This window comes from Misgurnus anguillicaudatus, chromosome 24 (assembly GCF_027580225.2).
Source record: "Misgurnus anguillicaudatus chromosome 24, ASM2758022v2, whole genome shotgun sequence".
NCBI classification, from domain to species: Eukaryota; Metazoa; Chordata; class Actinopteri; order Cypriniformes; family Cobitidae; genus Misgurnus; species Misgurnus anguillicaudatus.
In genome coordinates this window covers 9,454,725-9,515,672 of record NC_073360.2, presented here as the reverse complement: position 1 = coordinate 9,515,672, position 60,948 = coordinate 9,454,725, and the positions used below count along the sequence as shown (strand labels likewise).

The window sequence follows — 60,948 nt, the reverse complement described above, 5'->3', positions numbered from 1 at the left end:
CGGCTTCGTGTGGACAAAGCCTGAGGTGCCCTTGAGCAAGGCACTTTACTCCCAGTTGCTCCCCAGTATGTGTGTGTACTGTACAGTACTGTATGTGTTCACTGGGATGGATTAAATGCAGAAGTCTTTGAAGTGTGGGGACCTCCCACCTCATAACCCCAATTCACTGTGATGCTTACAGTATATGCAGGTGCCAGAGTTAGATTTTGGCTTAAAAAGATTGTCTTAAAAAATGTTGAATCTTAAAATCTATAAGCAATCAAACATATGCATTTGTATTGCTTTTATTTAATCACAGTTATATACAGTGCAGTAATATATTTAAGAACATTATAGTAGTTAATATTATAGGGGTGAGCGGGGCACAAACTAACGCGGGGTTAATTGTAACGCAGCTACTTTACATATTTATACAAGGTCGAGCAATATGTGCGTTTGGTCATTTTCTCTTACTGTCAGAAGATGATCTCCTGTGAATTAGTGAAAGTTTTGATGTGTTTCGGTTAAGATATTGAACAATGAGTGTTTTGGAGGCATAAAAGTATTTTTTTCTATTATATGCAGATATATAAACAATATCCACCTTTAGTATATAGACAGAATTGTATTAAATTATTTGTGTTTTAACCAAATTTTCTAGCAGGTGTTACAACAAACCCTCTGTTTGTTACAATGAACCCCACCTATGGGATAAGTTGTAACGTTTGCACTCCTGTCGCTATCGGTGTATTTGTACGATAACGGTGGGTCCCACAAACAAACTTTAAGTGTTAATTTGTAGCAGACACATATGTGTTGATTGTTTAAAAAAATGATTAATCTAACTTAAATATTTTTTGAATGATAGAGCCAAAGTCAAAAAGCGTTAGGTTGTGCCCCGCTCTACCCTATAAACAGGATTATATAATTACATTCTAAGGCAACAAGAAATATAAAAACAAAATGATTTGTTTACGCTTAAGACCAAAAGGCTTTAAATTATGAACTTGCTGTAATTTGATTAAACAGTGCAACTCAAGACGTTTTCATCATTACTTAACTTGAGACTAAAAGATTAAGGCTTGTGACTTGATATCAGCTGCGTAACATCAACTTCAACCTGACACCAACAAACAAAGGAAAGAAACAATGGGTCTGATTCACTAAGCAAGCGATTGACACACATGTTTGTGTCTCAAATTTATACATTACATACATTTATTATATTATTTTTTCTACAGGTTTAAAGAAAATGCATGTAATGACAATCCTGAACGCTTTGCCTCCTCACTTTATTTTAAAAATCTATATGAAAGTATCTGCTTAATGTCTAAATATAAACGTATATGTAATGAGCAAAACATCAATCACTTGATGGAGGCCTCCAGTTTAATTTTAGATACAGGTGCACTGTTGAAGTCATATTAAAGAGACCTTTAATAATAAATGAAGACTCATTATCGCATATCATAGGCTTTACTTTTTTTACCAATACCCGTTACGCCGGTGGACACATAGCACATCTGGCTTCCTCCAATGACAGCAAAACCACCCAAGCGAAAAAGCAAACAAAACAGAATTTTACCGATAATAAATATAAATGGATCATTCTTTCTTCTTCTTTACTTTATTTATAAAGCACTTTTCACACAACATGTAGCTGATACAAAGTGCTGTACAGTACAAGAAAATGTACTGTATGTATTGTATGAATAGAGCTTGTCCACAAACATTTTTAGAGAAGTATGTTGGGGAAACCCCTTATATGAAGCTGGTTTGGTTATTATGTAAATTACCAACCTCGTGTAGGTGGCGATGTGTTCAGAACAAGTATAAGAACAAATTCATATGTATGTGAATGTATATGTTGTGAATTAGGCATAAGTTCTTTGTGAGAAGTTCAAATGTGCGTATAAACATTCACAATTATTAGTGCATAAGACCCATTGTGTAAGGAATACGTGATACAGGCATCAGTAAAATAATGTAAACCACTATAGGAAACATTTAAACCAGATTTTACTACAGTAAGCTTGATATTCAAAAGACATTTTGTTAGACTTCAGAAAAAAGGCACAGTCCCATTCCAGTCGATAACAGCTCCCTCCCATTTGGTCCTTATGGTCATATCTAGAGATGGAAACTTCTTCTCTGGGTCTCCCTGAATGTCATTATTTTCAGCTTGCCAGTGATGGGAGTGTGTGTCTGAAATACAGGCAAAACAATACAAATTATAATTGAACCTTGAATACGAGTTGAGGGGTCACCAGAATACAGCGACTGTACCTATAGTGAGCATTGCATTCTGGCTCTGAGTCAGCTGGCCATTGTAGAAGTAGAGATGGAAAAGATGCTCCATCCTCCAATCAGACAGCAGCGATTGTTTTGGGCTGAACAGAACGCTGTATGTGCCATTAATGCTGCACACCCAAATAGGCAACTTTGGTGTTTTCAACATGCTGCCAACCTAAGGGAATATGCACATGTTCAAAATACAGCACAGTAATGTGAGACCTAATGTAAAAACATGATAAAAATGATAAAAGATTAGGTGCCATGGGACGAAATTGCCCTGACTGAAATATAATATATTTTCTTTCATTCAGTTTATATTCTTTTTTTTGGGGGGGGGGGTATGGGATCAGCAAATGACCACAAGTCTGGAAACGAACTTGGGACGCCTAAAGTGCGAAAGCACCACATATCGAAGCGCTGTCCGCTACACCATCAGCTCCGACGTTTGTATTTATTTTTTCCTGGATTTTTTTCCATGATACCCATTACCTGTTGATTTAAAATAAGCTTACATATGTACTTATCAGCCAATTTGAATTTTCCCACACACTTGTATTTAAAATTGGCTTTAAATATATTAGGCATTTAAAAATTAACACCAAGACCTACTTCAAGGGATGTTGATTCAAAAACTACACTGTCAGAAAAATTGTCAAACTATATACCCCTGCTGTCACTGGGGTGGTACCCTTTCAAAAAGTACAGTTTTGCACCTAAAGTTCATATTAGTACCTCAGTGGTACCAAAGAGTGCTTATTAGTAAAAGATACATATTAGTACATACTGGTACCAAATGAATACATATCTGTAGTGAATGGTAGAAATTGGCCTTTTTAAAGGATTACTCCACTTAAAACTAAAATCCTGATAATTTACTCACCTCCATGTCATCCAAGCTGTTGATGTCTTTATTTGTTTAGTCGAGAAGAAATTAAGTTTTTTGAGGAAAACATTTCAGGATTTTTCTCAATTTAATAGACTTTATTGAACCCCAGCAGTTTGCAGTTTCAACGTTGGAATTGCAGTTTCAACACAGCATCAAGGGACTCTGAACGATTCCAAACGAGGCATAAGGGTCTAATCTAGGTAAACAATTGTAATTTTTGACAAGAAAAATACAAAATAAACACTTTTAAACCATAACTTCTCGTTTTGCACTAGCCATGTGAGGCGCCAGCGCGACCTCACGTAATTGCGTAGGCACGTGGAGGGGTCACGCATCACATATGTAAAAATGCACACCTGCAGACCATTTTAAACAATAAACTGACACAAAGACATGAATTAGTATCATTCCACATAAAACAACATCTGAATGGTCCTCTTCCTCCACACTTGAGCGGTAGTTTCACATATGTGATACCCAACCTTTCGACATGTTTACGCAATTACGTAAAGGTCGCGCTGGCCTTGTGCCACATTTGGGATTACTAAGAGCCGTTTTAAGCTGTGTTGAAACTGCAATTTTAAACTGCATCGAAATTGTAAATTGTTGGGATCCAATATAATAGTGTATTGAATTGAGAAAAAAACCTGGAATGTTTTCCTCAAAAAACTTAATTTCTTCTCTACTCAACAAAGAAACACATCAATATTTTGGATGACATGTGGGTGAATATTATCATGATTTCTTTTTTAAGAAAGGAGAGTAATCCTTTAGGGTACTGCCCCAGTGACCGGTAGAGTACATATTTGATCATATTTTAATAATTGTTTTCTTACAGTTCTTAACTTTGATTTTTTTTGTGAATCTCTGTAATGGTTAAAATATCACACTAACTAGAGATAAATATTGCCCTTAGTGTACTTAAATTAAATTGCGTTTTTTGTCAGAGACTATAAGCCGAGGCTTAGATAGAGACCAAAACAATCTCAAGGAGACATAAAAGACACAAGTTCAGGGTCATCATTTCTAAAACTGCATAGATTTCCACCTGAAAGTGTGTGCACATATAAGAAATATTTTGCGCATACAATGTACACAAAAAGTGTAATGGAGTTTCGCCTATAATTCGTTTAGGATGTTTCTATATTTGTAATGGAAATCTTTCTTCCTATGTAACATTTTGAAAATTAAACATTCAAACCTTGCACAGTGTGTACGCATGGTCTAAAGTGTCCATACAATGCACACTTTTGCCAATTTTTATTATTAGAGATTATGCACATTTCAATGTCCATTTTGTGCATATGCACGCTTTATAAATAAGGCCCCGGATCTCCAAATCTATTGACTACTCCAACACTCCAGATAAGACCTATACAGTACCTGAGGCAGCTTTGCATAGTTAACTTCTTCTCTGCTCCAGTGTAGATATCCAACATCACCGCGGGTCAGAACGCCGTGGACTGGGTGATCGAGAGGTTTGCCATGCTCATCGTTGTGTAATGTCCCATTAAAGACATTAGGGCTGGCACGCCCAGTCAACAGCAGGTTTAAAAGAGCCTAATAGAAAGGTATACTTTGTTCAGAATTACAGTAAACTGACAGTATTTATCCCTTTCATTTGAATGGTTTCCCTAAAACTGGCCAAATTTCTGGTCATGCACAGTTGGACATTCTCTTGAAGAACTGGTACATAACTTCAAGTCCATGTCTTTAGGCAATAAAATATCCCTATATTATTGTTTCTCCACCACTATGATTTACAATAAGAATGATGTTCTCACAGTAAGTGACTGTATTTACTGCACATACAGAAAGCATCATTTCTAAAGATTATCAGACGATTTTACATGAACATGAAATCAATTTTAAAACATGAATACTGATCTAGCTGATTCCTTACCTGTCGACACACAAAGTTTCCCAAACTCAAATGCAAAAGATGAGAGGTGGTGACATCAAAGTCTGCTCGTATCCTAAAAAACCCAAAGGTTTAAACTCGTTCATGTATAACTGTAGAGTGATACTGTACGTGCAAATGATTCATTACAAGTATTTTATAAAACTGTATGAATGTTAAATAATGCTTTGAACAGGCAGTACCTGTCAATAGACCTGGAGAAGATGAGGCTATACAGAAAGAGTATGACTCCATGACTTCCTTCTTCCTTAAACTATAGAAATTTGAGGATAATTTAACATACTGTAAATGCAACATGTGCCAAGTTGTGTCTTTTGTAAAGAATAATTGATGACGGGTTGTTAAATTATTCAAAAATAATGCACACCCAAGGTGGCAATGCCACAGGTGTGCATCATTTTTAAATAATTTAAAGACCCATCAATTATACCTCTTATACCACAATTACCACAAACATTGCTCTGGTAGTTATTTTAAGACATTTGACAGGTTAGATGTGCATTTTACAGAAAAATGATCAACACCCATAAAAATTTCTCAACCAATCAGAATAAAGTATTTAAAAGGCACATAGTATAATTATGATTGGCTGAGAAATGTTCCATGGGTATGCATTGATTTCTGATAACCGCACACCTAATTTTTCAAATGTCTTGAGGATAGGCACCAGAGCAATGTTTGTGGTAATTGTGGTATAAGAGAAATAATTGACTCCGGTCCTTTGAATTATTTGAAAATAATGCACACCTGCGGTGTAACGGCACTCCGCTTCACATTGCACCTTGGGTGTGCATTGTTGTCTTATAATTCAGTGGTCCGTGGTCAATTATTCCTTACATAAATGATATTAAACTCACACACTGGACATTTTAAAATTAAACTTACACACTGGATGTGATCGGATATAAATGCTCCGACATCTTCTTGTCTGTTAAAGGTGAAAAGTTGTAGCTGTGAAATGATAAAGAAATGATTAATAACAACATTCACTGGATTACGTTTTCATATGGTTGTTGTGAAGTATACATTATGTGCTTCCGCACGTACGCTTTCTGTGAAACTATCCAGCTTGAAGTCCGGATTGGGGGTAAAACAGCGTTCTGATGTGACCAAGCAGACCGTTGCTGTCTGCTCCTCACCAGCTGTCCACAAGATGTCAGTCAGAGCAGCCGCCAGTGCCTTCCTCTGTTCCACCTCCCCTACTTCCTTCAAACTGGATAAAAGAGTACACTTGTTGTAGAGTTAAAATGTTCGCAGAAAAATCAAGTATGCTGTACAGACTTTTATGGTTCTTTTGTGTACTTTTTGCAGCTTGATCTTACAGTTTATGTAATATATGTGTTTTTTTTTTGCTTGTTATATAAATATATTATACGTTTAAAGAACTTTGTTGTTATTTATGCTTAGCGGAGTTTACCGGAAGTTCATGCGGACCGCAACAGCCGCTTGTTTATGTTGTTACTGTTGAAACGGTTTATATATAACACGTGAACTTTCTACATCATTACGCAATAACGCGTCACACAGCCAAAGGAGGACGAGAAGTTTAAAAGTGAAAATTATTTATTTTTCTTGTCAAAAATGACAATTGTTTCACTAGATAAGACCCCTATGTCTTGTTTGGGATCGTTTAGAGTCCTTTGAAACTCCGTTGAAAAAAAACTGTTAAGTGTTGAGTTAAGTGTTGGGTTCCATTAAAGTCCATTAAAATGAGAAAAATCCTGGAGTGTTTTCCTCAAAAAACATAATTTCTTTTCGACTGAACAAAGAAAGACATCAACACAGGGCCGGCGTCAGGGGGGGGGCATTCGCGGGCTGTGCCCCCCCAAACAGGTTGTTGGGCCCCCTACACAGTTTTTTATTAATTTAATATATATCAAGAATAATTAAAATAATTTAAACATTGAATGTTTCATGACATTTAATGTAATTAAATGAGGAAAATATAGTTGATATATGTTTCCTTTAATTAAAATAAAAGAAAACATATATCAACTATGCGCCGTGCGAGGGTGGTTTGTTGTTGCGTCGAGCAAAGCGCGAGCGCAAGCTCCGCGGTCAAAGTTCAAAATAGTTTAACTTAATTTGCGCATAGTTTGTGATCTTCTGCACTTTATACGGGAAATGAGCTGACAGTCTGTACCAGTTGTATGAGTGTGTGCTTGCACTGTATTTGTTGCTTTAATGCCTTGTTTTTGCAAGTTTTATGTTTTATGGTCTGGCGCCGGCTCTGCATCAACATTTTGGATGACATGGTGGTGAGTAAATTATCTGGATTTTTTTTTAAAGAAAATGGACTAACCCTTTAAGCTTACCTCTGCATTTTGCTGTCTGAGTTCAATGGCCGGCCGAAGAGCAGGTATTTAATGACATGTGCCTGAACCACCATCTGAATAGCACGGGCTCCCCCCTGCCAAAGAAAAGCAAGGAAAAACAGTTACTTGACTCCAATTTTTTTCCATATTAAAGGGATAGTTCACCCAAAAATGAAAACTCTGTCATCATTTACTCACTCTCATATTGTTTTAAACCAAATAAATAAAGGTTTATAACAACATGAGAGTGAGAAAATAATGACAGAATTTTTATTTTTGGGTGAACTATTCCTTTAATGAAACACTGCAAACTCTACTAAATAAGATGATTTATCCGAACGTTAAAATGGCATTTCAATAAAAACAACATGACAGTTTCGATTTTATTTAACACTGGTTGGGTACATGGGTAGTTTTTCATGCTGTTTTAGGGTGAATTCAGGACAAATTTGGAAGAAGAAAGAATGTAGTTATTATACCCAGAGGAGACATGCCATACCTATTAGTATTTAGGTCAAATTGTAATCTGGGACATATGTATTAAAACCTAAAAAAGCCTATATTCATACTTTATGCATGCCAAACACAATATACAGTATAATAAACCAACTGGGAATTTGGCAAATGAAATTAAAGGTTTACATCATCTTGATACATTAGCCCTTGTCATTAGACATATAAAGTCTCTACAAATCATATATAATGCCAGTCTACTGTTCCTGTAGCAGTTTACCTATGTTTATTTCTGTCTCTCTCTTCATTCCAATTAGCAATTGAGGTTTATGGCAGGAACAGCATGTATCTCGTACAAAGTTCCTAATATTTGGATTGAGGGGCTACCAAATTTTGTGTGTATTGATTTTGGAAAAGTGAGATTTAGATATGTGGCTTAGACTAACAAAGTCTCAAACCTCCTCGTGAGGTCTAATATATCTCAAATGGGCTTTAAATATCTCAAACTTGATCTTTTACATGGTCAGACAGCTATTTTATCTCAGGTGATGAAATCTTGTTAGGTGGATTAAGTTAATCCAGTCAAGTTACTTTATAATCTAGATTGTTCTTTACATAGCTGTGATGTTTAAAGGAAATGCAGCTGAAATCCTCTAAAGATACACTTCTCTACCCGAGGATACTTAAACAACATCTTTACTCGCTCATCTTACCATAATTGCAGCACTGATCTGTGGTTAAAAACAACCACTCACCCTCATTATAGAGTAATAAGTTGGTGACGCAGTTGAGGTAATCAATCTGACATATATTGAGTCATGACACCTTTATAAAAAGGAAGAAGTGATGCACTGAAGGGAGTAACACAACCCATCCTTATTTATTTATCTTGCAATTCTGGCAATAGACAAGTAACTTTATTAAGAATTGAATCAACTGGCTCATAACTGTGTTACTTTTTTTTACTAATATCAATTACAGTTTAAGGAACTACGATTTTGTAAAATCTTGAAAAAGAAAGCTACAGTACCAATTAATGTATGTGCTATGATGAACTTTTTACTTCAATTATGGTCATTATTAGTATTTTTATAACATAAACATCATCATAAAAATCAACCCTATATCACGAAATGGCGTGACTATTTCACGCATAGACCAGTGTGAAAATGTCACGCTTTGCCGCGTTTGAGAGTGAGCATGTCACGCTTTTCTGTTTGTGTCACTATCACGTATTGGTTACTCAACTTTTTTGTCCTATTTTCAAACCATTGTCGCTTCAGTTCAGGGTCAGATTTGGTGCTTTTGTTATATGTCACTTTAAGTATTTGTCACTTTAAGTATTGGTTTATAAAAAAAAAAAGATACACGACTTATTCTTTTATATTTTCTAAACTTTAACCAATTGTCGCCTGATGTTGGGGTTAGAGTTTGTTTAGGTAAGGATGTAATTTTATGTAAATCTAACCCTAAACCGAAGCAACAATGGTAAGAAATTAGGACAAAAAAGTTGAGTAACCAATACGTGACAGTGACACAAACAGAAAAGCGTGACATGCTCGCGCTCAAACGCGGCAAAGCGTGACATTTTCACGCTGGTCCATGCGTGAAATAGTCACGCAATTTCGTGATACTGGGTTGTAAAAATATACTGCAATGTATTGAGAAAAGCCTGATGCTAACAGTAACAATGCCCAGTTAATGGATTTAATCACTCTAGTTTTCAAGGGTTTATGGTCTACAACATATAAAACTATAAACTATGGTTGATATTGGCAAAAAAGTTGTCAATCAAGTTGAATCTTTGTGTTTAAATAAGCAGGGCTCAACAATAATGCTTGTCCGGGATGGGCAAGAGACGATTTTACTTGCCCATCCAGACAAGTATTTAAGAATGCTGAAATGTCATTGCAAGAAAATAAATAAATAAAATAAATAATCAAAATAACTGATTTTATTTGTGATATAGCCGTTGTTCTATATCAATCAGGTATAACCAAATAGGCTACCTGATTGATTGGCTGAAACGTCATTTTTGGCAAGGTACTTTTTACTTGGACAAGTGAATGACAAATAAACTTAAGATGACAATGCTTAATGTAAGCCCTGAATAAAGATCTCAAGCTCACCCTCTCAGTCTCTAGCGCATATGACATGTCCGAGAAAGGCTCCCGAAACTTGAAGAATGTTTTCTTCCACTCATAGTTGAAAGTATGGAAGGTGTTACCAAACAAGACTTTTCTTAAACTCTGTGAATGAATAAAAAAAACTCATGCTGAAAAGATCAAAGCTGTAAGGGCAATTTAAGATATAAAAGTCAATACCCGATTTCAATGAACACTACTACAGTATTACTATTTTAACTAGACAAATGTTTTCTTTGAAAAATGTTCTGTGTTTCTCTACCGGCAGCAGGTGAATCCTAATATATTAGGGTATGAAATTATATATTGGAGTAGTTGTATTTATAATTGTATTGTAATAATTGTATATTACACGTTACATTCAGCCATTTTGAAGAAATAGCGAACCCATTTATTTAAAATATAATGTAATTTTGCTTATCTCTATCCATGCACATCTCTATGCCTGGCATAACTACTTTATATGTGACCCTGGACCACAAAACCAGTCATAAGTGGCACAGGTATATAGGAATAGCCAAAAATACATTGTCAAAATGGTCATTTTTATGCCAAAAATCATTGTGATTTTTGGAAATGTGCCATGATTAAATTAAAAGCTTACAAAAGCCACATTTTATATTATATCAATCTCAAATTTCAAATATAACTTTATTAGACTTGTGGCTTTAAGACCAGTGATTTTCAAGTCTGCTATGGGACATCTATTATATATTTTTTATGAAATAGAAAAATGTTTTGTGCACAACATTTCAATTCCACAATACTTAAACATGTAAAACTTGTTTTTTAAACTTATCTGAAATCTTAAATTCTGAAAAGAAAGTTTCAAGTATCTTTCAAAATATATCACAATCATGCCTGTAGGTCAAATAGTTTTGGAGCTGCAAACATTTTAGTGTGGGCATGTCATTTTCACAATTGGAGCTAAAAATGGAGGTTAGAAATAAAAGGTTAAGTAAAGATCATGCTCAATAAAGATATTTTGTATATTTCATACAGTAAGTATATTGAAAATGTATTTATCATTAGTAATATGTGTATTTGGGCAACTTTAAATGCGATTATTTTCAATATTTCGATTGATATCTGCCAAATATTGTCCAATCCTAACAAACCATACGTTAAAGCTTGTTTATTTAAGCAATGTATCTCAATTAACAAAATTACACATGACTGGTTTTATGGTCCAGGGTCACATATGACATTGTTTAAAAGCAGAATTAGCAGTAATTATCTCTGTTTATTCCAAACTACCGCTAACTCGATGTAATGCTTAAGGTCTGTATAAATTATTCACCAATCTATATTCCAGTCTTTTGTATTTGGTGTACACAAACACGGCACACAGGACGTAAGAGCTTGGGTCAAGTAACGGGGTCAGGTTCCACAACTTACCACGGCAAGCTCTGGTGACAGAGGTTGCCCACCCATACTTGGACAAACTGCGAGGGTTTGAGGTATAGAATAGGGCCCTGCTAACTTGCCCGAGGTTGTAGGTCTGGTAGAGTCATCACTGTCCTCATCAACTTTACATTTCTCAACAGGTCTCTATATACGAATTAGAGAAAATTTGTTTAAAAAGTATAACATGTAACATGTTTACCAAGTGTTATGTCAAGAAAGACTTTATTTTGAAGAGTATTTGCTTAAATAGTAAAGCTAAAAAGCATAACATTCGATCCAGAAATTAAAATGTGTGTTAGGCATAATGTAAAAAGTAAAAATTAATTAAACCTGACCTAAAGAAGTAAAGTTAATTAAAAGTCATAATTTATTATTTTTTATTTAATTCTTATAAAGTAATGTTATTTTATTTATAAATGGTATAAAAGGCTTTTTTTAAGAAAATAGTACACATTTTTATATTCATAATTTTAATAGGAAAGCACAACTTTTTAACCAATTACGTTACTAAAATAATAGATATTAGTAATAGCTTGTCCATTACAACGGTCACTTTCTCCTTTTCACTTCTATTTAACAGCACAGTTCTTTAAACTAAACTTAAGACACGTCATTGATCCCAAAGACACAAAGTTCAGCTACAAATCTAAAAAATATATGGCAATTACAGTTTTGTAATTTTAGGTTGGTTTAAACTCACATGGTTTCTCTTCACATCATCTTGAAGAAGCTCTATGTAGCTTGGTAAAGAGGGCTGCAAGTCCCTTGTGGTTTGCAGAAGGTCTTTATAGTCCGTCATGATGGTGCAATACTCGCTGTGCTATTGCATGAACGCTCACTTTCAAACATGGCACTAAATATATTCCTTTAGTCAGTAAGACACGAAATGCACAAACCTCTCCTGTCATCTACAGAAGGGCTTGGTATGGTGAGATGATCGCAGCTACTTGAAGATGCATAAACTCATCTGATTGGCTGGTTGCATGGAGCTATCTGAGAATGATTGGCTGGTTACATGCAGATTTCTGAGGACGTGGGTCTATTATATCAGTTAACAAAAGACTTAACCACATAAATAAGTCATTGACATGAGGGACTTCACTGTACGTAGGGAAGAGATAATTTTGCCCTTCATGACAACTGTGAGGGGGGTGAATTATTTTGTAACTTATTTGTTAAAATTATATTAAGCCTTAAATTCTGCATAATTAAGGGCGTGGCCACTTGAGTGACGGTTGAACTGCCACTGCTGTCACTAGAGTCCACTTAGGCTAGCATGGTGTCAGCAACCAGCCACATCAGATTCACCCACGTCCCCCCACTTTACCTATTTTCGGTTTTCTGCGAGTTATTCGTGGTGATGCGCAGCCAAGATGGCGACGGTAGGCACCACTTACTATTGGCTTCAAAAAAGCTCTTCACAAACCTATGGGTGATGTCACTATGTCCATATTTTTAATTGTTCAAAAAATATTCAATATTATTCATATTTTTATACAAGCAACACACATCTGCCGATCCATCCCTCATTTAAGCATCCTTCTATGCATATGTATAGATACTTTTGAAAGGGATGCACAATTAAGGTGCGGTGTGTAGATTTTAGTGGCATCAGTCAATTATTTTCCCTGATATTGTATTTACAGTTATCATTTTAATTAATGAATCTCACATTGTTTTCATTTAATTATTCTTGTGTACTTTAGGCTTAGTTGTAACATTGTGTAACAAACCCCACTCTATAAAAATATTTTCAATCCAAGCAATCAGTTAATGTGAATGTACCTTTACACACCCAACTCATAAATCGAAAAAAAAAACATATTAAGAAATTTACAAAAATCAAAACACTTTTTGTCCAGTATCTTAACAAAAACATCTAAATATTTCACAAATTCACAGGATGTTGGTTTTTTTTTTGAGAGAAAAGGATACAATTGTTTAACCATGTGTAGCTATCGAACAATATGGGGCGGTTTTCCAGACAAGCATTCGACTAGTCCTAGTGTGAACTGGTGGACAACTTTTTTGTTTTCTTTGCTTTTTCAATGCAAATTCCTTTTGAATGGTAATTTATTGAAAAGGAAGAATTGCAGGAAAATACACGGTTGTAATTGCCTTCGGACATTAATGGACAATTGTTTGAAATTGTAAAATGTTTATTATTTGTATGGGGTTATTCATTGTTTGCTCTTTCATAAGTTTTCTTCAATATAAAATCTGTGAATGCAATTTTTGTCATGAGTTTAATGAATAATCCATTGTGTTTTGATGGCACTTTCTGAGTTTATCCGTGAACTTTATTAGCTTTATAAATGTTTTCAAATTTTTCCAAGCCTGGCGGACGAACTAAATAAATTCAGAATTTCTTATTATATTTATAATACGTTCGGGGTGGCACCATTATAATGTGACAGAACTTTTATAAAGACAAACATTTGTTTTATTTTCAAATATAAACACACATTGCTACAGAGCAAGGGACCACAATCTACTCAATATTTAAAATAATTTATATTTAAAATTGAATTATATTCCTTAATTTTTTTTACAGCGTTTTTCATAATGTAGCCTACTGTTTAGAGATGTTGGTTTTGCAGATGAATGTGTGAATTATCACAACGCTTAAAGGAATAGTCTACTCATTTTCAATATTAAAATATGTTATTACCTTAACTAAGAATTGTTGATACATCCCTCTATCATCTGTGTGCGTGCACGTAAGCGCTGGAGCGCGCTGCGACGCTTCGATAGCATTTAGCTTAGCCCCATTCATTCAATTGTACCATTTAGAGATAAAGTTAGAAGTGACCAAACACATCAACATTTTTCCTATTTAAGACGAGTAGTTATACGAGCAAGTTTGGTGGTACAAAATAAAACGTAGCGCTTTTCTAAGCGGATTTAAAAGAGGAACTATATTTTATGGCATAATAGCACTTTAGGGAGTACTTCGACTCGCCTGAAAAGTCTGCTCCCCTTCTCACTCTCATAATGGGGGAGAGGGAGGGTGTTACTGCGCCGAGTCGAAGTACTCCCAAAAGTGCTATTACGCCATAAAATATAGTTCCTCTTTTAAATCCGCTTAGAAAAGTGCTACGTTTTATTTTGTACCACCAAACTTGCTCGTATAACTACTAAATGGTACCATTGAATGAATGGGGCTAAGCTAAATGCTATCGAAGCATCGCAGCGCGCTCCAGCGCTTACGTGCACACACACAGATGATAGAGGGATGTATCAACAATTCTTAGTTAAGGTAATAACTAAGGCCCTGGGTTAACTATTTTTTAGAGTGTATTTTAATATTGAAAATGAGTAGACTATTCCTTTAAGCAGCCACATCACAGGAAAATAAGCCCTGCTGAAAAAAAACAATAAAACCATTACAGATAAATCCAATGGTTTCTATTAAAATACCAATAGGAACCATTAGCTTTTACCATTAAAACCACTGCACTGTAGTGTCTTTTGGGCCAAATTCCATTAGAACCAGGGGTTAAATTGGGATTTGTTATGTGGGGGGGCGCTGCGGGGAGGGTACTTTAAGGGGTAACATGTTTAATACTGATGACAGCAAAGCCACTGGTGTGTTTTAATGACATTCTGGACCTCTGATAGGATTTGATAAGTTTCAACTTTAAATCTGTGCCAGAAATTGACCACAAATTTTTTATAAACAGTGTCTGAATTTTAAATTATGCAATTCTATGAGTTTGACACCCTATATCCATTTGTTGCACATGTCATTATGCACAATTGATCAAACTTTAAATGAAGTAAAAGGAATCAACCTCCTTGAATAATTTTTGGGATAGGCTGCCCAAAAAGATTAAATTAACCAGAAAAGGTACAACACACAGTACTGTATCATCAATATGTCTAATAAATTAGCAATAGAGATTCCCTATGCTGGTCAGCAGCTAAAACAATCATATAGTAAGGTTTGATTTGTGTAATCAAAATACATAAATGTATTAAACTATATAATGAGTTATATGAAGTGTTATCCAGTTAACATACTGTAATTACATGAGTGACATACATACTTTAGTCCTTAACACGTTTCTAGTCTTCTATTAAGTTTCCTTGACGTGGGCACCATTATTACCTCTCTCTCTCTCTCTCATGCTCTCTCAACATCTACAATGTCAAATGATCCTGTGTGAAAGCCGTTCTTGAAGTTCCTGAGTTTATTCGCTCGAGTTGTATAACTTGCGCGAAGACGCGTTTAAAAGGAAAAGCGCGTGTTTCTGCGGCAATTGCGCCGCCCAATTCGCGTCATTTGCATCGCCCCGTGCGGGGACGCGTCTGATTGCGTCTTTGCATTGACTTTGTATGTAATCTACTCGCGCAAATCATTGAATTTGCGTTGGTGAGTATGCCCCATAATGAATGGAAACACATTATTCCCTTCGCGTCAGTGCACACGCACCAGCGCAGCGAGTACACACGCACAAGCGCAGCGGGTAGACTGGCATGAGCAGAGCGAGACCTTCAGCCTATGTGCCGGAGCTTAGCCCCGGACAGCCCCGGCCCAATTTCAACCCTGATTAGAACCAATACAATTCCCAATAAAACCAATAGAATTTCGGTGATGGTGTCTATTGTTTTGTTTTTTTTAGCAGGGAGTGAACATTGTCCCAATATCAAGTAAGCTTAGGGTCCTTACCAGTGCCCGAACCTGCATACATACTAATTCACGACACGGATTGAGACACAGTCCAGGTGTTGTCCACGTGTTAAAATTCACGTATTTTTGAACCACTTGGCTTTCCATAGTATTGTGTGCACGCACGGCATTTGTGCAATACAAAATAAAATTAGGACATTAAAATGAAACTTACTTTAACAATGCAATCGTGTAATTCCAGCCTGCAATGTTAAAAACAGTTTGTTAACTAAACATAGAAAGTAGAAAGAGCTGATCACTGATATCAGAGCGCGTACCCGCGGGAGTTAAATATCTCTCTCCATTTATCCAAATCCGCTATCTGCGCGCGAATTTCATCCAGTTCACTGCATGCTTTTTCAGTACCGTCAACACCGCCGTCCATCTGGGTTACAGGAAACAACACACCTGTGAGTTCAGACTTTCAATAGGACTACAGCACGACATCTTCCATCGTTACATACTGTAAACAAATATATTGAAACACGCTGTTGCCAGGGTTGTCTTTTACCACTGTGTCCTCTCGCTGTTGTTTTATTAGCCCAATTTAGAGTTTAAAAGTACAACCCTGCTGGAAAAAAACAGCATCAAACCAGCATTGGAATAATGCTGGTCTATGCTGGTTTGATGCTGGTTTAGATGGTGGTCACCAGCATACCAGCACCAAAACACAACATATGCTGGTCTTTTCAGCAGGGAAGTGCGCTTGTCAAGCTGTTTAAGACAAATACTTTATTTGAACTTTGTAGTTTTTAACATAGGCCTACACATTTGCAGTAGACGTGTCTTATGTCAAGAACCTGCTGTGGTACAGGTAAGTGATGGGGTGGGGGTTTAATGAAACAACATGCAATTAACACATGAATATATTTTTATTAATATGCTTTTAAAAGAATTAAAAGCATATAGTAGCTAGTATGACTATTTAAAAGGCACACATATGGCAAAAAATACATTTATCTGGCCTAAAATATATTTGAAATTATGCTAAATACATTTTGTAGATATGCTCAATTAAATATATTTTGGAAATATATATTTAGTTTTAACCTTCATATATCAACAATATTTCAAAATGTATTTCAACAGCAAGCAAAATCTCACATTTTACATCCCATATGGCAAAAATGTTTCTTTTTTGTCTAAATATATTTTAAATATATGCTAAATACAAGCTAATTTTATAAAGTATATTTTTGAAGTTAAAAATATATTTATTTGAACCTTTTTAAAAACTGAGGTTCATAAATGTTCAACATAAACACAGTTTTTCTTGCAAAGCCACGTGAATATATTTCCTTGGAATGAAAAATATGGAGGGCTTAATATAATTTGAATGCTTTAAAATGTATTTACTTTTAAAATATATATTCAAAATATAGAAAAAATGGCCCAAAAATATTTCAGTGAAAAATATTTTTTCTGAAATATATTTAAAATATATATTTTGACTGTATGGGCATGTAGACCTACATTGGTGCTCCATTTTTAAACATGGGTAAACAACCAGAAATAATTTTAGTAATAATAAATGTTTAATAAAATCTAGAAACATATTGTAAACATATTTTAATATTAATTAACTAACTAGTATAAGTTCAGACACTTATAAATAAATAGCCTAAGGTACATCTTGCTAATTTTAATAAATACAAAAATAAATATATTATAAATGTTTGACCTGAAAATACGATGAATGTTTGAGCTAACATTTACCATAGTTTCATCGCTATAATAAAGGCATTTACTTATCCTTTGGTTACAGTGCCATCTACAGATGCATTTTAAACCTTAACATTTTGTGATGTACTTGGCATGAGCTACATGTTTTTTCTCAATCCCATTATGTCATTGTTTAGATTTTGCTAGCTGTCTCTGTATGAGAGCTAATATTAAGATAATTTTAAGTCCATACAAAAAACTATTAACACAGAACTCATACACATCAGACTGGAAAATTAATTCATACTGCAATTAAAAGGTTTAATGAAAGATAAACAAATTAAATATCCTGTATTCATTTAAACTGAGGCAGAACCAACTAAGTTGTATATGACTTGAGAACCTGTGTTTGAATTTGTAAGATGTAGCACAGTAAATAAAGTTTATCACCAACAAGGCTTATATAGCAATACAACGGTTCACGATTTTTTTGTAACCAATAATCAACATAAAAGTATGTTCTCATTGTTTTTGATCACATTATTTTAATTTTTTATTGTTTATAAATTAAAATGTTTTGTATTATTTGTTTAGGCAATTCAGAAGTTTCTTTAAAGCTTTTAAAAGTTGTATATTGACGTATTGCTAAATAAACAATTTAATATAACAACTAAATATATAGTTCACCTATTACATACTGTAAATGTAACAGTCACATATGTTGTAATACTGTGTACAAACTCAGAATCACTCTAAAATCTAATTGTAACATCTGTCACAACCTCAGAAAGTCATTTCCTTCTTTCAATAGTGTATTTCCTTGACACGCAATGTCAAATGTTTAAAAAGCCTACCTTTTCTTTAGACGTATCAGACAGCTTGGCTTCAGCTTTAATGAATGACATCCATCCAATTTAAACTCGCAGTGGAGGAAGTTCATTGCTTATATACCTGATACTCTGATATTCAAAGGATATATACAAACAAACGCCTGCATAACATGCCAGCCTGCCAGTTTCATGCCAGCAGATGGAGTAGTTTGTTTCTTTTTGTTAGTTTAAATTCAATGGTAACAAAGCAGAGGTTTGACTGATGAGAGTTGCTGTAACAAAGAAAAAATTCCACTCGAGAAAAAGTTCAAATAAATTCCCAAAAATATGTTTGTTTATCCATTATGTTTATTATAAACATACCCATTGGCACAAAATGAGTGCAAGTCTAAACACACATAGCACAAATATACAGTATCTATGAAAACAAAAACGTCAAAATATTATTAAAAAAACTTAGTGTTAACTAAATGTGATCTAATTGATCTAATAAATAACCAAACAATCCGTTTAAGTCTGTTGAATCTGTTTAGTATGCCTTTGTTTAGCTGGGTGTCAACAAAGATAGGCCTACTGATAAATGTCACCTATTTTATAGTAATATGAATTATTGTTACACAATTGCATTTTAATTTAATGTAGTGTGTTATCATAACCATTCTTAAGTAGAAAAAGCCAAAAATACATTGTATGGGTCAAAATTACAGATTATTTTTATTCCAAAAAATTATTAGGTTATTACAGTATTTAAAGATCATGTTCCCTGAAAGAAGGATGTAAATTTCCTACTGTAAATATATTAAAACTTCTTTTTTTAGCAGATGCAGTTGCTAAGGATATCATTTGGTCAACTTTAAAGGCGATTTTCTCAATATTTAGATTTTTTTGGCACCCTCAGATTCCAGATTTTCAAATAGTTGAATATCGGCCAAATATCATCCTATAACAAACCACAATGGAAAGCTTATTAAACAAATTTATATTTCGACCCTTATGACTGATTTTGTTGTCCAATGAAAATATAAATATTAAAAATGCAAGTTTAAACATGTCTGGGCCGTTAAGAGTGTTTTGACACTTTAAAAATGTATATTGATGTCATTGCAGATACAAAATAGCAAACCATATCAAAGCCATGAGTGGTACCTTTTCTCAAGAATAACATAACTTTTTGCATTACACTGAAAAAAATGATTCATTGAATTTAATAAATTTCTTCAAGGCAAGCGGCTGCAATCAACCCATTTAAGCTACATTTAAACAAAAGTTTTATATTTTATTTTACTTTACTAATCTTTTTTGTTTAAATGTAGCCTAAATAAACTGACTGCAACCACCCACCCAAAAAAAAATTATTAAATTCAATGAATCATTTTTTTCAGTGTACTTGCAATGACACATAACCAAATTTGTTAGTTAAAATAATCATAAGTCATAGCAGAATACCCATATAGTTTACCTTCCCTAATATTTGACTTTTAGAAAGTATCTGAATACCCTTCAATCTCATCATCCATCATGTGTTTGGGCTCACATTAAAAATAAATGCCATTTGGTTTGATCTTTTATCAACGCTATGACATTCATACATTTTTAAGTGTGGCTTAAGTGTCAAAATGTCACACCCCTTTGTGCCACAACTTGATTATAAAAGGATTATAAAAGGTACTAACGGAAAAAAAAACGATATTGTCCCAGCCAGACTGGAAAAACACAGGGTATCTTCAATAGGCATTGGAACTGTGGCCCTTAATTGTTTCAGTGATTGACAGATTGAATGCTCCATCAACAGATTGTATAAAAGAGAGTTTCTATCTCCCAGCCTCCCTGCTGTGTGATAAGAGCCCTTCTCTTACAAACATTAGACCGTCTCCAAGTTCAGATCAGTGGTTTAAATAGGGTTAAAAACACAGCTTAAGAGGCTAGGACGTTGTTGTTTATAAGACTCCTATTGAGAAGTTCTGGTCACTGCGGTAGGATGTCACGTGCAGGGGAGGAAGCAGAACAAAGAAGCGATCAGTACATGAGATCTGAAGCTCCTGTGGTAGCATTAGACTCTTTAGCCTCCTGAAAGGGAAAATGGATCCCCGCCAGGCGGATGAGCAAAATATTGAGACCGTGCGTGAGGAACGTGAGAAAGATGAGCCAGAAAGACCTGTCGTAGCATTCGCCTTGCGTCTTATAGACAAAGCTGCCTTCACTGAAGTTAGTGATGGTCTCAGTCAAATGGTGGAACTTCACCTCAGATGCAAAGAGGATGAGGACCAGACAGCTGCAGAAACCTGGTCAGAAGAGACAATCATGGAGGTTACCAAAGGAAGATGAGCTGAGATTTTGAGAAGGTTGTGAAAGTAGATTGGCTGTATTATAGTACCACATCCCTTTTTTAATGAAATATCACTTACTATATTATTTCTGCTTGTAAGCTACTTTAAGACAAATACAAGTATTGACTAAGAAAAGATGAAGGACATCATCTTGCTTGTTTCACCCTTACTGTTGGGCTACCAATAATGATAGTTTAAATATCTTTTTGAACTTTTCTATTCAGCAAAAGTTAATAGTTTAAAAAGTTAATATCCAAAACTGGAAAAACAATACCATAAAAGCTCAGCATAGTCTTTTTTTATTCTTTTTTTTTTATTTATGTTTTCGTGTGATTATCACGTATTGATTACTCAACTGTATTGTCCTACTTTCTAAAACATATTTTTGAACTTTTCTATTCAGCAAAAGTTCATGGTATAAAAGTCAATATCCAAAACTGGAAAAACAATACCATAAAAGCTCAGCCCAGTCGTAATTTTTTATTCTTTTTTTTTGTTATTTATCATGAATTTCCGAGTTTTTTAGTGATCGTACAACAAATTCCTGTTTTCGTGAGATTGTCAGGTATTGGTTACTCAACTGTTTTGTCCTATTTTCTTTACCATTGTCGCTTCGTTTTAGGGTTAGATTTACATAAAATGACATCCCTACCCAAACCCAACTCTAACCCTAATTCCAGGCGACATATAAAAAAATAAATCAGAAAAAATTTTATAAACCAATATATAAAGTGACATTCTAATGCAAGCACCAAATCTAACCCTAAACTGAAGCAACAATGGTTTAAAAATAGCAAAAAGCCAACCTGATCTCACGAATTTCCGTTGGATAGTCACAGTAACCAATCCTTGAGAATGCCACGGAAAAATTAGCAAAAAATTCCGTGACTATCCCACGTAACTTTGTGAGATCATGTTGGAACAAGCAGTTGAGTAACCAATATGTGACAATCACACAAAAACAGGAATTCATTATACGATGACGTTAAAATGCGGAAATTCGTGATATCATCAATAAAAAAAGAATAAAAAAATTTGATGACTATATCACGAAACCCTGTGAGACTGGGTAGTAAAAGCTATCCATTTGACTTGTGTACTATATTTTCACTTTTCAAAATCCATAAAATAACTTTGTCTGCTAAAAATTTTGTGAAAATGGGAAAAATCATACTGTGAATTCAAATGGGATTGAAATATGTCAGTGGGTAAACAATGACACAAATATCTTTTTTTTAATCGAGCTGTCCCTTTAGTGTACTATTTTAATAGCAATAGCGATTTTGTCGATGCATTTTTAATAACATTGTTTAATTTGCAAATCACTTTAGTCTATTACAATACATTTACAACAAAGCACAATATGGCGGCAATTTTATGCCAATAAAAAGTGAGCGCATCACATGCATATGCTAAATTGTTATTGCAAGAGCATAACAGATTTGCGTGCAAGGAAACGAAAGCCTGTGAGGTCCTTTTAAACCCTCACGCATGTAAAATAATAAGCTATTTAAAATCAAACTTTGATGGTCCTAATCTCATAATTAGATAATGAAACTTGGATTTCACAGGCAGGGCCACATATGGTAACACTAGGTTATAAATCACAAATTCTCATCTTTGGTATCATTCACTTCTCATCTTTAACACAGTATTCTCACTGCACAAGCTATCTTCAGGCTTTAATAGTTCAATTGTGTTGACAGTCAAATGGCCTATTAAAGTGCCATCCTCCATCAGTACAACAGAGGGACCAGTTGCACCAAGTGCATTCATTTCCATCACTTTATTTATTTATAATGCAATTCTGTCTTCTCGGGATAGATGAGCTTGCTTTCTCATAGAGGCTCATTGTATAGTTTAGTAAACATTCTGCGGTTTGTTAAAATGTTAATGCGAAACAATATTTAAAAACTCGCTTCAGGAACGGATTTTTCCCCTCAAGATCTCAAGAACTTTTAATATACACTTATTAACATACACAAAATATGTCTTAACAGTTTGAATATACTACTGAATATATCGTCGCTGCCCGATGAAACTCACGTATGTCCAAAATGGTTACTTTTCAGGAAGTGTAAAAATACCGTATTTCAATAGCAGTTGAATGTAGCGTTGTCATACTTGGTACGGCATATTTACATATAACCATATTCTTGCCAGTGTAATGATATAATCCACATTTGACCAAAATTGATAATACGTGCATATTTTACAGTAACGGTGGTCGATACGCGTTCTTCCGATCATTAATGGCCAAGTTGCGTTTCATATTGACAGATGAATACGTTCAGTTTATTAAATAGCCTACGTCTTAGTTTATTAAATACGCTTAGTTTATTTAATATTAATTATAAATGTATTAAATGTCTCTTCAGTCCCTCCAGAAAAACGCGATTGTGTGATCGCACGATTTATTGCATAATCAGCCAAAGTCTGCATATTTATGATTTTTTTCTAAATACGACGCACTTTTGCCGCATTATTTACAGATTTCCGCGCACAAAATATGCGGGGCTTGCATGATTTCATAATCCCCGCATTTTCGTAGCAAAAAGTCATATATTAGCAGAAAGTTGAAAAATGTTGCATTTACTTCACACAAGCGCAGCCGTGTCCTCTGTTGCCATGGGAATGTTATGAAGTGACGTGATTATGTGACGTGAACATCATTGCAGCTTTTGCAAGTTTCCGCAGTTTTTGCAAGTTCTGCAATTTTCGCAAATTCCCGCAATTCCATCGCATAAATTGCATAAATATCCTGCATATTCCATCACATTTTTTAAGAAAACGTGCTGCAAAATCGAGGATTTTTGCTCGCAACAATCACAAAAAAACTCCGCGTTTTTCTGGAAGGGCTGTCTCTTGCAAACTATTAAGGGACAATGAATCAATACACTGACATGGTAATGCTAGACAGATACTTTGTTTGCACAGTCCTACTGTAATTTTGTCACTGCTAGACGTACTTCTGGCGTCAGGGGGAACGTTTACCTCGACGAAGGAAAGTCATTGTCATGTTTATTCGGCTATCCAGTGCTGAGCTTTGATGAAACTTCACAAGACCAGCGAGATGCTTCCACAGGGCGGGAGATACGCGGTGTGATTGACAGCTTTGACACCAAATGGATATATGTGAAAATCAGATGACATGATTTCACAACTTTTCATTGGCCATTTAGATATGTGAAGCACACTGTATACAGAAATTAACCTGGACATTCAATCCGTCGAAAAATCAAAAAATCGGCAAAATGAACATACGTGGTTTTCATCGGACAGCGACATGTTTTCAAAGACTTTTAGATTTGTAAGTGCTTAATGATTAATTGTTTTAATTATATAGATGAGTGGGACAGAAAAGTAAAAGAAATCATTTACAGTAGTGTGCAGTAAACATGGAAACTTTTCCATTGCTGTTTAAAAAAACTTTAACTTTTTGGGTTAAAGCGACACCATGTAAATTTTCAAGACCCTTGTGATAGTACATCGACTTTAAATAGGTTGAATGACACGTCTACCATAGCCGGATGGTGTCTGTATTGCTTTTACTCGTACTTTAAAACTTAGGGTTTCGGGTAGTAACCAGAGCACAAAAAAACTACAAAATTCGACTGCTTTACGGCATACGTCACTTCCTCCACACAATTTTTTTTTTAACGTGAATTTTGCTGGACTTAAGGAGTGTAGAGAGCAGCTTCTATTATGTGACTATGTGGCACCGTGTTAGTGTCACGGACCTATGACACGGGCGACCTGGGTTCAATTCGCCTTTAAGGCAATTTTTTATATAAACTCACGATCTTGATTCATACATAAATGTGATCTTCTTTATAAATGATGGCGATTATCTTGCATATAGTTCCCTGTATTCAGATGCTGCATTCACGTGTTCACGTATTTATCATTCTTTTACTGTCTATGGTATTAACATTACAATCCAGGATGCTATAGCAGTCAAACTTGCTCAAACGCACACAGTGTGAAACCAAACACTATTCATTCACCAATCAGATCCGAGCGTTTCTCTCTTCTCTCTTCGACATTTGCTGCGCTGTCACTCGTGTGACGTATTACAAAGTGGCAGACCTAAACACATCGGTTTACTTGGATTTGGAGCGACAATTTTCACACAAAAGAGAGGAAAAACAAGCGCCATTGCGGAAAATCCTAGTGGCGAGGGGCTAGGCATGAAAAATACATGTCTAGCGCCCCCTAGTGGCCAAAAAGTTCTGCGGTATGCCTTTAAGGTTTGAATTTTTGGCTTTAATATTAGTCTAAAATGTAGAAAACAGTAATAATTAAAGAATGATTAGAGAATTATTTTGTACAAAATAAGTATTATGTGGCCAAAGTGTGTGTGTGTGTGTGTGTGTGTGTGTGTGTGTGTGTGTGTGTGTGTGTGTGTGTGTGTGTGTGTGTGTGTGTGTGTGTGTGTGTGTGTGTGTGTGTGTGCGTGTGTGCGCGTGTGTGCGTGTGTCTTACAGCTTATCACACTCCAGAGGTAAAGTCCCAGCGGTCCGTGCAATGTCTCATACGGTTTTCCAAAGGCATTGTAAAAAAAGAATCCAGAGGAGACGGAGGAGAACAAGATGAGCACTGCACAGAAGAAGATCACACTCACATGTAGACTGGCTGGAATCACACCTGTCAGGTCAGGAAAAACTAAAACAGACAGAAAGAGATTTAATATTATCATCATAATTTAAACATAAACTACAGGAATAGTTACAACATTTATAGGAATATTTATCCATGTTTCCAGGTTCTGTGTTTGGAAGTTGTAAAGTTGGAATTTGGATATTTGGAACATGAAAACACAGTATGTGGCAGGAAAATAATATATACTTGTAATGATCAGTTTTTCATAAAAAATATACATTTTCATATACAGTCCATCTGCTCTTACAATTATTCTTTATTGATTTACAGTATGTTCTTCATTGACTCTTAATTTAATGCTGAGACTAAGATTTGCAAACTGAATTAAAAACTTTATTTTAAACTTTGTTTGATTCTGTCCACAGAATCCTTCTATCATGCATCCTTTTGGTCGAAAAATGGACTAATAAATTCATGACAATATTTCTTTGTTTCCAAAAATGTGCAACTTTCAAATCTGGGCCAATCTTTTGTTTCCAATCCTCATTAGCAAAGAATGTTTTTGTACATGCTGTCATAAAACTCAAAGGCACTGCAATATGAAAATGATGCACTAACTCTGTCCCAGCTCGATATACAGAAAATGTGAGATTAATTTTTTAAGTTTACAAGGAATTGCGATGTCACAATGTTGACCTGATGTTTAAGTATTTGGACACTTAAGAATGTGTCATTTATTGCATTATACAAAACTGAAGTGGCATCTCCAAAATATATGCTAGAAATGTACTTAATAATTTAACTATTTGAAATAACTTGAAGTAAAATTATTTTTAACTATTATTCCTATGGTGATTTTAGTGAATGTATGAAAACAAGTGCAAGTTACAAGGCATACATACTGTACATATAATTACTGCTGCAATTGTATGTACAGTATGTATGTATGTATGTATAATTTGTTTATGTATGTACAGTATGTATGCATGTATAGTTTGTTTATGTATGTACAGTACTAGCATTCATTGTTTATAGCAAAGTAAGAATTTCATTGCTTAGGGAAACCTGCATCTCTCAATGGGTATAATACAATAAACGATTTGAATCTTGAATCTAAGTTCTTAACATTGATTATAGGCATGATCTATGTGTAGCTATATCTAACAACATGTCCAAATACTTTTTGTTGGATAAAATGTGCTTTCTTGAAATAAATGCAACTTGGTTTTGCAATTTAGTATCTAATGAAATGAGAACAATAGCGTACAAAAGTCTCCATATGCTTTTCGTACATTGATGTAGCTTAAATGATCAATGAACTGTTAATATTCATTTTACCAATTTCCTTATAATGCAACTCACAAGAGAAATAAAAGGGTCTATCCCCCAGACCGCACTGCTTCATGCCTTGGCCTTGGAAAAGTCCGTAGTTCGCCCATCCGATGAATTTCTCCAGCTCCGGTCCCGATGCATTGACTATCTGTGCGCCTGTTTTACACAGAATAGACGCTTTTACCCAAAACGGAGTCCCCATTGCAGCCGCTACGACGAGAACACAGGCAAAACAAAGAACCCCAGAAACAGAGAAGATAACTTTCTTTTGATAATTAGGCATTATGTTTGACAGGCCCTTGGTAACAGCCTCAGTGTCCGAAAAATATCCAAACGTTCACGTATAATCCGGCGGTCTTCCAGTAATCCAGTATGATAACGCGCATTGTGCTACTGTGGATTTCCTATCTAAGCTGATAAAATGAATATTATGGAATGATCCGTAAGGTTGTAGTAATGTTGCTGGTGGCGATGTCTTCTCTGGATAGAGTTACTGGGTGCCTTTCACTGTGCTGCGTTTCCAGGTAACTGGGTTGAATTTCTCGCACCAGCGGTCAGGGGATGTGACCTTAATTCTGATTGGTTACTGGGTCGACTGTCTGTCTGCCTTCAAGAAAGTAATTTAAACTCTAATTTTAAATGTCGAGTTTATTGTGCGTAAAATAGCGCGTGATTTATGAATATTGTGTCTAAGTTCTATGTATGATATCCGCTATTTAAGGCAGTGGTTACTAAGCGCGCACACAGATGGTATGTGATTGAGGTACTGACTGTACAGTATGAAACATAAGTTAGTTTCTGAATAATATCGATAATCTTATTTTGACTCGATCATCTGATTTTTTTGTGCGAAACAGGGACAGAGAATGAGATATGATAAGTTAGAGGGAGTTAAAATAAACTAGTCAGACCATTTTTAGATATCAGATGAAAAAGTCTCAGGACAACCTATAGAATCGCATTGGTTCTGAGAAAACACAGTACTGTCTTTGAATATATGAAAACTAACAATAAATTAGTCTTTTTAGGTATGAAATTAAGATTTTATTCACTAATTTAGGACACTACATATCAGTGTTCAAATTAAGTGAGGCTGGGGTGGTCTCTGACCTCCTACAAGCATTGAGGGACCTCCTATAAAGCACAAAAATATAAATTGGGGGGGGTCCCCTGGTTTTTATTAAAATTAAAATAAAACATGATTTTAAAACTCTTGTGCTACGCTCACGCTGCCACAAAGTGATACTTTCCATTATTTGTCCCAATTTCCCAATAAACTAATCCAAAAAAATTCTGTCTGAAATTTCACAATAATTTGAGGGGTAAAAACGGTTAGAGTTTGAGTTAAGGGTATTTTTAGGGTTTCTTTAATTAAAACGTTGAACCAGGATCACATCTTACTTTATAAAATCACCGTGACCCTATAATAATGGGGGGGTGGGGGTTGGCTTTGCAGCCCAGTCACACGAAATTACGTACTTATGGACGGTTTCATCGGACGCACGTGCGCTGACGCACATTATTTGACATAATTCGAACACTGCTACATATACAGTTGGCAGTATGCCTAAGAGGTCGCTGTGATTTCACCAACTAAGATGTGATCCTATCAACGTTTTAATAAAATATATCCCAACCTACCCTTAATTCAAACCCTAACCATTTAAACCCTCAAATTATTGTGAAATAATAGTTTGAGGAGTATTTCTTAAAAGCCTCTAACCCAATCCTAAACCTAAATCTAACATGCACACTAATCTTAATCCTGAAATCTTATTGTTAATGAAAATTTTGATCCAGGGCCAACAATGGTGTTGATCCAGGATCACATCTTACTTGGTGAAATCACGTTCACCATGACGAAGAACCTCAGTAATTTAAATGCATACATGTTTACCTTTCCTACTTGTTGCCGTGTAGGGATAGTTGGTTAAGCAATCATTATGCTGTACACTTCTGCATGCAGCAGGCTTTAAACAAAAGTGATAGAAAAAGTAATGGGGGGCACATGCGGCCAGTACAGCTTTATGTCAATGCCCCAATGCTGTAGGGATAGCTGCCCACTTCTCCAAGTGTCTGTGTGTGTGTTCATGTGCAGAGGTCACTTTTCAAGCATGTGTTCCATACTTGGCAAACTTATCACTTTCACTTTAAAAAGATAAAGATAAACACATGTTCTGTGACATTATGCCCCTATGACTTCATATATGACAAAATAGGAACCTCCTATATATACACTGATTTACACTACTGTAAGAAAATCAAAAATGAAACATTTCACAAAAGAATTTCACAACATAACTACATTTAGAATGTTTAATTTATTCTGATCTGACTAGAATTTGTATGAATTTTACGTGTTGGCTAATTTGTGTGAATCATGCAAAAACATACAATTGTTAGAAAAAAAAACAATAACCACTAACCTCGCCCCTAAACCTAATTTCACAGGTGCAAAATCGTATAGAAAATATAGGAATTTTGGTCATACAAATTTATAGGAATTAGCCATAAAATACGTCTGATTATGGGCATTAGGTTGTGTTGGCTAATTGCATGAATAAAATGACATCTGTAATAAACATCAAACCATTTTACAGAAATTGTAATTTTTTTAAACATATGTAATAACCTGGTTATAACAAGACATTAAGCATATAAGAAAATTTAAATAACATGATTTGACTAATCCAGTAGTCCAGCCCAGTACTATTTGCTTAAAACCATTTTAACATGGGAATATCCAGGTTATGAGACAAAAAATAATTTCCTAGCTTAGCCGACACACTGACAGAAAGGTGATGATTAATAACCAGTGGGTGTTCAAGACCTTTTGACAGACAGTCATACCACCCCAGACAATGACTCACATACTGTTGTGACTGTTTATAAGCACGAGTAGCCTCTTTCTTTCTAATTTCTGCGAATAACAAGCAACCCAACCTCCATCAAAAAGTTTATAAAAGAAAAAATTAATACAAATAACATTAACCGTGGTAACAATATTTAAAATATATAAAGTCCTATCTTTATTTACAATAAAGCATTTCAAATTTAAAATACATCATTTATTAATTTTCAATTAGCCATGTTTTATTGTGAAAATTACAAACAATTTACAGTATACAATTCATTATCAACCGTATGCTTAATGCATGCATAAATAAAATAGTAAATGCCACAACATTAAATAATCATACAAACACATCTGAGCAAATTTATACATTCCATCTTCTTTAGTCTTATGCTAGAAGGCTTTATAGGCATTATAAACTTTATCAGCTTTCCTTATTAATATTAATTTGTGATTAATGACTGATAGATAGGCAAATTAATTCCACCCTGCTCATATAAGCTAGGTTCAGTGTTGTCCTTATAGTTGTCGTTTTATGCGACAGTGTTTTTTTTTTGCACTATAGCACATGTACAGTAAAATACCGATCACGTTCCCTGAGTTATCAATGTATACATCATTGTATACATATCTATACTTTTTGAAAAAGTATTACAGTCATTTTGAACTTTCTCTTTTGATATGCTCCATTCCTCATACTTTACTAGTTTTCGGCTTTCGATTTATTATGAAGTTTATCTCAAACTCTCTGGCCTTTCTGTCACACGTAAATAAGGATGTCTCAGTGATACTTGGTCCAAAACTCCTTTACTCTCCTTTACTCCGATGGAATATTTACTCTGGAATTTGAGTATCGGCATCATCTGGAATGCTGGGTCGCTTTAAGAAAGCCTTAGTGACCCGATCTCTAAATGCACGGCAAATGATGAAATACAACAGGGGATCGAAGCACAGGTGCAAAATGGCGAGAAGCAGGGTAGACTCCTTGGCCAAGAACAGACTCTTTTTCAAGTCACAATCTGTGATTAACTCAGTGACTTGCGTAAAGGTGTACGGCATCCGCACCGCATGGTATGGCACAAAGCATATAACGTAAGCCAGAGTCACCAGTGCGATATTTCTAAAGGCATGCCGGGCACTCGCTTGGTCCTCTGGGTCAGTTTCACGTCGACCCCAGAGCTGCTTCAAGACCAGACCGTTAGACAAAAGCACAGCTGCAGAGGCATTGAAGAAGATAGCCATGCCCAGAAAGACAGACAGTGCGTGCCAGTGCTTCCCCATTTCAGTTTTCAAGTCAGAACAGGTTACCCCTTGTTTAACTGTAATGTTATTCATAGGTATGGCCATGTTGGGCACATTTATGAAGAGGATGAGGAACCAGACCACTGCTGACATCAGCACAGCAAAGCTCACCTCCTGCAATCGGAGAAGTTTTGAGCTCTGGGTTATTTGTAGATACCGTTGAACACTGATAAATGAAAGAAAGATGATCGAAGCGTACAAGTTGATGTAGATGAGTGGCCCGCTCACCTGGCAGTGAAAGACCATCAAACTCTGAGACACGTTGCCCAGATCGTTTGCGATTTTAACTGGAAGAGCCATCATGAGGAGAAAGTCTGACAGCAGAAGGTTGATCAGGTAAACGTTGATGCACTTTTTTGCACTTTTGCTGGTGATGAAGGCCCATAGTGCCACTAGGCTGGTGGTAATGCCAATAAGGAAGATGATGATATAAAATGTGGCGAAGGGTACCATTTTGTCATTGATCACACAGGTGCTGTGATTTGCACTTTCCATTTTTGCACAATTTGTATATGAGCAATGTACTCAACTCTTAAAAATGGAGTCAAGTAAAGCGAAATGCAGTTTATCCTTTCTTCACTGTGACTATCACTGAGCTCATGCCAGACTGCTAAACATCATTTCGGTTGAGACGACAGACTTCTGGTTTACACCAATCCAGAAAAAATATACAGGGAGGATGTGGTAAATTCTCTGCTCATTTGCACGTAGATGTCTTTCTGTTTAAGTCCCAAAAATCAGCATATATATGTAGAAAATCTTTTGAAGAAATCCTGTAGAGAGGCAAAAAACATGCTATCATTTGGTTTATTAGTATAAATTATGTTGTTTTAATTTTTCTTATCATTTCTAAACATTCAATATATGTCGTGTTTTAAACTTTTAAAAGTACAAATCAAATCATAGTACCAGTGGCGGCTGGTGACTTCTCTTCTAAGGTGCGCAAATTCAAAATATGTGTTCAGAGTGTCATGTGTGTTGCTTGTCATTCCAAAATATGTGTTATTTGCATCATGTGAACCATGTGCATCAAGCGTCTTTTCAAAATAAGTGCCTGCTGCACCCCTGCTGAAAAAAAACAGCATACCAGCAAGACCAGCTGGTTACCACCAGCTAAACCAGCATCAAACCAGCAGAGACCAGCATAATTCCCATGCTGGTCCATGCTGGTGTGATGCTGGTTTTTTCAGCAGGGACATGCCTCAAAACCGTTTATGATAAAAGAGACGCTCATGTTCATAAAATACTCACAAGACACTCACTTAACAATAAACTCTCATTACACAAGATTAAGTGATTATCTGGCAAATGCGAGCATCACTCTCTGCTTAAAAAAAAACAGCAACAAACCAGCATGGACCAGCATGGGAATTATGTTGGTCTATGCTGGTTTAGCTGGTGGTCACCAGCATACCAGCACCAAAACACAACATATGCTGGTATGACCAGCATGGGATGCTGGTGCTAATGCTGGTTTAGCTGGTGCTAATGCTGGTTTGGTGCTGCTTTAGCTGGTGCTAATGCTGGTGCTGGTTTGATGCTGGTTTAGCTGGTGTTCATAGCAAACCAGCACCAAAACACAACATATGCTGGTATGCTGGTTCAGCAGGGCTTTTACAGTGAGGAAAATAAGTATTTGAACACCCTGTTATTTTGCAAGTTCTCCCACTTAGAAATCATGGAGGGGTCTGAAATTGTCATCGTAGGTGCATGTCTACTGTGAGAGACATAATCTAAAAAAATCCAGAAATCACAATATATGACTTTTTAATAAGCAGATGCACCTGTTTGAGGTTGTTAGCTGCATAAAGACACCTGTCCACCCCATACAATCAGTAAGAATCCAACTACTAACATGGCCAAGACCAAAGAGCTGTCCAAAGACACTAGAGACAAAATTGTACACCTCCGCAAGGCTGGAAAGGACTACAGGGAAGGTTCACATGACGCGTCAAACACATTTTGAAATGATGAACCACCCACATGATGGGCTAAATACCTGTTGTGACAAGCTTCGCATCATGCGCCCTTGAAAAAGAAATCACAGGCAGCCACTGACAGTAACTTCCTGTTGGACAGGAAGTTGTCCAAATTCTTTATATTACCAAAAATTTGTCTATATGGCTAATGATCCGAATCTTCCAATCTTTTAGCCTTAATCACAATATCATCAGCATAATGAAAATGTAAATATTTGAGGTAAAATTCGGTAAGACTTTACAATAAGGTTGTATTTGTTAACATTACTAAATGCATTTAGCTAACATGAAGTAACAATAAACAATACAGGTTTTCATTAATCTTTGCTAATGCCAAAACAGTACATTAGTTAGTTCATGATGCATTAACTTATGTTAACAGATACAACAGATTTGATTTTAAAAACGTATTAGTAAATGCTAAAATTAACATGAACTAAGAGTAATAAATGCTGTAGTACAGTGGTTCTCAAACTTTTTCCGTGTGCGGCCCCCCTTGTGTACGGTGCATTCCTTCGCGGTCCCCCCAAAGAAAATTTATGACAAAAACTGTTCTAAAATTTTACATTTTAATTAAACAAAACATATTTAGTTATACAAAGTAGTGCTGTTGGGTGTTTTTTTAGATTTAATTACACAGAATTCATGATAAATTAATGTATTTTATAAAATGTCATAAAACTGGGCCCCAGTTTGAGAACCACTGCTGTAGTTTTACGTTGTTAAAGTTAATGTTAACTAATGTTAATACATACAACCATATTGTAAAGTGTTACCGATTGATCCATACTGACACTTGTATGCTCACATTAGCACAGTTTTAGGGATGTGAGCATGGTTAAGTGGTCAGGAAATTCCTCAAAAAAAAAAGGAAACTCATATAATTGTACATTTATATACAAAACACGCCTGTTGACTTTAAGTTAACTTTTTCTAGCTTTACTGCAAACTGTTAACAAACAGCATAAGCATTTTGTCGTTACCATCACTTCCTGATTACTAAAACAATAACAGAAAATTATTACAAGTAAATATGTATTTAAAAAATTACATTTATGATGGATTCTTAGTGTAACATCTCAGATATAAATAAAGGCACACAGTGTTTCTAATTACCTTCAGACAGACAGAACGTGACATCTCACAGACATCATATATGAAGATTGTGGAGCGTTAGGTGAAGTTGTAGCATTGTCTGTTTGAAAAATCCAACAACTAGAGCTACTCAGAAATGTCTGAGTTCTTAAACCTCTTCACGGACTTCATTACATTACACATCCTGTTTCCGCTTTTCTTTGGGTTTGGCCATAATTACATCAACCAGTGGAGAAGAGGCATGTACCACTATTCATAACGTATACAGCAATGACGCAGAGGAAATGTGAAACTTTTAAAATTCACTGCAACTAGACAACCACAAACCACACATCTTTTTCTATAGTTTGCATGCACTCTCTGGGCTATCATTTCCTGATCTAAGAGACAGCGGGTTGGTTTCAGTTCACTGTGCTAAAGTATCGTTCTTTTAGTGGCAATCATCATCTATATCACAAAACAAATCTGTGATAAACAAAGCAAAGCCTGACTTGTCATGCATCCTCTGAATGTTTGTGTTCTGGAAGGCATTCTGTAACCCAATAACAAAACATATTCTTTTAGTGAATTGCATTTAGAAATCCTAAATTACATCTTCACACAGACCTGTTTGCACGCATGGTGGAAATGTGGTTTGAAGCTACATTACGAGCCACATATGTGAGCCTGTTTGTGATATCCAGATTAAAGTCTTATAATATAATGATGAAATGAGGAGCTTCAAAATGTTATTTCACATTGATTTCATTGACATGTATTTCTCGAATCAATGCACTTGCACTCATGAAATTCATCCTTTTATTCCCACTAACGTAAAAGGTTTGAGAAAGGTTTGAGCTGAATCCGTTGAAGTCAGTGAATTTTGTGTGACTTTTATTTTAACAACCGTTCCCTTCTGTGCACATTTAGCACAGTAACAAGAAGTGAAACTTATGGTAATGTGTTAATATGACATCTACCTACTATTAATAAAAGTGTTCTTATAATTTACTCTTATGTAAAAAAATTGTCTCCTGCCTTTTAGTTAGGATGCTGTCAGAAAATAAAGATAAAGGAAATGGCCCCAAGCTGAAACTGGGGCTGTACCCTTTAAAAATCTAACCTTTAAGAACCTAATACAGTGTATGTACCTTACTCTTAGAAAGGATGAGTTAATTTTTTACACATCTTTTAGTGTTAAGTCATCTTTTAGTTTTGTCATTTTGTGTTGATTTTGTGTTAAACTAAAACACAAGTTGTGTTAAAAGTAACACAAAATGTGATGTTTCAATAATAACACAGAGATGGGTGGATTCTGGGGCAACGCATTTAGTGTGTTGTCCCAGAATCAACACTAATGTGTTGTTTATAACACACCCGTTCTAAGAGTGCATTAGAAACACATTTTTTTCAGTATATACATTGAAGGTAATAATAAGACCTCTTTGGTACCAAAATCATCCTTTTATCGGTGCCGTGTACACCTGCATTTATTTAATAGGTTCATTACCGTAATTATTATAATACCGTAAAAAGAAACTATGTAACATACAAAATACAAACAAAGTTTTTACAAAGTTTTTAATTTGCAAAAAAAAATAATAATTCAGTAACTAGACAACCTTTCCCATATATTCACTATCTACAAATGAAAAACAATTAACCAATAATAGTAACAATACACAACATCTATATATAAATAAAGATCCTACACTGTAAAAAAATCCGTAGAAATTAAAATGGAATTGCAGCTGGGTTGCCGGTAAACCACCGCAGATCCAAACGCATGCCATTCACCGGCAACAGTTTGTTCAAAGTTAAACAAACGTTAAACATCAACAAGTCTTTATCTTTACAGAACAAAACTATACAATAACAGACTCACGCAAAGCACTCTGGGAACCAGAAATCATCATCAACCTTTTTCTGTTTTTTTGCTGCAGATTTTGTTTCTCAGAATGTTTTGCTTGATGCTGTTTTTCTAGTTCTATTCTGTAAAGACAAAGACCTGTAAATGTTAAATGTTTATTCAACTTTGAACAAAATTTTGCCAGCAAATAACACAAATCCAAATCTACGGCAATTCACCGGCAACCCAGCTGCAAATTTCTACAGAATTTTTTTACAGTGTAGACTTAAAGACAACTTCATCAGGTAATTATTATTCAATATATTTGATATTCTGTATTTCTACAGTCAAATTTGTTGTCTACATATTCAGGTATGGCCACTACAGGTATACACAAATACAAATCAGTAATATTTTGGAATAATCTTTTTGGATATTAATGAATATTAAAAGGCCAGATCAGCTTGAACTGCTGCAGTTGTGGTCTTTTATTGCTACAGAACTAGCAAGGCTTTAAGATATGTGGATTTGGCACTGCCAACATTTTTAACTCAAACAAAGACAGCGATGAGCAATACTGCCCTACATAGATGAAGTGCAGTAACTACGCATTTGGTCAAAATTGAGTTAAGGGTTAAAATGGGCTGTGTGAGATCTGCTGTGTCTTGTGACAAAGTCTTGTAACATTTTTGACTGGCTTGAGTAAACAAAACTTTAAGGGAATTTTTCTCAGTTTCAGTGTTTGCGTAGTTACTGCACTTAGCCTTTGTAGGGAAGATTATGGACACATTTCAAAATAGAAACAAATTGCACTGTACAATAATCACACATATAATACACTTTACCATTTGTCATGCCTTTCGTCTTAGTTGTACAATCCTTAATGTTTATACAATGTCTCTTGTCGTCTGATACCTTTGAACATACCTACAGTACCTCATTATGCAACTTGGATTTCGTATAATGCAATTTCTGTACTACTGTGGCCAGTTGCATACTGTAAACTTCATAGACTAAAAAGTTAGTTAAAAGTTAGTAATCTATAGTAATCCGTCCACTGGTTATTTCCTAACATTGAGCTGGACACTGCTTTTTTACCAAAATAACCTTGCACTATTATGAAAAAGTCTTTATTGTATTTGCACACTTTTTACTTATTTAAACACTATTGCATTTTGCTATAAATAGATGACAAAGTTGATTGTAATCTACATGAAAGTTGCAGGAAGCATGAAAGCTGATTGACAGATAGGCCTATCAAAGGACCAATCTGTTTGCATGCATATTGCATAACACGTAAGCTTGAGGCACTTGAAGTTATTATACAAGAACTCAATATGTAATGAATCTTAAAAAAACATGGTTTGCATGCAGTAAACAGGCAGAAAATGATGCATTTTTTCCATCATATTATAACAATATTGCACTACACCTCGAAATGGAAGAGCTGTACATTCAGAACTGTTAAAATATCTCAAAACACGAAAAAGTTTGAGGTAAATGATCAGGCGAGCAGATTTTTAATGCAGGTACCTGATATGAGCTCACCCTTAGATTTAACATGCATAAAAAAAAATCCTATCTTAATAATAATAATTGCTTGATTATACTTTAAATTTATGAGACATTATCTATTAAGACAAAATGTTAGCTTAAATGACACTTTCACGTTTTAGCGTGGACACCTTTGTCTCAATGTAGCTCAACACGTTGCTCAATCTCCTTTGCTGCCCTTGATTTTCATTGGATAGAGAAGAGTCTGTCTTTTTTCTGATTCTTAGCTGGGCTCTGAAGGACTTGCAGAAGATAAAGTAAATGAGCGGATCCAAGCAAGCATTTAGCACTGAAAGCAACACAGTCAGCTCCTTTAAGATGTAAAACGCTTGGGCTATCCGGCCTTTCGTATCAGGTTTGAAGAATGCATAGGGCAGCCTTACCAGATGATAGGGCACAAAGCACACGCAGAAAACCACCACGAGAACCAGCATGTTACGCTTAGACTTCTCGAATTTATGGCTGCTGGATGTGGCCTGTGTGGACAACTGAACTTGTCTGATCTTTTTTAAAGTACCCCAGTACAGAAGTATCAGAGAAACCAGCACACTAACAAAGAGCAACATGGACACCGTGTGGGTGATTTTGTAGATCACCTTGACCTGGGGACTGTGTATAGAATCACAACCAATTTTAGTAACATTTGTATCGTAACTCCAAGAGGTCTTGATAAATGTGAACAAGTAGACTGAAGCCAATGATACTAAGGACAGCCAAGCTGCTATGGAAATGTGGCGCGCAGTACGAACCATCTGCAGAGCATGAGTCTCCAATGGCCGGGCAATTTTCAGGTACCTAAGGTGAAAAAACAAATATACAGAAATAAATATCACTAAATATTACTATTATTAAGTAATAAAAGTTGTGTTTTATGATTCACTTCAAATGTTGACTAGTATATATACACTCTACTAAAATGTATGTGTAAAACACGTTTACCAGTACACAATAAAATATAATGCATAATTATTGTAATTTAATAAAGATTTATATTTAAACAAATTAGTTTTAAAATGTAAACGAGGGACAGAGAGAAGGAATTAATTCGAAAACCGAAGAGATTTAGGCGTAGAAATGGAATGAGGAGATTACGAATATACTGGGGAGCACAACCATGTAAAGCTTTAAACACATATAGCAAAATCTTAAAATCATTACAAAACCTAACTGGGAGCCAGTGTAGAGAGGCAAGTACTGGGGTAATGTGCTCACGTTTTCTGGTGCCTGTCAGTAATCTTGCTGCCACATTTTGTATCAGTCGTAATCAGTCGAGAGATGATTTAGGCAAACCAAGATATAGAGAGTTGCAGTAATCAAGTTTTGAAGTTATAAAAGCATAAATTATAGTTTGAAGGTCCTGCATGGAAAGCATCTTCTTGATTTTAGCAATTTATCTTAATTGAATGACGCTGCTTTTCACAACAGTACTAATCTGGTTATCAAAGGACAACATAGGATCAAGACAACACCCAGGTTTCTAACATGATCACGTACGTTTGCAGACAGGAGGCCCAGCTGCTTTGTACCAAAAACTATTATTTCCATTTTGTCATTGTTTAACTGTAAAAAATCCATCCAGCACTTAATGTCCTGAAGACATGCAAACAGAGTGGTTATATTTTTTAACAGGAAAATAAAGTTGAGTATCGTCAGCATAGAAATCATGTTTCTGAAAGATATAACCGAGTGGAAGCATATACAATGAGAAAAGTAGAGGACCCAAGATAGAGCCCTGAGGAACACCTTAGGAAATTTGAGCTGGAGATAAAAAAACAATTCCCAAAATTCACAGAAAATGATCTGTTCTTAATGTAGGAGGCAAAGTTCAGCACAGATCCCTGAAAACCAGCTACTTGATAAAGTCTTTGCAGAAGGATATCATGATCTATTGTGTCAAATGCTGCACTTAAATCAAGCATGATTAGCAAGAAACAGAGTCAAGGGACAGTAAAATATCATTGGTATCCTTCAACAAGACAGATTCCGTACTATAAATTTCTCTAAACCCAGACTGAAATGTGTCAAAGATATTAAAAGTATTTAAGTAAAAGGAGACTGGGGTGTAGAAGGTTAACTGAAAAGATAAACACAAAAACTCTTTAAAATATTTATTAACAACAGCGGTAAATTTGATATGCTTGATCGTGGTTTCTGTTAAAAGTTATTTAAGACTTTTAATGGCAGATGTCGAGAGGGCATTATTGTTGCACAAAGTAGCCTACATTAAAATGATGCGCGAACCTCTCCACTGGTGGGTTTCCTTTGATTTCGGACAAAACTGGGATGTGTGCATTCAGGTATGCAATATGAATTTCTCTCTGCTCTTGCCCAGAGAGTGTGCACACACTTTAAATCTCTTCAATTAGTTCCATGCAATTGTTTTATCTTTCCCGAAGTGTATGTGTATGCGCTCAGACTGCATCCTGTGCATTCGCAAATCCATCAGCTCTCGCGCTCTCTCTAGTAAAAAGGTGGCGCTTTGGTCCGCCTCCATTGATCACGCACGTGTCTCAACAAACAGTCTCTGAAACTTGCGCTGGGTGCAGGGAGTGCTCATGGGAGTTGTAGTTTCCCAGTGTCATTGCACATTGTTTATAATTTCGCATAACTTTTAAGAAAACTACAATAAAAAATATATTCAACCAGCCAAAATATATTTCAGCCAAAATCTACCCGCATTTGGCGGGTGTTAAGGTCAAGCCCTGCCAGCCTTTGTGGGTAATAGTTTTCTTTAAGCTGACTTTCAATTTACTTACAAGAAAGACATTTAGTAATTCTCCAAAATTGCTTGGATTAATACTGACATGTAAAATTAGCTTTGTCACATTAGATTAAGCTAATGTCCATTACATACAGGTACAGATGCAGAAATATAGGCTATAATATGTAATTGCATGTTTGTATAATTGTAGTTTGTGTTGCTGTCAAAATACAATTAAAAATTATTACAATAGTATTTTAATAAAGTTTTATTCTCACACATACTATAGTAGTCTGTGATTTTGCTGTTGTTTTTTAACTAAAGGGGGCACCACCGTAAAAGTCCGCTTTGGGCACCCATTTGGCCAGCAGCGGCCCTGAGTGTGTGGTTCTGCTTAGACTACTTCTGTTTTGATTATGTAGACCTTTATGTAGAGTCTTTTACGAACAGTCAAGTCACTTACTCAGAGGTTAGTAAAATTAATATCTTGTACATTCAAATCAGAGCATATTTCATGTCTGGAATGGATGCATTCTTGAGTCTTTAAAATTGAGACTAAAACTAGACAAAAATAGTCATGGATAATTCTGACTAAAAAAGACTAAAATGCCCGGACTTTTAGTCGACTAAAACTTGACTAGACTAAAAAGAGTATGAACGTGACTAAAACTAATAAAAACTAAAATGACAGCTTGACACAAAGACTAGACTAAAACTAACATTAAAACAGGCTGCCAAAAACACCACTACAAGCAGACTTGGCTCCGGGGTCTGTAACACTACCCCCCCAAAACTTTTTTTAACACTCACAAGCAAAGCAAGGCCTCTTGTGACTATGGCAACACATCAAAATGAGAGTTTTGCGACCACAAAAGAATGTGTGAGGTATGTGACAGACAGAGAAACTTTAGTCATGCATGTATTCACTTATAAATGGAAATGTCTTAATCAAATATTTCTTATCTCATCATGGATTATGTTCTTGGTGTTTATGTTATATCAGTATATTAACCCAAACTACTTTAAATGAATGTTTAGTATTTCATATGCAAAACTTTAACTTTCCCACCTCTGGTGAGTCTGACATCTCTTTAGGGTGTGACATCTTCAGTGTGTTCTTATCTGAGTTCTTATGTGGAGTGAAGAAATGGAGAATTGGTGAAGATTCCAGAGATGCAAGATTACAGAAGTTAACTTGAGCATCTAATCTAGCATGGGAGAGGTGGACAAGAGGCCAAACAACTGATATTTGGTCAGCAGCACGAGATTGACAACGACTGACAGAACAAAATTTGCGATGATGGCCGCGATGAGCATAGCGTCGGCAAAGAGCAATCCCCAGTTCTTTCTGGTAACGGCAGCGATGTGTTCAGCCATATCAGTTCAGCAAGTGAGTAGAGAAAAGCCATTGTACATGAAAACATGTGAGAAATAAAGTCGCCGTGCACACTGAAAAAAAAACAGAACAATACCAACCAGTGTGGTATGTCTTTAATACATGACCATATAAGAAAACTCGTTAGCATGAGAACCACACCAAAACACCCTATTGGGTAGAGACAAAGCAGACTGGATAAGAAAGCCCAAGACATTTAAAAAACCCAACACAGGGTAAACAGGTAACAGACCAGAGAGAAAGTGGAAACGTACCCACGGGAAGGCTTGTTGCGATAGTCAGTGTTACCGGTGATACACAGTGTTTAACCCGCCTACCGGTCATAGCACCTGACCACCGGCACGTCCTCACGCTCGTGTTTAAGTTGTAACCTAAAGTAATAAAGCACTTAATTCAGTTAGTGATTAACGTGCCTTCGTAATTTAGCGTAAGCGTAACGAGCACCACAGTGAAGCAGCAGGTGTCCAATTTCATTTATCACGTGAGGAGTGTGAGGCGAGCTAACTGGCAAAGGATGGCGGAAGATCTGGTTTCACAGCAGAATGCAAAAGCACCTATTTGGAAATATTTTGGATTTAAACCAAATGCCAACAGGGAACCTGAAAACGTTAATGAGGCAACCTGTAAACTTTGTCTGATGAAAGTGGCAGCATCCGGAGGTAACACTTTGAATTTACATGCACATCTTCAAGCACATCACAATAATGAAGCGGCTAAGATGGGTCTGGCGGCAAAAAAATCGACCGCAAAAGCCTGACACACAAACATAGTTATTTAGACGTGGTGCATTTCCGAGATTTAAAAAATATAAAAGGGACAGGTGGAACACGTGCACTGACGCAGTGATGAAATACATCTGCAAAGAAATGGTGTCTTTTAATACTGTTGAAAAGCAATCTTTCAGATACCTCAAAACTACACTCGACAGCCAATATGAACTGCCACTAACACAGCTGTTCCACGTGACTACAACCGTTTTTATAAAATTAATGATAAAAAATAAATTTGTGATGTGCCATCAGTTGTGGTCTTGACCGGTCTTGAAATAAAATTCAGAGTCCTCTTTGTCTGAGACCGAGACGAGACCAGGTAAAAAAGCGGTTGATTCCAAGATGAGACCAAGACCTTTAAAAAGTGGTCTTGAGACCGTCTCGAGAACTACAAAATTACTACAATCGAAATGCCTACTGCAACAAGGGCTGCTTACACTAAGCGAGAGAGAGAGAGCGAGAGACGAATCCATATGCAGAAGATTTATTAGTAAAATCACAAAGGGCAGGCAAACACATCAGGGCAATCCAAAAACGTAATCCAATAAACAGGACCTTGAGGCAGAGGCAGGGTCAGTCCAAATGGTAGAGGCGAACCCGGACCGTGGAGCACAGACGGTCCTGGGTCATGGAGTACAGACCGGCATGAGTCGTGAGGTCCTGACGGATCTGGGTCGTGGGGCAATGATGGACCAGGGTTGTGAGATGGCAGTGGACCATGATCATGAGGCAGACATGGAAATAGTGGACATGGATCATGCTGTAGCAGTAGACCATTATCATGAGGCAGACGTGGACATGGTGGACCTGGTAAAACAGGCATGACTTGAGCTGGCTATTATGTGAATGTCATTGTAGGACTGTGGTGCTCCTCATCCACAGCTTCCACAGTAAAGAGAGCCACTCATCAAAAAAAGTAAAGTCTATGTACAAAGTCCAATGCGAGGCATTACGTGGCATACAATGACTTATGATCTCTTTCAGTCCATTATGAAAAAGGTCCTTAAGCGTTACATCATTATAGTTTACCTGGTAGCTAAAGTTGAGAAAATCTTGAACGTAATCCTCAATCGGGTGTTTCCCTGGCGTAATTCAAACAGTGAAAATGCTAGATTCATGTGGAATGTGAAGCATGACATGACATGATATCAAAATAAAATACCTTAACAATAAACCGAACAGGACACCAGACAAAACCCTTACACCTATAAACGATTTTTTTTTTGCCAGAGGATCACACTGCAGCTAACTTGGCTGACACTTTGCAGGAGGCCCTAAGAGATTGGGGATAAGACGAGAATAAACTATCTTGTATCACAATGGACACTGGAGCTAATGTAAAATCAGCTGTTCGTAATGGCACTGGTTAAGCTGCTTTGGGCACAACCTAAACCGAGCTGTGTCCAACACAATTGACAAGACAGAGAAAGCCTGCACAGATCGTGCTCTAGCTGTGTGTCGTGCAATAAACGGCATGTTCTCCCACAGCTGGAGAAGGGAACTGCAAAATGGCGAAGCTGAGCTCGGCCTTCCGGAACACTCGCTGGTGACGGTAAGTTTATTGTAGCCTCAAATAGTTTGTGACAAAGCATTTGTCAATAAAAAAACATTAAAACAACAATAATAAATAAGTATAATAAACCATATTTTTAATGATTAATATTTTTATGTGTTTTAATAGTTATTTGTAATGTCGCATTTTTAAACTACTGGTTATAATACGGCAACAGGGCCGGAGTGGGGCCACTTTTCAGCCCGGGAGTTTCAGGCCCAAGACCGGCCCACTTTTTCCATAGTGTTATTCCAAATTAGCCCTTTTTTCAAATTGGATAAATAAAGCAACAGTTCAGCTCTTACTATAGTTTTTATTAATATCATGGTTCAACAAATAAGGTAAAAGTTAAATAATATTTCACTTAAGATAAGAAGTTAACAAAAATATTCCTCTACACTCTGGGTTATTTTTGACCCATAATGGGTAAATATTGGACAGAACAAATGCTGGGTTAAAAATAACCCAATGTTGGGTTGTTGTTATGCAACCATGGATTATAATAACCCAACAGTTGGGTTAAAACCAACTGCTAAAACCCAGCATTGGGTCAATTTTAACCCAGCAGCGTGTTCTGTCCAATATTTACCCATTATGGTTCAAAAATAACCCAGCCCAGTCTATTCCAAAAGGAAAGGTTGATAAATGATTAGCATTGCTAATGCTATGACGCCTATGATTAATCAGGTGCAAATAGAAATATAAAACCCAGTCCTAATTTAAAAAGAAAACAATTTGACAAAAATATTGAATCCAATATTGGGTAAATATATAGCATAAAAAGTGATTTATAAGCTTTTTTTAGGCTGCTCATTTTTGACTGAGAACACAAAAGGTGTTATATGGTTCTGAACACAACCTGAGGGTTAAATAACTTTAATTTATATTGTTTACTCATTGCCTCCTCGTTTTTAGCGGCGAACTGCCCTATCTGCTGCTCAGAAACTGCTTGCATAATATTTGCAAAGTCTATGAATCGCATGTATACACTAAAGGCTGATATTTTAACAAAAAAAATGTTGGCTTGTAAATAGTTTGAAAACGGTATTAGCCGAATAATTACGTTGCTAATGCTAACCATTACTAGGCTTATTTCTCTTTAAGTTACCTGTTGTCACTTTTGTTTGTCCTCTTGAAAATAAATCTGTAAGTTTGGCACATTTGGCAGCATCCTGCTTTTTTCTTCAACCTGTTTTTTTACGCCCTCCTCCTCTGAGACGCGTTTTGTTACGGTAGCGCCGGCCCAGCCTACCGGAGAAAAGTTTTGGAAAAGACGTGCTATGGACCGAACCAACTCTATGGGAGGGGAGGGGAAAACTCCTTCACATGGTACAACCCATGCAGAGGCTGCGGGCTGCAGTGTCAAGGCGAAACGTGTGAAGTGTCATTTAAGAGACAGACTCACAAACGTGACAAATGTAAAAAAAAAAAAAAAACTCGACCGGCCCAAAAGTGAAGCGGCCCACCGGGAATCCTCCCGGTTCTCCCGATTACCCACTCCGGGCCTGTACGGCAATAACAAATGTTATATTTTCTTTGAATATCCAGGTTCATTTCCGTATACAGTATGCCTCAAATATCTAAATGGCCAATAAAAAGTTGTGAAATCATGTCATCTGATTTTCACTTATATCCATTTGGTGTCAAAGCTGTCAATCACACCGCCTATCTCCTGCCCTGTGGAAGCATCTCGCCGGTCTCGTGAAGTTTCATCGAAGCTCAGCACTGGATAGCCGAATAAACATAGCCTGGTGAGACAATGACTTTCCTTCATCGAGGTAAACGTTTCCCCCCTGATGCCAGACAATATCTGTCAATATAAAACGCGACTTGGCCATTCTAATTAATGATCGGAAGAACGCGTATCGACCACCGTTACTGTAAAATATGCAAGTATGTCAATTTAAACTAAATTTTGGTTAAATGTGGATTATATCATTACACTGGCAAGTATATGGTTACATGTAAAGATGCCGTACTAAGTATGACAACGCTACATTCAACTGCTCTTTTTCACTACCGTTTTGGACATAAGTGAGTTTAATCGGACAGCGACGATATGCAACAACTAGTGTGATCACATTTTCTTCCCTGTTGCAATTTAAAATGAAGGTTTTTCGTTTATTGTTTCTCTTTTTTTGCACGGTGTATGTTAATAGGCCTATCTCTTTTTGTAAAAAAAAACAGCTTAATGTGAGTTAAATTTTTATATGAGTTTTTTGCACTTAAGTGTCCAGTGATTATTCGGGTACCTTATTCAACTAAGTTTTTGATATTCGTTCCTTTCATATTTGATGGTTGTGCGATGTGTGCAGTGATTTTTCTTGAAAAAGGCAGGTACTTTATTTAAAGAATAGTGATTTTTTTAAATATACTGTAATTTCTTGTTTGATACTTGCATGATGTGTGCAGGGGTACATTTTGTTAATAAATGCACTTTAAGATTGTTTCATAAGTGTTTTTGTTTAGTTTTTGCATAGAATGTTACGTTTTTTTTTGTGCAGCACGACCGCATTTTCGGCTGCCCGAAATCCCCGACAACACTTTGATTAACCAATGGAAAATCCATCACCACAAAATCCTTATCCACGGGTTGATATGCCGCAAACTGGGGGAGATGAGGGGATCAAGGCTCGCTCGCGATAGGTCAATGAGGGACAGAAAAAGATTACGAAGGAATGCCAAAAAGTTTAGCTTAGTCATTGAACAGCTTAGTCGTTAAATAGAGCATCTAGGAGTATATAATCCACAGGAACCATAGGTAAAAAGACACAAAGTACATTGCAGAGAATAATGAGGGGTCAAAACTGCCACAAACACGCTAACCAGCGTGTGTCTGCCATACTCAGACATCTTCCAAAGCGCTGTGAAAAAATCCACAAAAGGTTGAAAAATATATAAATAAATAAAATACTGAGGATGCAAAGTTCACACTGTCCAGAGTTTAATCCAACAAGGGAAGCAAAACAAAATACTTAGACAAGGAAAAACACCGGAGAGCAGCAGTAGACAACCACGGCAGCGTTTACTCAACCAGAAGAAGAGCAAGTAGTGTGATGTGATATTGGGGTGATATCCAGGACAGGGATTAGATAGGGTGACCATACGTGCCATTCTTCCCGGACGCATCCTGGCCAGGATTTCAGGTGCGTCTTCCGGAAGTCGTATTTGTCCACCGCATACATCATAGAGGATTATTATTATTATTACAGAAAAGCAACTGTTAGATTTTAAGGTAAGAATGAAACTACAATTGTATGTCTTATGTTTTTAACTAAATGGTGTAGGCATATGCGGTCAACAAATACGACTTCCGGAAGACGCACCGAAATCCTGGCAAGGACTAAAATAAATGTAAGAGCTGTCCAAACTAAAAACAACCTGCATTGACATATCTTAAAATACATCAGTGCCGTTTGTTTTGCCTCGCACACAAGTAATGTTTTTAGTAAGGCATGTTTGTTAAAAATGGTTATATTTACTAATTAAACTAAGGCCTAGTCCTGTTTTAAGGTAATCCCTATAATCTTAATCTAATCCTATATATGTATATGTATATATATATATATATATATATATATATATATATATATATATATATATATATATATTAGGGCCGGGACTTTGACGCGTTAATTAAGATTAATTAATTACACAAAAAATAACGCGTTAAACATTTTAACGCATTTTAATCGCACTTATTAACGGAGTCATTCGTAAATGCTACAGACCCTGTTTTAGTTCGAGAACTCCGGGGTTGTGCTGCAGTGTAAATAAAAGTAGACGGAACCTAAATGAACAGCTGATTTTAACGTGACAACGCATCAATTTCAAAGTAAAAATGGTTTGCAACGGAGGTTTTGCCCAATAAACATCTACCAACAAACTACAGATTATTTTAACATGTATCGTAATGTCTGTTATATGTTAATGTTTGAGTATTGTTGTGTTTAAATATTGTTGTAATGTTGTTTTGTTTCAATTTAATTAGCTTATTACGAGTTTAATTTAAGTTTTGTTTGCTACTTTAAAACGAATTTCGTTTCAAATAATTTGTCTCGTAATTATAAACAATGTTTTGTTGTTAGGTTTTGTGAATATAAATTAAAAAGAACATTAAAAGCAACACCGTGCATCTCATTGATGCATATGCCTCCGAATGCCAAAACATGCAGTGAGTAAATCACTTACTTTTCAAAAAATCAGCCTGGCAGTGCCCAGAAATTAAATTTACACGCGCATTTAGAGCATAATGTAGCAGCACGTTTGATTTGCGGTGTTCTTAAGACTTTTAAAAATCAACTTCATATTAATTTTAATAGGCTACTTTGACGGAGGACAAGCACAGAGAACAGCGACGGCAGGTAAAGTAAAAAAGTTAAATGGTGTTTTTCTGACGAATAGAGTCAGTTTGTAAGAACATTTTTAAATGGACTATAAGATCATCAATATGAACTCTGAACAATGAACTATTATAAACATAACAGTAAGAAAATCTGAAGAGGAACTCGCAACATTAAAGCATTTATGTAGGCTAAAGCTATATATCACCTCTTATTTTTTAATTTAGTTAAGTTTCAATGGTAAGACTAAAGGCGCGTACATTATGCAGAGCTTTTCACATCCGAATCCCACTTAAGAAAACTATAATGTGGAAGTTAAAAATGTGCATAACATATTTTTATATATTTTAATATAGGCTATATAGTATATGTTTTGTTGTTTTTATACGTGAGGTTGGGGATCCACGCAAATAGGTACCGGAACACAGACAGTCAAAACCCGAGAATCCCGAACCCTGCAATTATTAAAAAAATGACTACTTTAAGAAATGCGGGCCAGGAAGCGGGTCGGGTATAATATATATTTTTTTTCTTTACGAGTTGCGGGCGGGTTAGATGAAAACCTCGGTCGGGTTCTGGTTGTTTTGACCCGCGCATCACTGGTAAGCGTCGGTAAGAGCATGGTTGTGTGTAAGCTATGCAACAAGGAATTCGCATATCACCGCAGCACATCGAGCCTCAAGTATCATCTCAATGCAAAACATACAGCAGCTAGCGTGGACATTAGCCCGACTCCGAGTACAACGACTTGGTTGAACAAAAATAAACAATATTTTGTTGCTTAAGCTTATGTATTCAGTCATTATTCATGGTACACTCTTAGAACGAATGTGTTAAAAACAACACATTAGTGTTGATTCTGGGACAACACACTAACTGCGTTATCCTGGAATCTCTGTGTTATTATTAAAACAACACATTTTGTGTTACTTTTAACACAACATGTGTTATACTTGAACACAAAATCAACACAAAATGACACATAATGTGTTAAAATTACACATAATGTGTTAAAAGCTTACCGCACAATGATGTGTAAACAATTAACATATCCATCCTTTCTAAGAGTGTATACTAAGAGTGTAAAAAAATTACTTCTTAATGTTCTCAGGTCAAATATTTATATGTGATTAAAATGCGATTAATTTAGATTAATTAATTACAAAGCCTCTAATTAATTAGATTAATTTTTTTAATCGAGTCCCGGCCCTAATATATATATATATATATATATATATATATATATATATAGTATATATGCTTTCATGTACAGCAAACCCAAAGGAAGACAAATAGGTCATGCATGTTATGGTTAAGGTTACCTGTTTGCAGCAATAAAGTCCATGAAGAGAATGCTTGCATACATGTTTAAATATAAGGCCGTTGCTCCAAAGCTGCAGTAAATGTTGCGCATGGTTACTGAATAGTTGGTATAGTTAGCAATGCGCAAAGGTAAACAAAGGCAAAGGAAAAAGTCAGCTGCAGCTAGGTTCTTCAGGTAGACCGTGACACTGGAATGAACGCGTTGATTGGTGCAAAAATAAACCCTCATTGTGATGCAATTCAGCAGCAGACTGATAAAAAAAACCAGCGAGTATGCAAATATGAAAACGGGGTGAGATGGAACATCAGAATCATTTGTTGTTGTGTTAGTCATGCTCTGCGTTATCGTGTCATCTACTGTGGTGGTTAAGTTGGTAAGAGACTCTGATGTTCTCAGAATTTGTGTAACTGGTGACTCCATCTGCACATCAGCAAGAGACATAAAATGAGAATTAAAAGCAGATTTTACTAAATGTGAAGGTGAAATCGTTTCTTAGTGTTTTACTGTTTTCCACATAAAATCATCTTCCATAATGTAAAGAAGCTTTTGTGAAAATATAAACTTGATATATTTAATACTGACTGAGTAAGGTTATGTTAAAGGTGACCAAGAATGGATTGAAATAATACGCTACGTTGTTCTTTGATATCTAAATATAAGGTATGTGGCCTTTTTAAGTGGAAAAAATGGGGTCCAGGGTCACGTCACCAGCTCAGGACTTGATCGCAAGATGTTTAAATGACTATTAATTAAAAGTTGACAAACACGTTCTTATGGATGTCATTATTCGGTCCCGTGATGAAGACAGAAATATTATGACAGTGCCTGACTGTAAGGATTTTATACGCTGCTGTTGCGTTATAGGGAATGTGGAGGTGTCGTCACGCCGTGTTGCATTATGGGTACTCTGTCATATTTGCAGGATCGCGCCCTATCCCGCTGTATTTGAATTCATATGTTGGAGGCTGTGTTTGGATTTTCTGTCGAGATTTTAATAAACGTAAAGAACAGCCATAGCTAGGGCTGTCACAATTATGAAATTTGGCTGACGGTTAATTGCCTAATAAATTGTGACGATTATGCCGATTAATTGCCTGTTTTAGGGCTTTGCCGTTATAATGATTAATTGACTATTTTATTGCTTTGACATTTAATTCTCATACTGTACGTTTGGTTTGTTCATGAAATAATTTTTACACATTGTTGTGATTACTAAATATATCTTTTGCAAGGTTTACCTAGCAGTGAATATTAATATACATAACACATTTTTAAAAGTAATTATTTAATGATAATAGTTCATACTGCTTATCAACGTTTCGCAGCATTTCTTTAAATACAGTTGTTTTCCACTGTATTGAATGGTTTTGCAATGTTTCGCATTACAGTACACTGTCAGTTATGCCGAGTTCAGACTGTATGATTTTCAAACTAGTCGGGTCACCTGTGGTTTCACACTGCGTGATTATCTGGGGAAGGGTTCAGTCGCTGCTGTTTCAGACTGCATGATGGATTGGTGACAGGGGTTTTCATACTGCATGACTTTACCGTAAGAAGAATCGCCGATAACTTTTTCCCGGTCCGCAAACTACCAACACACGTGAGAAGTAAAAGGAAACAACGCAAGGACACGAGTGCAAGACAGGAGTTCTCACGTGAGACTGGGATTATTATTAAAAATGGTCAACCGCAAGAAGTTTACCATACAAATTGCATGTGCGCTCATTTGCAGCAGAAAGAAGAAGAAATAAAAATTATGAAGGAGGAAATGTTTGGAGAGACTCCTCCCCGAACTTCCAGCTGTCCTGTATGTTGCTCCCTCATTGGATGTAGGTCATCGCCGATGTTATTGTCAGTCAAAACACATTTCAGACGGCATGATTTTGAATCGCCGACCGGTCCAGATATTTAGCATGCCAAATATCTCACGGGTGTCGGCGACTCGTCGGCGATCCTCTCAGAACGCGTCTTTTATAATTCACACTGTGTGATTGTCACTCGCGTGCACGAGCATCGATTTGCCTGTGATTTCGGGCATTTGTCAGCGATTTCTCAAAACCTGTCGGCGAGTCAAAATCAGGGCAAAAATCGTGCAGTCTGAACTCGGCATTAAGGAACGCCATCTAATACCATCTCGTTTATACAGGCGCTACAGCTCCCCCTTGTGTTTTTTTAGAGAGATGTGCAATCATTGCGGTGATTTGAGACGATTATTTAATCATTGTGACAGCCCTAGCCATAGCAGGTCCCACGATCGTTCAGGGAGGTAACTGAAGAACGGAATTCATTTTTTTAGCTTTCATTCTTGAAAAAAACATCATTCTTGGTTTGCCTGCCGCAATCAGAAAAACTTTTATTTTTCAAAACATCCCTGCATCAGCGAGAGTGTATTCGCTGCATTTTCAGTCATTCAGTGATTTGTGATTAATAAAAGCAGAACCACCTAAATTGTCTTGTTTTTATGCTAACACTGTCAAACTAACTTGTAAATGTTGATTCATTGCACAGAACAAAACAGAGAAAGAATCAGTTTTATAGAATCATTAAGATACATTAATACATTGTCAGTAAATGGCATATTTCTTTTAGCCAACCATCACAAAACTCAGAAAGAAGAAGTGCCATCTTACTATGAGCTTGAAGGGATTGATAGCTCTTAAACTCCTGCAAAGTGTATGCACTCAATCCAAAAACAAGGTAATTGATATGATATGTGAGCGAAGGTAGTGCGTCTGGATCCGTAATCCAGTCTTGGGCTGCTAAATAATATGGATCTATGGTGTTTGTCTCGGACAGTTTGTCCAAATAAAGTTTTTTGGCAGTAGCATTATAGTTTCTCCTGATAGTGTCCCTTTTCTTTTTCTTTCAATTTCTTCCATTCTTCTTCAATTTTACCTAGTTTTAGCTTAACACACGCACAACTAAATGGCATAGCTGTCGGCGGTGCCTCTAAACATGGCGCTCACGTCCCATAATGCAACACTGCGTGACTTCACATTTGAGTTGTTTCTGAATGAAGGCAAACTGCTGTCAGCGAGTTGTATTTACAGAGCTCAGGGAAAACTTCCCAATATCAAGTCTGAATTTGCGCTTAAGGTGAGTGACACAAACACGCGCGCACTTCAGTTAAATTAGTATTTAGTTTAATTATATGAAACACAGGCAGTAATGAATATTAACATCCGCGTAAATATGTCTTCATACAGTCTATGCCATTTAGTTTGGTAGCTGAGGTAAACTTTACTACAGACGCATCTTGCGTTCGATCTCGACAACACGGTAAATTACCGTTAATGTTGTTTGCTCACTAAGAAACTTTACATTTAAACCGAAGTCAACAGTAATAAAATCACTACTAAGCGAAGACTGCTTGATATTGTCCCAGGTTAAAAAAACTGTCCGCGGTGAAATGGCCAAAGTAAACGAACAGCTTTAGATTGAATTGCTGTTTTTGGTTGTGCCTGAAACATAACATTCATATCCATGTTCTGCCATTTACGTCCGTGCTTGTTTCTTCTCAATACCTGCAAAACTTCCGATGATTCTGCGGTTTACGTCCGGCTGGCCTAGAATATGGGCGGGTATATAGAAATGTTGGGGGCGTACATCTCGACAGTTACGGCACAGTTGGTGTTATGTTGATGAGATTGGCCTGTTTTGAATTCATGAGATTTACATAAGAATGAGGAAACATTACTGTTTGAGGCTCACGATATGTCATTACCTACAGAGCTATAATACTTCAGCTATAACGAGGTAAATACAGTTTTACATTCTTGGTCACCTTTAAATATTGAAATTAAACAGTGAAATCAAACTTTGATGCTCTTCATCTCTTAGATCATGAGACTTTTGCCTGGATCACAGACAGGGTTGCATATGTTAAATGAGTTTTATAAGGGTAAATAAATCACAAATTGTAAACAGTGGTCTATGTTCAGTATTCTGTAATCATTAACTAACCCTATCTTTGTAAAGTTAAATGTAAAATAACATATATATATACTTAATTGTCATGGTGCCATAACAGCATAGAGTAATATTGAATATCATTTTCACACACATACGATCAGTACATTATTAAATGCAGTTAAATGTAGTTTTTGCAATAATGATTTTAAATATCCTCAAAGCACACTTTTCCGTTAACTACTTAATAAGCCTTACATATCATATTTACATCTGTGGTGCAAGGACAACAAGAGATAAGACTATGGTCAGATTCTTTTCACGAAAAGCAAATATGTGACCCTGGAACACAAAACGAGATATAAGCGATCGAAATAGGACAACATTTGTCTGAGATACAACAATTTTAAAAATATGGAATCAGAGGATGCAAAAACAATCAAAATTTTGAGAAAATCATTTTTAAAGTTATAAATATTATGTATTTTTTTCATATATTTACATTAGTTAATGTACAACATATCTTCATGGAACATGATCTTTACTTAATATCTTGATTATTTTTGACATAAATATCAGATATCATTAATCAATATCAACAATCATTTTGACCCACATAATGTATTGTTGGATGTTGCTACAAATTGACAAGTGCGACTTACGACTGGTTTTGTGGTCCAGGGTCACATATGAGCGCTAAAATCCACAATAGTTTATTAGAGTGCAGGCGTTTCTTAATGTGTTCCTCAAAGTGTAATGTAAATGAACTTTGCCACAAAGTGTTCAGTAAAACTGTACAGTATCATATGTGTCTCCACATATAACACATTACACCAAACAACACATTCATCACTCAAAATTGACACTTAAAAGCAGTTTTGCATCACTTAAATATTGTATGATGAAAAGAGATGCAACTAGCTTATTACTGTAAATAAAAGACTTAGATACAGTAATTACAGTGCATACTAACTAACTAATATATATATATATATATATATATATATATATATATATATATATATATATATATATATATATATATATATAATTAATGTGTAATCATATTTAACTTACTTGAAACCCTCTTGTAGCCAAACAGTCCACTGAGCTGTAATGTACCGTAGCTGTTTGTACTTCTCTTCACCTCGACTTCCTTTTGCATGCTCAAACAATGAGGAAATTATGTATATGAGATACAGTGCTGGCACCAGCTGAGGGCTGATGAGGGGGCGTCTAAAATACCACGAGGGGCCGATCACATAAGTGCATATAATTCTCCCAGCTAGAAAATAAATATAGTTGTGGTACGTTCCTTAAGTTTTAACGCGTCATAAACAAACATCCCGGTAATACAACCAGAAAAACTGCAACTATAATGAGCAACATACAGAGCTCTGAACAATCTTACTAAATGTTCAACAACAAAAAAGCATACCTACATATTAGAACAACACTGCTTGTTTAGAGCTCAGACCCAGAGGTAGTGGTAGTTGCTGTAGTTTCTTTTGTAGCCTTCGTGTTTGCTTTCTGTGGTTTAAGAATTTTTACTAAATGTTATTAGGGTGGGGGAGCACACTTAGTCAATAAAAATTCGACCTTGCCTCGTCCTTAACTAAAATACAGCTATTTTAACTTTTAACACTAGACAATACACTTGGCAAATGTGATTTTAATGATAAGCACATTTTATCATTAAAGTCCCATTCAACATTAATGTTGATCTTAGGGGTGGGGGTTGTGGTGGTGCCGGTGAGGGGGCGCTAGCCCTGATGAGATTATTAATCAGAAAGAAATGCAAAGGCAGGCTGGTGGTTTGAGGGTTGATGAGTAAATGATAAGGGAATACATAAATATATTGAATAAGCACTTGCAGTGCATTTGTACTTTGCATGTTTATCAATTTATTTTTAGTCATTTGCAATTCAAAGCGTTTTGAATTTTCATTTCCTCATGTTAGACAGGACACAAAAAAATGTGAGTGTGATCTTCCTGTGGGTGTTACAATCTGTTGTTTATGATGTTCTAACGTTACAGTACGATATAAGCAACCAAATTCGAAATGTCTCTTGATTACTTAGCATCCTGTATAATCGTTGTCCAGATCTCTGGTCACAGATCACATGATGATGCATGTCATTTACTAAAATAGACTGGCTGTTGCTATGTGACTTTTGGGAGTCACCGTGTCAGTTTTAAAGGGGTGGTTTAATGCTATTTCATGCATTCTGACTTATTAACACAGTTTAGGAGTTGTAGTCATCATGCTAAACATAAGCAAAAGCCGTTTCTCAATGTCAAGGAAGGATCCGCGGAAGCCAGAATTTCGAGGATGCTACGTCATCAACGTCCGTGGAAGGACTGTTCCAATGTCCTTCGTTCGAGAAATATCCCATACACAGGAAAGGATGCATATGTGTATCCTTTGCGCGCTGAAATCAACCACAATCCTATGCGTGCAGCACCGAAAACACACCTTTCATTGACGCAATGACGTGTACTTAGCCTGTTCCATTTAACGTGTTCTCCGAGGAGCCTCGCCTAGCCTCTGAAGGAAGTGACTTGTAAGGACTAGTCCTGCCAAGGAAGTATCCTTGACATTGAGAATCGGCCATAATGTCAAAAAAGCAGTTGAGCTTGTGACAGAACAGGGACGTGCACAGGAATTTTTAGGGGCAGTTCTGACCTAAAAAAAAGGCACCCCCTTAAAAAAAATGTTTAAACTCACAGCCTATATGAAGGACTGAGAATAACAGGGTCTTTTTTAAAATCAGTAAACATGTTTGCCTAATGCCTACCAAAAAATAGTAGCCTAGGCTGCTTGTCTGCAAGCTATGATAGCTAGCTGCTATTTGTCTGATTATTTAGGCTTAAACGTGGTAAACTCAGCCTAGATTCATGAAGATTTTAACAGAGGTGGAAAGAGTAGCCAAAAACTGTACTTAAGTAAAAGTACAAGTAACTAAAGAAATAATTACTCAAGTAGAAGTAAAAAGTATGCAATGAAAATAATACTCAAGTAGCGAGTTACTCATAAAAAAATAAATCTAGATATACACGCGCACAAACACGCACACACACACGCGCGCACGCACACACACACACAGTATATACAGTGCCCTACATTAGTATCAGAACTGTAAAGACAAGATTTTTCTGTTTGCTGTGGACACCAGAAATTGGTAAGATAAATATCAGTATGTCAGAAGTTTAGAATCAATGGATTTTCTTCAATCTGTGCTACAGTGTTTCTGGAGGTTGCACGCATTTAACTGTGTCTGACGTTGAACAGGTCGCGTGTATGTAATGGCGGGTACATGTGTGAAGTTTTGCTTTTAGTTAAAAGATTGGTAAATTCCTTTCCACGTCACCCAACACTGGTTATATTCTGCATGTTTCTACATAGGTTACGAGTAAAACAGCTTCAGACGATTCCGTTTTTGCAGCGATCTGAACAATTCATTCAAACTGATTCGCAAACCAATTTAAAACATTTGGCCCATTTGCTTTGTAAAGAATCGACTCAAGAGACTCATTTATTTGCAACACTTTGTAAGGAATCGACTCAAATGAGTCATTAATTCGCGAATGCCCCAGAAACACGAAACACCTCGGAAGGGCAACTTGAGTCGAGAAGGGCATATGGGCAGTTGCCCAGGCAACCTGAGCAACCCCCTGTGCACGTCCCTGTGACAGAATATTTCTGAGCCAAACCCATGCCTCCTTTTTCCTACAGGTTTCGGACAGTTTTTTTTTTATGGGTATATCCGTTACGACTGATTGACCCCATATTCCTTTTATGGGCCTTTACCCCCAGAAAAGCACGCCTGCCCTGCACATCAAGTGAGAGCGAGAACGCGCATTAGCATTGCTTCATCGAGTATAAGTCACCGGTATCACTGCACAACACGCGACAACTTTGTTTTAGCAAAATAGTTCGACAAAAGAAGTGTGTTTTTGGATGTAAGGAGAAGAAAACCTTATTTAGCTTTCTCTGTCTTAAGACAACAGTGGATGCAATTCGTTTTTCCCGGACAGCAACGTAATTGCGAATGAGTTTGTTTTCCTGGCATTTCGGAGAGGATTACTTTACAAACTCAGTTTGAGTTTGACTCCAGATTTTTCACTTGTTTACAACTGTTGGAGCGGTCAAAACTTTAAAAGACCCCATTTAGGAGTCAAAACCACAGGAGTAAGTAAATCAAAATCTCACGTGTTTTGTTTGCAAAATGTAAACAAGACGAACAACAGCAAACATTTTTCGCCTCGGTTGGCGTTGTACTGCCTTTACAACATTTACACCTTTTAAAATGGGCAAATGCAGTAAAAAACTGGATTATGTTGCTTTTTTATTGAAATAGCGGATAAACAAGGATTAATTACCAGATAGAGGCGTCCTGCTGTAATCGTTGCCGCTGTTGTTCCTGTTCGTCCATTACTGACTCTGATTCTGGATCATATGTGAAATTTAAGGCTGGTTATTTTATTTTTTATTTTTTTAAAGTTTGATTTCTATCTATGTTGGCTGTGAATCCAAAAGTAGTATCCAAAGCTGCGCGCACTCTTAACTCTTCAGCTCCCCCCACCGCACGCCTTCAACTGTTCGACCTTTTCCGCCAAAAATCGGAAAGGCTGTTCTTTCTTTTATAAATCTGACAACACGAAAGACTCTTTGGACATATGAATGATGAAATACTACTCTATAGGTAAGAAAGATTAACATTAGATTGGTAAAAAAAGTCTTGTGTTATGTCAGCATTAAGTGATTTTGAGGAGATACTCTCTAGAAATATCTATAGAAATCATCACATAAATTCTAATTTCAATGGCTGTGATTTGAAATCATATTGGTTTTAATGGAAACTATAATGGCTTCTGTGCAGGGCTTGACAGTAAGGCCCTGGGGCGGACTGGGACAAAAACGTGACCCTGGACTTTCCCACCCAGAGCGGCCCACCACACCCTGCTCGCAACATAACTGACTCACACAGGCTATTTTTAACACTGCATTTCAGAAACATAAATGCTACTTAAACTTCTAAAGAAGTCAAATTTACTATAAAATTGTGCATTTGATCTATTGCCAATGACATCTTACTAACCATAACATAAAGCAAAAGGCTTGACTCAGGTGTGTTCCCTTTCGAGGGAACTTCAAAGCTGCGTCACGAAATGACACTTTGGGAACCCACCAGCAGAGTGCGCGGTAACACTTTATTTTATGACTCGCAATGTACTGCGTAATTAAACAGAATTTCCAGCGTACCTATTTGTAACAACAGAGTAGGGGAGAACCAGGGCAAAAGTAATGTGGGTAGAAAGTAACAAAGCGATTTTCTCCCAGCCCTGATAACATTTGCATTCCAAACTATAACAGCATCTAACCACGCGAACACCTGAAAGAGCACACAAATATCGCGTTATTTACTCACAGTTTTCAGCGTGTAGATCCAAAAAAGTGTTTTCAACCATGATAAGTAAATTCCAAAAGCTGACATTTTTTTTCTTATAACACATTGTGCTTCTCGTTTCATGTGATACAATACTGATCAATCTACAGGATATTTAGTGCTCTAACACATCCTGAAGTTTGCCTTCTCAGAGTTTTTCAAAATAAAAGTAAATCAAATTTAAATGTTAGGAGATCCTGTCGGGTCGAAAGTAACACTTGTTACTTTTGTCCAGCTGCTAATACTGTTGTATCTACCTTTTTATCGAACACGGAAGTAAGACATATTTCCTTTCCGGTGCGAGACTTCCGGTACAATAGCCAGCCGGTAGAAAACAGTGTAGTGGGAGCACGCATAAAACATGATTTAAACAGTTAATATTTACTACACCTGCCATGTATGAACCAGTGTGGGGATGAAATCAAGGGAGGAGCGAGGGGATGGCTTCTGGGGCTAAAGCCCCAAATGTTTTGTCAAAAGCCCCAAATCTTTTCAGATCTGGAAAATATATTCATCCAGTACGCATTCAGCTTTAAACTCTCCAGTCCCCCACTCCAGTGAAGCGAATGAGAGATTGAAGTTGAAGTTTACATTTAATCACACTGAAATAAAACTATGAAAACATTTGCTCATTGCACATATCCCTTTTTTATAGAAGGATATAGGCTACGATTTATTTTTTGAAAGATTTCAGAAGTAAGAAGGTGGTAAACTATATACTGTACTATATACAGCTTATGTTTTGTCCATGCATTTCACTGAAATTGATTTCACCTCAGAAATACATTGATAGACAGTTATAAAATGTGAATCCTTAATCTCTTACATTAAAAATATGCTTCTGATATGTGATAATTGTCAGTGCAAATAGGGAGAGAGGAGGGTGGAGAGAGAGAGAATGAGCGAGCATGATCCATTCCACACTTGCTCTGCTAGTGAAGTCAAAATTTTTATTTTTTCTTTATATAGCTTCAGTTACTGGATTAGCCTATTTTTGGATAAGAGAAGTTAAAGTGCCATTGTCAAAATTTGTTAAGTTACAGTTTCAGAATGATAATACAGAGAACACTTAGATTTATAAAAAATAGTTTATAAAGCTGCCGTAAATGGAGAAAAAATATCAGCAGGGGACCAAGCTTTGGAACCCCTAGATTTGGGCTAAGCCCCCAATGTCTACAATGTCTGGCTCCGCCCCTGGATGAAATTAAGTAGTGGCTTGATATATGAATATATATTTCATCATTTTGTGTTGTTGATCGAAGGTGAAGGGTCTTCAATGCGCAAATATAAAAGCACAGAGACATACCAGTATCTTTACAATGTGAAAGTCAGTCGAGTGTTTGTACATGGAATTTACCAAGACTTTGTGTTTTTAACTTTTCAGGGGCTGGTTTAAAATGTCACAACTGTCCCTCTGGGGTGAGGTTTTTTTAAACGGCAATTTTTAATGGAGTTGTTTATGGCGACACGTCAAGCTTCATGCGGTCCGACACAGTCAGCAGTATCATTCTCATTCAACACATTGTAGGTTATTTGAACAAACCATAATAAACATATTAAACTACTACATGTATTGAGTATTGTTTTCGTTTTATGAAAATATTATTACATCGCTTCTTACACAGATGGAGACATTAGCTTATGAAATTATTTGCTTACTTTTTAAAGTATTTGCTTTTTCTTTTAAAACATAACAAAAGTACACGCAAACACAATACAAACTATTCTTAACATTAACTAAGCAGATTATGTCGTATATTATCTGTACTGTAATCAAATTTTTGTAATAATATATAGTAGCAGAATAAATAAATCAGCTAAATCAGCATATTTTTATAAACATAATATTAGATGTTTTTAAACAATTATTGTATTTATTGTTTACTGGCAGTTTCTATGAAAGGTTTTACTGGATGGATTTGTAAATACAGATCATGAGTGCATGTGCACCATATTAACACATTCAGCTCTTGTGCATGGGGTTAAAACAAATGTTTTGTAGAGATTTCCTGGATTTATATTAGTTATTATGGCAACCCCTAACTGCACAATTATGTCGGTCTTCT

General features: G+C 36.1%; 4 protein-coding genes across 5 annotated transcripts; all 4 read right to left on the bottom strand.

The window, feature by feature from the left end:
* Positions 1 to 276: 276 nt before the first annotated feature.
* On the bottom strand, positions 277 to 16,511 carry mindy4b (MINDY family member 4B). Its single transcript, XM_055195917.2, has 12 exons — positions 16,351 to 16,511; positions 16,248 to 16,275; positions 11,392 to 11,544; positions 9,979 to 10,098; positions 7,397 to 7,491; positions 6,129 to 6,294; positions 5,967 to 6,032; positions 5,264 to 5,334; positions 5,064 to 5,136; positions 4,544 to 4,720; positions 2,266 to 2,446; positions 277 to 2,184 (listed from the first exon to the last, which is right to left on the bottom strand). The coding sequence occupies exons 1-12, from the start codon at positions 16,455 to 16,457 to the stop codon at positions 2,042 to 2,044; spliced, it is 1,380 nt and encodes a 459-aa protein (XP_055051892.2). The 5' UTR covers positions 16,458 to 16,511; the 3' UTR covers positions 277 to 2,041.
* A 3,443-nt stretch (positions 16,512 to 19,954) lies between these two features.
* Positions 19,955 to 27,527, bottom strand: clrn1 (clarin 1). Its single transcript, XM_055195915.2, has 3 exons — positions 26,856 to 27,527; positions 25,377 to 25,556; positions 19,955 to 20,846 (listed from the first exon to the last, which is right to left on the bottom strand). The coding sequence occupies exons 1-3, from the start codon at positions 27,106 to 27,108 to the stop codon at positions 20,581 to 20,583; spliced, it is 699 nt and encodes a 232-aa protein (XP_055051890.1). The 5' UTR covers positions 27,109 to 27,527; the 3' UTR covers positions 19,955 to 20,580.
* A 1,662-nt stretch (positions 27,528 to 29,189) lies between these two features.
* Positions 29,190 to 34,309, bottom strand: gpr171 (G protein-coupled receptor 171). Of its 2 annotated transcripts, XM_055195914.2 has the most exons (3): positions 34,077 to 34,309; positions 31,210 to 31,754; positions 29,190 to 31,095 (listed from the first exon to the last, which is right to left on the bottom strand). In XM_055195914.2, the coding sequence occupies exons 2-3, from the start codon at positions 31,474 to 31,476 to the stop codon at positions 30,514 to 30,516; spliced, it is 849 nt and encodes a 282-aa protein (XP_055051889.1). In that variant the 5' UTR covers positions 31,477 to 31,754; positions 34,077 to 34,309; the 3' UTR covers positions 29,190 to 30,513. The 2 variants fall into 2 exon arrangements, with proteins under 2 accessions (XP_055051889.1, XP_055051888.1); XM_055195913.2 differs by having other exon boundaries at positions 29,193 to 31,754.
* A 1,728-nt stretch (positions 34,310 to 36,037) lies between these two features.
* Positions 36,038 to 54,913, bottom strand: gpr206 (P2Y purinoceptor 14). Its single transcript, XM_055195912.2, has 3 exons — positions 54,510 to 54,913; positions 49,522 to 49,943; positions 36,038 to 38,232 (listed from the first exon to the last, which is right to left on the bottom strand). The coding sequence occupies exons 2-3, from the start codon at positions 49,941 to 49,943 to the stop codon at positions 37,536 to 37,538; spliced, it is 1,119 nt and encodes a 372-aa protein (XP_055051887.2). The 5' UTR covers positions 54,510 to 54,913; the 3' UTR covers positions 36,038 to 37,535.
* Between the last annotated feature and the right edge of the window lie 6,035 nt (positions 54,914 to 60,948).

Coding starts and splice junctions, on each gene's coding strand:
- mindy4b (XM_055195917.2), bottom strand. CDS start 16,457: ATGGACGGCGGTGTTGACGGTACTGAAAAAGCATGCAGTGAACTGGAT. Junction 16,276..16,350: donor GAGATATTTAACTCCCGCGG/GTACGCGCTCTG, acceptor TTAACATTGCAG/GCTGGAATTACACGATTGCA. Junction 5,335..5,966: donor TATCCGATCACATCCAGTGT/GTAAGTTTAATT, acceptor AAATTTCTATAG/TTTAAGGAAGAAGGAAGTCA.
- clrn1 (XM_055195915.2), bottom strand. CDS start 27,108: ATGCCTAATTATCAAAAGAAAGTTATCTTCTCTGTTTCTGGGGTTCTT. Junction 25,557..26,855: donor TAGACCCTTTTATTTCTCTT/GTGAGTTGCATT, acceptor TGTCTGTTTTAG/TTTTTCCTGACCTGACAGGT. Junction 20,847..25,376: donor CCTCTGGAGTGTGATAAGCT/GTAAGACACACG, acceptor TCTTCTGACCAG/GTTTCTGCAGCTGTCTGGTC.
- gpr171 (XM_055195913.2), bottom strand. CDS start 31,476: ATGGAAAGTGCAAATCACAGCACCTGTGTGATCAATGACAAAATGGTA.
- gpr206 (XM_055195912.2), bottom strand. CDS start 49,943: ATGGAGTCACCAGTTACACAAATTCTGAGAACATCAGAGTCTCTTACC. Junction 38,233..49,521: donor GACTTTATTGCTGCAAACAG/GTAACCTTAACC, acceptor TTTTCACCTTAG/GTACCTGAAAATTGCCCGGC.